The sequence below is a fragment of the Protopterus annectens genome, chromosome 4.part0, assembly GCF_019279795.1.
Source record: "Protopterus annectens isolate FY-2018-M chromosome 4.part0, PAN1.0, whole genome shotgun sequence".
NCBI classification, from domain to species: domain Eukaryota; kingdom Metazoa; phylum Chordata; order Ceratodontiformes; family Protopteridae; genus Protopterus; species Protopterus annectens.
In genome coordinates, this window is record NC_056733.1 from 1,718,597,355 (window position 1) to 1,718,669,443 (window position 72,089).

Genomic DNA, 72,089 nt, shown 5'->3' on the forward strand with positions numbered 1-72,089 from the left:
AGACAGAGTTTGGGGAAGAAGGAGTGGGATTGTCAGAGAGATGAAGAAAGTAGCCAGGAGTATGAGGAGATGATGTGCATGGCAAAGAGAGAGGTGGCAAAGGCTGAGGATGGGCATATTAAGAGTTCTATGACAGGTTGGACACTAAGGAAGGATGAAAAAAATTGTACCGACTGGCTAGACAGATGCATTGAGCTAGGAAAGATGTGCAGCAGATAAGGGTAATAAAGGATGATGAGGTATATGTACTCACAAGCAAGGAGAGTGTGTTGAGCACATGGATAGTGTACTTTGAGAGGCTGATGAATGAAGAGAATGAGACAGAGAAGGTTGGATGATGTGGGTATGATGAATCAGGAAGTGCAATGGCTTAAGAAGGAGGATGTAAGGATAGCTATGAAGAGGATGAACACTGGCAAGCCTGTTGGTCCACATTACACACCTGTGAAAGCATGGAGTTATTTAAGGGAAATGGCAGTGGTGAGTTAGCCAGACTGTTTACTGATATCTTGGGAAGTGTGAGGTTGCATGAGGAGTGGACAGAAAGTGATTGGGTACTGTGTTAAGAATGAGGTTGATGTGCAGAGCTGTGATAACTACACAGGGATAACATTAACCAGTCACAGCATGAAGTTACGAGTAAGAGTAGTTGAAGCTAGGTTATGCAGGGAGGTGAGGAGTACTGGTCAGCAGTATGGTTTTATGCATGGAAAGGGCACTACCAATGTGATGTTTGCTCTGAGACTGTTACTGGTGGAATACAGAGAAGATCAGGAGTTGCTCTGTATCTCTCTGGACTTACAGAAAGCATATCACAGGGTGCCTATACAGGAGTTGTGGTATTGTATGATGAAGTCATGAGTGGAAGAGATGTATGTAAGAGTGGTGCAGGATATGTACAAGGGTGGTGTGACAGCATTGAGGTCTGCATTGGGATTGACAGATGTGTTTAAGGTGGAGGTGGGATGACATCAGGGACCAGTGTAAGCCCTTTCTGATTTACAATGGTAATGGACAGGTTGACATACAAGATCATACAGGAGTCCCCGTTGACTATGTTGTTTGCAGATGACATTGTGATCTGTATTGAGAGTAAGTAACAGTTTTTGGAGACCCTGGAGAGGTGGACATATGCTCTAGAGAGGAGAGGAATGAAGGTCAGCAGCACTAGGACAGAATATCTGTGTGTGAATGAGAGGGAGGATAGCGGAATGTTGAGGATGCATGGAATACAGTTGGCAAAGGGGATGTGTTCAAATGATTGGGATCAACATTTCAGAGTAATGAGGACTATGGAGGACAGGTGAAGAAGAGAGTACAGACAGAATGGAGAGGGTGAAGAAGAGTGTCAGGAGTGATTTGTGACAGACGAGTACCAGTAAATGTGGTATGTAAGGTCTACAAGAGAGTAGAGATACCACCTATGTTATATGGGTTGGAGACAGTGGCATTGACAAAAAGCAGGAGTCAGAGCTGCACATGGCAGAGTTAGAGATGTTATGATTTGCACTGGGTGTGACACAGGTGCACAAGTTTAGCAGTGTGTATATGACAGGCTCAGGCCATGTTGGACGGATATGAGACAAAGTTGGAGAGGCAGCATTGCATCAGTTTGAACATGTGCTGAGGAGGAGTGCTGATTATATTGGGAAAAGGATGGTAAGGATGTAGCTGCCAGGTAAGAGGAATAGAGGAAGGCCTCAGATAAGGTTTCTGGATGTGGTGAGAGAGGACATGCAGGTGGTTGGTGTGAGAGAGCAAGCTTGAGAGGACAGGCAGAAATGGCAACAGATGATCCACTGTGGCAATCCCGAATGGGAAATGCCAGAGGACAATGAAGGGGGATGTTGTAATGTCAGTCTTCACAGATTTTGCAAGAATTTGACAGACATAACACAACTCTATGGGTAAATGACTACAAAAATGAGGCACACATATGGTCAGTATGCAGAACACTGGACAGTTGAATGGTATGAGCTTAGTATATAACATACAGTTTAACACACACATCTGCAGCAGTACTTTACTATGCAAATACCATGTATAAGTGTCTCACATTTCCGAGACAAACAAGTATATCCTAGTTGTATTCCCAAGTAAGATATGGATATGTACAACATCCCAATAGCTGGCCTAGCATTGTCAGAATCAGTATTGTTCAACACACACTCCAGTATTAGCCATATGTGAGCCATCCTTTTTTGGGGCCTTCCCTATGATCTATGTCACTGCAGACAGACCCAGATGCTATGGCTATAGGCTCTGATCAGCAATATATTAATACAGCAAGCTTTGTTTAGACATATATGTTAAACTTCCTCTTTCCCATTCTTACATACCCCCTTCTGTAGTCCATACTTGTTCGACATACCTGTCATTGTATGTTTTCAAGTGTAGGTGGTTATATGCTGTTATTTGTTTTCTTTTCCTCAGTTTCTCCCTCTCCACACATATAGGGTGTACATCTGTTTTCCATAGGCAGCAGCTTGACTTTTGTAGGTAATGCTCATGAGCAGTTGATGGCCTGTTAACCAATTATTGTCCCCCACTTGCTAATTGCATGCAGAACAGCGGTGTCATTATTCCTATAGACAATGGCATGGCAACACACTGCTATAATTGGGTACTTTATGTGGGTGTAGCCCCTTTACCTTGCCTGTGAAGGGGACTTCATGGAGGTGTGTGAACAACAGCATCACAGAGGGCATGTCATGTTACTCACTATACACGTACTTTGGAAACTCACATTATGAGCTCTGTGCCTCCTGTGATGAATGCATAATACTGTACTACCCCTAACTAGATAAGTAGGGATTTCAAACACAACACTGGCAATTGTGATTGTGTGTGTCTGTGTGTGTGTGTCTGTGAACAGTATTCTATGTGTGTTGGATGAACACAATGCCCTGTGTGTGTGTGGAAATTACAAATCTGAGGTATGTTCCACACACTACACTTACCATAGCCCACTGTACAAGAGGTGTTGATGTCAGCCACCATAAACTTACCTGTATACACCCCTCAGCCCTATAAGCTACATAGCACATGCAAAAACTGTTATACAGACCTGTCAATTGTGTACATCTGTACCCTGGATATGACACACTCAAGGTGTTAACACACTGCAATACCCCTTGCAGTCTGTACGGACACATCCTGCTGATACACAGACACCTAGAAGACAAACAGAATACATTATGGAGCCCACATATTGTCATCATTAATAACAATAATGTATCATGGCTGACAGCTACACACTCTAATATGTAACTATTAAACCTGCTGGCTGTCAACACTAAACAGCATTATATTGCTAAATTGTATTAAGTTCTAAGTTCACTCTGTGCATCAGAACCATATTAGCATGGCCCTGCATCAATGGTATGGATGATAGGCATGTGGCACAAGTATCATCATATGCACAGGGTGTGGTGTGGGTTTGCCAGAGGCCTAGGCTGGGCCATTTGATTGACATCATGTGTGTGTGTTTAGGGGTTGTATGTGAGCTTGGCCATGCAGAGGTGGTGTGTGCAAGTCTGGAGGTTACCCTGTTGTGATGGTGATATGTGTGTGTGTGTGTGTGTGTGTGTGTGTGTGTGGGTGTGTGTGTGCGTGTGTGTGTATGGATGCACACAGTCACGCCATGTGGCTGCCCTACACATGGGTATGTTGGACAGCTGTGGACCATACATGGCATTGTGTACAGTTCTCCATCTCTGCCCAAGGACATGGGAACTGTGCCTGCCAGGGGTCCCACGGGCATCACCAGGCCCAAGGTCAGATGCACTACTACACCCCGATGGTGACTGACGGCTGCTGTATCCATGTCCCTGTTTGGACTGACCAGGACCATGTGCCCATGGCCTGCTGCATCATGGTGTGGACAGTTACCCCCCCTTCAGATGTGCTGCTGGTACTGCCACTATGGGAGAAAGAAGTCGCATGGCTATGTGGACTCTCAGCTATTTGTGGTGCTCTCCTATGTCCAAGTGGCTGATGGACAGCTCAAACCACATGCACAGACATTCTATGTTCAAGGACTGACATGCCACGGTCAAGGATTCCCACCATCTCACCCAACCATCTATCCATGACCTCAGCATAATAATGGTGGGCATCAGCAAGACCATGGAAGTTGTCACGCATAGCAGGAAGAGTAGTATTCGAAGCCCTGAAGCAGTCTGATGTTACCTTCACGGTCTGAAACATTCGCCTCTTGACACTTGCTTTGGCACTTGTGACAGGGGCATGTTGGGCAGCAGGCACCCTTTGAGCACCCCTGCCCATCCGCCTATGTGGGACCTTGCCTGTTCTCTGGCTATTGCTGGTGTCTACAGACACACTTGCCATAGTCACTACACTTGCCTGTCCCATGCCACTACCCAGCAAATGTCCATTATCTATGGCCACTAGTGATTGGTTATGTGTGGGCATTGTGTCTGTGTGTGTGGATGGGGTGGACAACAGTGGAATGCCAACCAATGGCACAGATTCAGCCCATGACAACGCAGTCTGTGCTGCACTATGGCTATCATCATTGTCAGAGTCTGCAGAGACACTGACATCAGTTCCCAAGTGGGAGGAACCCTAACCCCCATTGCCACCTGTGAGAGGAAGACAATAAATGTAAATTAATACATTCACATTATGGCTGCCTGCCACACACACAGACATGCACACAGACACTTAGAGGGGAGTTGGCACAAAGCTATTATTCAGACCTCACATTACCCAAAATGTGACATGCATGACACACAGAGCCCTCATCATCATACATTGCAGCCATTCTCAATCATTGTTACTAACAATATACACATCTGGGATGCATAAGCACTGTTAGCAGGTGACATATATTCACCTAGCACATACTGCACCCATGTACACATAATTGCTGTTCACCTGTATAGCACAGTGGCAACTACTGTAGACCATACTTCACAACTGTACAAATCAATGAAGAATGTGTAGATGTCTGGCACATATGCTTGCTCTGTCCCTCACAGCTCCTATGTATTTGTCTGACACATAATTGGAATCATATGATGATTGTTGTCACTAATTAATGGCATACATTCGATTTGCACACATCATTACCAGCAGTGAATGTATGTTCAAATAAATCTTGCTACACCAACAACCTTCTAAGCATAACATGGATAAGTGTACACACCCCTGTTAACATGTCAGGTTCTTGTATCATATAAAATGAGACCACAATACTGCATTCAAAAACATTACCCACCTTAAATGTGACATATGACCTGTGCAATCCAATCGTGAACATATTGTTTGGTTTTACAATTTAATTGTTCATGTTATAGCAGGTTGGAAAAGGTGTGGAATGTAATATTGTGGTCTCTCATTGCATATATCAGAAACACTTGGCATCTTGACAGGGGTGTGTACACTATGGTATCCACTGTATAGGATAAATGTTTCAGACATGTCCTACTGTAGTCCAGTTGTCCCCCCAGTGTGTTAGTATGTGTCCACATGTCTTGCTCTGACAGGTTGTGAGGCATGCTGCAGAAATGTTACATTAGACCTCAGATAGGCCCCCGGGGTGACCACTGTGATCCACTGCATTTATCACCACCACAAGTGAACATGGACATCAAGCAATATGGCTAGGTGTGTATTGGCAAAGCCAAAAACAAATTACATATTCACCAGCTGCAGGCTGCTGTCCCAGTACACCAGAAGAAGCTAAATATGTGTGGAGAGAGGTACTGTCAACATGTGGCCTTGGTACAGGGGGAATAGTCACATTTCTGCACATTAGCAATACAACCCCCACTTGTACAAATTATGCTGCCCATCACCAGAGATCTGCACTTATGTGCATTACCAAACCCTGTCCACAACTACTATCTTATCTGACATATGCATGTAGATACTCTACAGATACAGGTTTCATATGCTAAAGTACTCTAGTAATGTGCACTAGGGCCTCATCTGCATGCTCCTCATTCATTGTGTTGGGGGCACCCACATCAACAATGCTGGCTTCATGGAGATGTTCTGCTCTTGGGGGTGCCCCAAGGTTGGAAAGGATATGTTCTTCTGCTGTAAGTGGGGGCTGCATGAGTGGGCCCCCACCTGTGGCTGTTGCTTCCCTGGCTATGGCAGTAGCCCTTTGCCGGCCATTACATAGGAAGTCATTTGCACGATGCCAGACCTGTTCATACATTCTTGTGTGCAAGTCGACATCATTTACCCTGTGGGCTAGGTCATTCCAGAGGGTGGTCTGCTACCCCAGATGTTCCTGGGTGCGTCCAAACATCATGTTGCAGTGCTGTATTATGAATTCTACAATTTCAGTGGTTTCTGCTGCACTGTATGGGGGATTTCAGATATGATGCATCCTGCTTGGAATACAAACAGTGAAACACATCATAGCACCTTATACAGTTGCAATAGTATGGATAGAAATTGCACATCAACAGTGGATATTTCTTGCCAGCACTCAACTACATCATACCCTTGTAATCTATCAGCAACAATATTAGCTTGCATTTCACTCCTGACCCTGATGTGTCATATTCTCCCCAGTGAGGGACAGTTAATTACATAAAGCTCTATTCCCCATTCATTTCTGTGTAGAGGGATGACAGTGGCCATCTTCCATGTGAATGGTGTGTGGATGTTGCTGAGGCTTTGTTTGAATATGGTGTATGATGGCACAGTGAGCACTTGCCTTAGTTCATGTAGGATGCAGACAAGGATGTTTCTGGCCCCATGGAGAGTTGCTGTTGTTGCCTTTCAGTAGGCAATATGTCCCTCCTCACCACTGATGAGGGGAGGGGTGAGGTTGATGTGCATATTCCCCTATAGGAATGGGAGAACAGGGGTGGTGATGTTCAAATCTAACTTGTCTGATGCAGGTTGCCTGTATCCATGGTATGTGTGTATGAGGTGTGATTTAACACCAGTACATGGTGAATTGTGTTGTTGCCTCTGGGACTGACAACATATATGGAGAGACCCTTGTGACTGGCTTTGGTAGTATGGATATGTGTGATTTGTACTCATAGTTAGCCTTACATGGAGTCACCTGTGACTTTACATGCTTGTTCAGATAGAGGTGGACATTGTTCCAAATTATTGTCTGCACGTATGTGGCCCTGTACAACAATATAGAAACCTATTATGTGGTGTGTGTATTGCAGCTGTCGACCAAAGGGGATTACTCTACCTTAGTGGAGGTGGCTTTTATAGATCAGGTATTGCTGAGTCCATAAAGTTACCATGGATAAATAAGTGTACACACTCCTGTTACAACATCTGGTGCTATAGTAACTTGACACCACAATAACTCATTTCAAAACAATTCCCACCTTTAATGCAACCTATAGCCTGTACAATTCCATTGAAAACATAACATCTGTTGTGGTAAAACATATGAAAATTGAAATTAGTACAATAAGCTGTTTGTATGAGTGTGCACACCCTTACACAGATACTTTGTGGAAGCACCAGTTGACATAATGACAGCATTCAGTAATCTTAGGTCAGAGTCTATCATCATGGTACATCATTACTTGGTAATATTTGGCCAGTCATCCTTCTAACAGTGCTACAAATATGTCAGTTACTGAGGGCATATCTTGTGCACAGCCCTATTCAGAGAAATTAACAGATTGTCTATTGGGTATAGGTCTGGCTAGCACATTCCCAAACTGTAATTTCAATCTGGTGAAGCCATTCTTTGCTGATTTGGATGCATGCTTGGGGTCATACTCATGTTGACACATAAAATCCCTCTTCATCTTTGCCTTTCTAGCAGATGACTCAAGGTTTGAGGACAAAAATGGTTGGTATATGCAACTGTTCATAATTCCTTCCATCTTGAGCCGAGGCCCAGTTCCAGCTTTTGAAAAGCAACACCACAGCATGATATTGCCACCATCATGCTTCACCAGGGGGATGGTGTTTTTTTGGTGATGCAAAGTGTTGTGTTGGGCCAAACATACTTCTTGGAATTGTGGTTTAAAGGTTCAGCCTTGGTGTCGTCAGACCATGACACATTGTGCAACATGCTTTTTAAAGACTTGATGTACTGTTTGGCAATGTTTGCCCAGCCCTGGATTTTTTCTGTGAAAGAAAAGGCTTCCATCTAGCAATCCTACACCACAGGGCAGACATATGGGGAATACAAAAGGTTGTTGTCACATGTGGTGCACACCCAGTACTTGGCAGGCATTCCTGCAGCTCATTCACTGTTGTTGTCAGTCCCGTGTCAGCATCCATGGCCAGTTGTCATCTTGTCATGTCATCCATTTTGGATGGATGTCCAGGTGTTTGCAGTGTCACTGTTGTCCCATATCTACTCCACTGTCTGATGACTGTCTACACTGTATTTCATGGTATATCCAATGTTGGGAACACTTTCTACTCTTCTCCTGACTGATACCTTTCCACAGTGAGTCCCTTCAAAGCTTTGTAAGCTCTCTGTCTTTTGCTGTAGCAGGCAACTGGGTAAATGTTAAATAAATCCTACTAGGACAGTTGAACATTATTTGGGATTAACAGAAGCAGCAAAACAAACTAAATAAATAAAAATGCTGGCAGGCAGAGTTTCACATGCACAAATCACTCAGGTGATGATAAACCAAAGGTGTATTTAATGATAAAAATCCACAAGAAAAACAAATAAAATGTGAGCACGTTCGTTAAACAAGTGTTAACTTCATCAGACACCATTAAAATGTAAGACAGACATTTATATACATATAAAAAACACTCTGACTGGGTAAGCAAAGAGAGGCAGTGAGCTAAGTAACACTGAGACAGAACATTAATTAACCCCTTGATGACTGTGTTACAGTTGAAACTGTTGCATCTTAAATACAACTAAAACTTGTAATTAAAAGATAAATTATTAGTCTCATACTTGTGTCATGAATGATTCTAAATAGGATAAAACTAAAACCAAAGTTATTTTTAAAATTTAATGTTAAATATTCACAAAATGCTAAAATGTTTACCAAAGCCAAATACATACAATAGTGCTTGTGCTTAACAAATGTTTTGAGATATTTTGTTCCTTTCTAGGGCTTTAATTTCAATACAGGAGAGATGGATGTCCTGTCATTTATCCCTGGCCATCTATCTGCCTGTAGTAAGATTTGCCACCTTAACTCCTTTAACTCTAACTGAAGTCCCCAAGGCTTTTTGTCACTGATGTCTACATGGTCTATTGCCTTAAATGTGAAATTGTGGTCAGTATTGTCCTAAATATGCCTTGCTAAAGCATTATTAATATTATTCTTTCTTATGGCATAGCTGTGTTCATAAATTCTGGCATTAAATTTCCTTTCTGTTTTGCCTACATAAAATGCTAGGCATTGGTCACATGTAGCCATGTAGACCACTGCCTTGGAGTGACAGTTATATTTACCTTTTACATAATGGTCTATACTATTCATTGTAAATTTGCTGCCTGATTTCACCTTGTGGCACCATTTACAAGACTCACGTTTGTACATCCCTACACATCCTGTTCTAGTGTAGTTAGAACCTTTCCTAAGAAGGTCTTTTAAGTTTGAGCCCCTTCTATATGTAACTATAGGACATATTCCTATTTGTGACGTGATGTACAAGTCATCCATTAAAATGTCCCAGTTCTTATAAAAAATGGACATCAAGTGGTATGAGTCAGAGTTGAGTGTAAGCACAATAGATATACAAAAAGAAAGTTTTTTCCAACTCAGGTCTCCCCTCTTCAACTTCAGAGGGGGCTGTTGTCATGTGTGTTTTCCCCAACTATGGGCTTAAAATGCCCTACTCATCTTTTAACTATCACTTCCTGCATGAGCTCATTAAGCAAGTCTGCTGGGTACACCCTCCTCAAGAACATAGTTTTAAGTTGTCACATTCAATGAGAAAATCTTTTTCTCTGGAGACATTCAAACTAATTGTCCTTTAACTACCAACCTCTTTTGAGGCTTGGGATGTGAGCTAGTGTAATGCAGTAACGAGTTTGAGTAGGTATCTTTCCTGTGGATCCTAGTAGCATACTTTTCATTATGTGTGTCTTTGTATAAGTGGACATCAAGGTAATTCATATAATCCAGGTTAATCACCCAAGTGAACTACAGGAATGTAGTGGTGGTGTTAAGGTATCTCAAAAACTCTTTCAAAACAACCAGTGACCCATTCCATATCAAGATGATATCATCTTGGTATCTATAATACAGTTTGACCTTAGAGTAGTACTGAGACTGAAATACATAATTTCTTTCCCAATATGCCATTACCATATTCGTGAATGCCCCACCACAAGCTGAACCCATTGCCACTCTTATGGTCTTCAAAAAGGACCTGCCATTAAAGGAGAAATAGTTGTTTCTTTAAACAATTTCTAATAATTCCAAAATTAGATTAATTTTCTCCTGGTTAACTTTGTATAACAACAGTAGGTCACCCACCCACTCGAGACTAATTTCTTGCGGGATGACCGTGTACATGTCTTTTATATCTATAGTGACCATGTTGTCACTTGCATCATACCTGGTGTTGTTCACTTGTTCTAAAAAAGCCCAGGAGTCTTTACAAATTTGGCTTTCATTACGCAATATTTTCTTCAGCTCATGGTCGAAAAATTGGGTGCAAGCAGTGGTAATGGAGTGTCTTCCATCCACTAAGGGCCTCATAGGTGGATTTGATAGGTTCTTGTGGATCTTGGGAATACCAAAGAACACTGGTATCCTTGGGCTAATGATGTTAAGATAGTTATGTAAGGAAAGGTCAATTCTTCTTTCTAGAAATATGTCAGTGAGTTGGCTGTAGATTTTCCTATATGCTGTATTTAGTTAATTGAGGGACACTTCCATGTAATTTCCTGTCTCTAACATAGCCAACATTTTGTCACTGTATGTGGAAGAGTCCATGATTACAATCCCTCACCCTTTGTCAGGTTTTATAACCCTGATGTCATGTTCTTGCAGTTCCAATAAACAATCATGTTCACTTTGGTTCATGTTGTGAAGTGATTGAGCTGGCCTGTATTTGTTCTTATTTACATTATACAGATCTAGTTCACAAACTTTTTCATACATTGCTAGTTTCGGGTGCAAAGGGGGGTTGTAGGTAGAACTGATCTTAAAAATGCTGCCTTCACTGACATTAGTTTGGGAGGTAGTACCATGTAGTAAGGTCAAATTCAACTTTCTTAAATAAAGTTTCAGATCTAACATAGTGTCTACAACATTAAATCTCTTACCAGGTACAAAAGACATTCCCTTAGACAATAAGTCAGCTGTAGTTTCATTTATACATAAAGTAGAATAATTGTGTACTGAAAAGTCTTTTTGGTGGTTAAAAACCACTGTATAGGTACCTGCTTTTTGGACAGAGTCCACTGGTGTTGGGGTGCTTACATTAATGAAGGAGTCATTAGCATTAACATGGTGACCATGGTGACCAGAAGGCACTAGTGGAGATACTAAGCTCCCCAGTTCCTGTTCTTTGGCCTGGCCCCCTGAAAAAACTGTGGTTGGTAGCCACCCTGTGGTTGCTGTCTATTGTTGTAATGGCTTTTGTTCCTAATTCTTTCACTTCTCCTAAATTCTGGGAATTCAGCATCATAGTTTAAAATCACATCGTCAGTCTCTTCAAACCGACATTCATCATTGCCAGATACTTCAGGAGGGTGTGGTAATTGCTTGTTACTTTCACCTCATGGGGATTTAAATTTTTTGTATGAACCAGAAGGTTTAGGGTAGGCCATACCATTAGCATAGTCCTGAACATCCCTGTCCTGCTTGTTCTGTTTACCAGCTTTCAGTTTTTTTATGTGCTGGTCAATGCTAGTGTAAATCCTGTAATGTTCAAATTTCATGTTGCTATATTCATGATCCTCACGGATGGCAGAGTCTAGAATTGCAAGGTCTTTGAATAACAGTTCCAGTTCACTGTTGTTATGTTTAATTAAAAGCTCTAAAAGGTTGAGCCCACATTTATCAAAAATGTTAACTAATTCAGTGTATAAAACAGAGTCATGCTGTAAACTAGTAGGAAAGTGCCAGACCCTTAAACCTTTGGGAACCACTTTTAGTTTAGTGCATTCCCTTAGGTAGGCATTTTCTAGTTGGAGTTTCTTGCATCCTGATAATTTAACATCAAAATCTGTCAGCTTACCTTCCAAGGAAGGGCTATTGTGTTTGATGCTTCTGTTAAATGAAACCCCATTCCGCAATCACTCCTCCAACTGAGGAATGTCCTTGTTAAGAGTTTCTGTTAGTCCATTTCTTCCTGCAGCAATCTGAGAGTTCCTGTTGTCAGAAAAATGAATTCCTGCCATGCGCAAATGTGTTGTGCCTTCCTGCCTCAATTCACTTTGCTGTGAATAGGAAACGAGGCATAAAGGTGTATTGTGAAAGTTAGTAGCATGCTCGCTTGCCTCCCCATGCTGATTCAAGTGTGCAAGAGCAGAAGTGATACTATTCAGTCCCACATGTTCATACAGACAATCCATTCTCTGGGTTAGTTGTAGAATAAGAGCAGTAAGCTGGCCAATCTCAGAGCTGCTTCCTTCAAGCTCTTTGTTAGCTGTTGGTGAGCCAGATAACTCCATGCTGCCAGAAGCCATGAACAAACTCAAAAAAACAGAAGCAGCAAAACAAACTAAATAAATAAAAATGCTGGCAGGCAGAGTTTCACAGGCACAAATCACTCAGGTGATGATAAACCAAAGGTATATTTAATGATAAAAATCCACAAAAAAAAAAAAACAAATAAAATGTGAGCGCTTTCATTAAACAAGTGTTAACTTCATCAGACACCATTAAAATGTAAGACAGCCATTTATATACATATAAAAAACACTCTGATTGGGTAAGCAAAGAGAGGCAGCTAGCTAAGCAACACTGAGACAGAACATTAATTAACCCCTTGATGACTGTGTTACAGTTGAAACTGTTGCATCTTAAATACAACTAAAGCTTGTAATTAAAAGATACATTTTTAGTCTCATACTTGCATCATGAATGATTCGAAATAGGATAAAACTAAAACCAAAGTCATTTTTAAAATCTCATGTTAAATATTCACATAATGCTAAAATGTTTGCCAAAGCCAAATACATACAAAAGTGCTTATGCTTAACAAATGTTTTGAGATATTTTGTTCCTTCCTAGGGCTTTTAATTTCAGTACAGGAGAGATGGACATCCTGCCATTTATCCCTGGCCATCTATCTGCCTGTAATAAGATTTGCCACCTTAACTCCTTTAACTCTAACTGAATTCCCCAAGGCTTTTTGTCACTGATATCTACATGGACTATTACCTTAAATGTGAAATTGTGGCCAATATTTTCCTGAATATGCCTCGCTAAAGCATTATTAATATTATTCTTTCTTATAGCATAGCTGTGTTCATAAATTCTGGCGTTAAATTTCCTTTCTGTTTTGCCTACATAAAATGCTAGGCATTGGTCACATGTAGCCATGTAAACCACTGCCTTGGAGTGAGAGTTATATTTACATTTTACATAATGGTCTATACCATTCACTGTAAATTTGCTGCCTGATTTCACCTTGTGGCACCAGTTAAAGACTCACATTTGTACATCCCTACACATCCTGATCTATGACAAACCCACCTCCATAGGTATCACAAGGGATAAGAAACTAAGAGTAATGCTACTCAATGCCAGAAGTCTAAACCTCAAGATGCATGCACTCAAAACTCTCCTTAGCATGGAGAACATTGATATCTGTACAGTAACAGAAACCTGGTTCAAGGCTCCCGAGAGCACCCCAGCACTACCAGGTTATACCTCATACCATGCTTTTTGGCCCCAAAACTCGTACTGTACCACAAAAGGAGGGGGATTATCAATATTCGTCAAAGATACCCACACCTCCAGGTTGGTGGCACAGCACGAAGCATCAGAGACTATCCATGTGCAACTAACAGTGGGTAAAACTGCCTTCCAGTTTATAGCCTGCTACAGACCACCCTCCCAAACCCAGGAACCCCACTCAGCCTTCCTGAGAACACTGGAAAATATGAAGGTCTCTCCAAACACCATTATATTGAGAGACTTCAACTACCCAAACATAGACTGGGAGCATTACTCTAGCACCAACACCCTAGCCCAAAGGTTCCTAGAATTTATAAACTCAAATGCTATGGAACAACTTGTTACCACTCCCACAAGAGGGGAAAACATACTGGACCTGATTATCACCAACATGGGGACTCTATGCTCCAGACCAGAAGTGTATCCCTCACTGGTAAGATCAGACCATAAACTAATCTCACTGGATATTCACATCCTGACTCCACCCCCTGCCCTGAAAACCACAGTGAAAAACTTCTCTAAAGCAAATTTCACACTCCTCAAAACTGAGGTGGAATCCTTCAAAGCCCCCGGGCCTGTGGAAAATACAGCCCAGACCACAGAATCCTTTATAAACACATTCTATGAACACCTTCTGGAATGCATGGATCATGCAATCCCAAATAAAACCAAGACTCAATCCTCCAAAGGCAGACGTCCTGTCTGGTGGACCCTAGCCATAAACAAACTATACAACAGAAGGAGGAAGCTACTACATGATAGAGCAAAATCCCAAAAAGGGAAGGCATCTCTGATCAGTATTAGCAAAAAACTACAGGCACTCATAAAATCGTCTAAGGCCAGCTTCGAGAGAAAAATTGCACAGGACACTAAGGATAATCACAAGGCTTTCTTTAGTTATGTTAGGAACCTGGGTGGGAATTCCCAGATATGCTCAGAATTAGTCCAAAATGACAAAAAATACACCGAACCCACAGACTTTGCCAACATCCTAGCTGACAGGTTCAGCCAAACTCCTCCCCCCATCCTCACCAAAAGGGCAAATATTTATCCCAACAGAGTGCTGCCCCCCTGACATCTCAGATGCTCAGATAAGAGCTGCCCTCTCCAAAGCAAAAAACACAGCATCAATGGGACCAGATGGTGTCCCAGGCTGCGTCCTACATGAACTCCAAGAAGAGCTAAACCCAAACATAAAACTACTTTTCAATCTCAGCCTTACTACAGGATATGTACCCAAAGAGTGGGGTACAGCAACAGTGGTCCCTCTCCACAAAGGAGGTGCCTCAATGGATCCTAGAAACTATCCCCCCATAAGCCTTACTAGCTTGGTCTGCAAATCTATGGAAAGGATCATCATGGACCTCATAAATAAAGATATTGGGGACCTACAGACACTGGATCCTACCCAGTTCGGCTTTGTTAAGGGCAGATCCTGCCTGTTAAACCTGGTTGATTTCTTTGAAACAGTCACCAAGGTCATTGACGAGGGGAAAGTGGTCCATACAGCCTACCTGGACCTCGAAAAGCCTTCGATACAATACCCCACTCGGGCATTATAGATAAGCTCACCAGCTTAAATATAAACCCCTATGTCACTAGATGGGTTGCAAACTGGCTCAAGGACAGAACCCACATGGTTAGAATTGCTGGAGCCATGTCAGACTCCAAACCAGTTATAAGTGGCATCAAACAAGGCTCAGTCCTGGGACCTCTCTTGTCTGGTATATATTTCTCGGAGGTACAGGCCAACACAGAAGGACTGTGGCTGACTAAGTTCGCAGATGACTGCAAACTGGGTGCCATAATCGACTCTACAGCCGACACAAGCATCCTCCAAAAGGGCCTCATAGAAACAGACAACTGGTGCCAGAGCCATGGCCTCAAGCTAAACGCCAAAAAGTGTATAGTCATCCCCTTTGGCAAAAACAAAGTGCCCACAAATTACCACATAGATGGTAATCCATTAAGTACAGAAGAAGTAATTAGGGACCTGGGGACCCAAGTTGATAGCAATCTCTCATTTGACAACCACGTGGCCAAAGTGGTTAGAAAAACATTTTATATAGCCCACCTAATCATGAAGGGATTCACATCTAGATCAGGGGAGGTCATCATGCATCTTTACTCATCCCTCATCAGGCCCATAATTGAGTACAATGCCCCTTTTGGGATGTACCTTACCAGACACCTGCAGCAACTGGAAAGATCCCAAAAGTACCTCACCAAGAGGATCATAGGGTTCAAACATATGCCGTATGCTGCCTGGTTAAAGAAACTCCAGCTCTACTCAGTGGCATACCGCCTGCTCAGAGGCGATCTGTGCCTGACGTATAAAGCCATGTCCAACCCGGAATTAATGGACATGCTGCACCTCAGAAAATCCAAATCTCATCGATCGAGAGACTTGAACCTCAACACTGAAATAAATAGGACATGCTGGAGGGACAGATTCATAACCCAGAGGCTCTCTTCACTCTGGAATAAAATCCCAGTCCAGGTTAGGCAGAGTCCCTCATTGACTCTCTTCAAGAGGAATCTTGATGAGTGGATGGGAGATCATAGGTTTACCCCGGGTATCACTTCTGTGTCACTGTTAGACAGAGGCACAGTATACTAACCTTGAAAAAGGGCATAGCAAAATTAATTTAAAATGGGTGGTGAAAGCCAAACACACTCTGGCTAGGCTTATAAATGCCCTAGGGCAGATAGCCTAGTATGAACCTATGAACCTATAGTTAGAACCTTTCCTAGGAAGGTCTTTTAAGTTTGAGCCCTTCTGTATGTAACTATAGGTCTTTTTCCTGTTTATGCCCTGATGTACACGTCATCCATTAAAATGTCCCAGTTCTTATAAAAAATGGACATCAAGTGGTATGAGTCAGAGTTGAATGTAAGCACCATAGATCTACAAAAAGAACTTTTTTCCATCTCAGGTCTCCTCTCTTCAACTTCAGAGGGGCTGTTGTCTAGTGTGTTTTCCCCAACTATGGGCTTAAAATGCCTTACTCTTCTTTTAACTATCACTTCCTGCATACGCTCATTAAGCAAGTCTACTGGGAAATCCCTCTGCAAGAACATAGTTTTTAAGTTGTCACATTCAATGAGAAAATCTTCTTCTCTGGAGGTCATACGGGATGCTTGAACTAATTGCCCTTTAACTACCAACCTCTTTTGATGCTTGTGGTGGGAGCTAGTGTAATGCAGGAATGAGTTGGAGTAGGTCTCTTTTCTGTGGATCCTAGTAGCATACTTTTCATTATGTGTGCCTTTGTATAAGTGGACATCAAGGTAATTCATATAATCCAGGTTAATCACCCAAGTGAACTGCAGGAATGTAGTGGCAGTGTTAAGGTATCTCAAAAACTCTTCCAAAACAACCAGTGACCCATTCCATATCAAGCTGATATCATCTTGGTATCTATAATACAGTTTGACCTTAGAATAGTACTGAGACTGAAATACATAATTTCTTTCCCAATATGCCATTACCATATTCGCGAATGCCCCACCACAAGCTGAACCCATTGCCACTCCTATGGTCTGCAAAAAGGACCTGCCTTTAAAGGAGAAATAGTTTTTTCTTAAAACAATTTGCTGACTTATTGTCTAAGGGAATGTCTTTTGTACCTGGTAAGAGATTTAATGTTGTAGATACTATGTTAGATCTGAAACTTTATTTAAGAAAGTTGAATTTGACCTTACTACATGGTACTACCTCCCAAACTAATGTCAGTGAAGGCAGCATTTTTAAGATAAGTTCTACCTACAACCTCCCTTTGCATCCGAAACCAGCAATGTATGAAAAAGTTTGTGAACTAGATCTGTATAATTTAAATAAGAACAAATACAGGCCAGCTAGAACGCTTCACAACATGAATCAAAGTGAACATGATTGTTTATTGGAACTGCAAGAACATGACATCAGGGTTATGAACCTGACAAAGGGGGAGGGGTTGTAATCTTGGACTCTTCCACATACAGTGACAAAATGTTGGCTATTTTAGACACAGGAAATTACATGGAAGTGTCCCTCAATGAATTAAATGCAGCATATAGGAAAATCTACAGCCAACTCACTGACATATTTCTAGAAAGAAGAATCAACCTTTCCTTACATAACTATCTTAACATCATTAGGCCAAGGATACCAGTGTTCTTTGGCATTCCCAAGATCCAGAAGAACTTATCAGATCCACCTATGAGGCCCTTAGTGGATGGAAGACACTCCATTACCACTGCTTGCACCCTATTTTTAGATCATGAGCTGAAGAAAATATTGCGTAATGATAGCCAAATTTGTAAAGACTCCTGGGCTTCTTTAGAACAAGTGAAGAAAACCAGGTATGACGCAAGTGACATCATGGTCACTATAGATGTAAAAGACCTGTACACGATCATTCCACAATAAATTGGTCTCGAGTGGGTGGGTGACCTACTGTTGTTATACAAAGTTAACCAGAAGAAAATTAATCTAATTTTGGAAATATTAGAAATTGTTTCAAGAAACCACTATTTCTCCTTTAATGGCAGGTACTTTTTATAGACCATAGGAGTGGCAATGGGTTCAACTTGTGGTGGGGCATTCATGAATATGGTAATGGCATATTGGGAAAGAAATTATGCATATCAGTCTCAGTACTATTCTAAGGTCAAACTGTATTATAGATACCAAGATGATATCAGCTTGGTATGGAATGGGTCACTGGTTGTTTTGAAAGAGTTTTTGAGATACCTTAACACCACCACTACATTCCTGCAGTTCACTTGGGTGATTAACCTGGATTATATGAATTACCTTGATGTCCACTTATACAAAGACACACATAATGAAAAGTATGCTACTAGGATCCACAGGAAAGAGACCTACTCAAACTCGTTCCTGCATTACACTAGCTCCCACCACAAGCATCAAAAGAGGTCAGTAGTTAAAGGGCAATTAGTTCGAGCAGCCCGTATGATCTCCAGAGAAGAAGATTTTCTCATTGAATGTGACAACTTAAAAACTATGTTCTTGAGGAGGGAGTACCCAGCAGACTTGCTTAATGAGCTTATGCAGGAGTGATAGTTAAAAGAAGAGTGGGGCATTTTAAGCCCATAGATGGGGAAAACACACTAGACAACAGCCCCTCTGAAGTTGAAGAGGAGAGACCTAAGTTGGAAAAAAGTTCTTTTTGTAGGTCTATGGTGCTTACATTCAACTCTGGCTCATACCACTTAATGTCCATTTTTTATAAGAAATGGGACATTTTAATGGATGACTTGTACATCAGGGCACAAATAGGAGAAAGGCCTTTAGTTACATACAGAAGAGGCTCAAACTTAAAAGGCCTTCTTAGGAAAGGTTCTAACTACACTAGATCAGGATAGGTAGGGATGTTCAAATGTGAGTCTTGTAACTGGTGCCACAAGGTGAAATCAGGCAGCAAATTTACAGTGAATGGTATAGGCCATTATGTAAAAGGTAAGCATAACTGTCACTCCAAGGCAGTTGTCTACATGGCTACATGTGAGCAATGCCTAGCATTTTATGTTGCAAAACAGAAACTAAATTTAACGCCAGAATTTAAGAACACAACTATGCCATAAGAAAGAATAATATTAATAATGCTTTAGCGAGGCATATTCAGGACAATACTGGCCGCAATTTCACATTTAAGGCAATAGACCATGTGGACATCAGTGACAAAAATCCTTGGGGACTTCAGTTAGAGTTAAAGGAGTTTAGGTGACAAATCTTACTACAGGCAGATAGATGGACAGGGATAAATGACAGGACATCCATCTCTCCTGTATTGAAATTAAAAGCCCTAGAAAGGAACAAAATATCTCAAAACATTTGTTAATCATAAGCACTTTTGTATGTATTTTGCTTTGGTAAACATTTTAGCATTATGTGAATATTTAACATGATATTTTAAAAATGACTTTGGTTTTAGTTTTATCCTATTTAGAATCATTTATGACACAAGTATGAGACTAATAATTTATCTTTTAATTACAAGTTTTAGTTGTATTTAAGATAAAACAGTTTCAACTGTAACACAGTCATCAAGGAGTTAATTAATGTTCTGTCTCAGTGTTGCTTAGCTAGCTGCCTCTCCTTGCTTACCCAATCAGAGTGGTTTTTATATGTATATAAATGTCTGTCTTACATTTTAATGGTGTCTGATGAAGTTAACACTTGTTTAACGAAAGCGCTCACATTTTATTTGTTTTTCTTGTGGATTTTTATCATTAAATACACCTTTGGTTTATCATCACCTGAGTGATTTGCGCCTGTGAAACTCTGCCTGCCAGCATTTTTATTTATTATTTGGTATTAATCAGTGTCTTGTTAACTGATGGTATGTGTGTAACCAAAAAGTGAATGCTGTGATTACTACAAAAGATGCATCAACCAAGTAGTGGTTTATGTGTGTGCACATGCATGCAACCAGTTTATAGTACATTTCTTATATTTTACATTTTCTCCCCAACAGATTTGTTTGTCAATAGGATTGTACAGATTATAGGTCACATTCAAGGTGGGAAATGTTTTGACAAGATTTTCTGTGGTCTCACTTTTGTATAGTACACATACCTGGCATTTCAACAGGGGTGTGTAAACTCATGATATCCACTGTATGTAGGTTTTCAGATAGCTGTTTTTGGAGGGTCATAACACAGTTGCACACTTGTCCGATTACAGCCTGACAATCATGCCTATTTTACTACACATATCATTGTCATGGGAATGCAACAACTAGTACCTGTTAACATTTTGTGTCTGTTGTATGCACTGAAACTGATATTACATACAAGTAGGACATGCACAACTTATTTAAATACATAGATAAGTATGTTGATTGCACAGTAGGCTTTGCTATCACAGTGCTAACCTGGAGGATGTTCCACATTCATATCTAGACTATGTTACAGTGTCATTGTTAACAGACTTGACAATGGTTTACCCAACATAACACAAGTCTATGTGCAAGAGACTACAGATATCAGGCACACATGGGCTTATAAGACTGTACAGTTGAATGGTATGAACTCACTATATCACAAGCATTTCAACACGCACTTCTGCAACAGTACTTTACTCTGCACATGCTCTGTATAGTTGTTGTATATTTACAAGACAAATATGTATCATAGTTATATGCACAGGTAATATATGGATATGTACAACATCCCAGCAGCTGGCCTAGTCAATACAGACAGAGCCACATTCTGTGGCCATCAGTGCTGTTCAGCAATAGTTCAGTACAGCAAGTCTTGTTGAGACATATGCTTTCAAACACCTATTTTCCATTATTACAGACCACCTGTGGCATTCAATTACATGCTTACTTGCTTCATATACTTATTTTTTATTTTTCACAGATATATCCTTTTTTTTGCACACTACTTCAGCTTTGCACTGATGGACTGTCTATGACAGAGGTGGTTTGAATATATGGCAGCTTATCTATTGTAGGTAATGCTCATAACCATGTGATGGTCTGAGCACCAGTTGCTGTTCCCCAGTTGCTGACTGCATGCAGAGCAGCTGTGTAGTTATTCCAATAGCCAATGTCATGGCAACACACTCCTATAACTGAGTACTCCATGTGGGCATTGTCCCTTTCCCTTACCTGTGAGGAAGACATCATGGAGGTGTGTGAGTGAATACCTCTTAGAACAAGACCTGTGGAAACAAGTCAACTAAATGGTGGAGAAGATTCAAGACTTAGGGGTAGAATGTGAGTATTGCTGTTATATGTTTTGAATACTGCTTGCTTAACAGGGTTTGTCTGAACATGCTACTTCTGCCTGCATGGGTTTCAATCTGACAAAGTTCTGCGTCTGCATAGTTCTCATCTGTAGGGCTATCCACATACTGACCAGAGGTTTGCCTGTTATGTTTGGTCTGTTCCCCAGACAGGTGTTTTCCTTGGCAAATCAGTAACATACTCTGGTGATTGCAATCAGTAAATGCTAACATCCATTTGTGTTTCAGACTTTATATCCATCAGAAAAGTTATGCTACAACAAACCCTGTAACACCAGCAATATTCCAAGTATGGTCATGTTTTTGGGCCTCTGTCACAAATTATGTCAGGCTTTGTACAGATGCCATACAGAAGGAGGTTGATAGGTAGGGTCTACAATTATTTTGTTCTGTCATTCCTGCTGAGGGGAAAAGGTAGACAACATGTGGGACTCTATACATTCTAGAGGTTGGTGCATGGAAAATGCTCTTAGATGCCCTTGTAACATATTTTATGTGGGGGAGAGTAACATGTGTTTTAAAACTAGGCTGTTAGAACATGTGAGACATATTACTGATGAGAAAGAATATAGTTCTAGAGCTGTACATTTTAACAATTCTCACCATGAGGGTAGTAGTCATGAAAGAACATTTATGTACAGAATCAGTTTAAATTCTAACATGTGATACTTTATCCCCTAGGGGGTTAAATGAGTAGTGCAATTGGAGGCTGTGTATATACGTGTAATTAATAATTAAGTGTAGTGGGTTACAAGGTACTGCTTTGGAAAAAGTCTGTTTCTCAGTTTGATCAAACAGTCATAAAAGAACAATTGTTATGTACAAAATCAATACATGTTTTTAAATGTGAACTTTATCCCCTAGGGGGTGAATGAGAAGTGTAATTGGAGGCTGTGTATTTAAATGTACTTAAGTGTTAATTGCTTCTTTTAATTAAGGCAAGCATTTCTTTTAATTTGTTACTTCTTGAAGGCTTTGGCAAAGACATCAGAGCAATAATGAACTTGTGTGAATTACTTGTTTTGCTAAGAGGTCATTGCATATGTCTGGCTATTGTGTATGGCCTATCATGATTTTGTAGCAGTGTACTGTTCACTTATTATTTGGACTGGGGGAGACAGATGTGAGTGTCATGGGTCCTTTTGCATCAAACTGTGCATGCTGTCCCAATTATGAGTGGTCTGTCAGCAGCATATGTTTGTATGAGCATTTAGAAACTTAAATGTAAATGTAAATATATATATATAGCACATATAACAAAGGGCTGTTATACCCAGCTGATGTCCATTAGCATTAGGGTGACTGCAAAATATCCCAAATAAACTAAAACAATGAGTGAGAAGGTCACACAAAAAAGCAGTCAGTAAAAATTAAATGAAAACTCCAGGCAAGCTAGAACTTCCAATGAGTGGCCTCTAAAACCTCCGGAATCAGAGGCACACAGGATATATGCAAATGACCCTTATGAACACCAGGTGGTTCAGCTAATTGGCAATTCTGAATGCCTGTGATGTGTTTTGTTGATTTAATGGACAATTTCAGGCCAATAAAAGCAAACCCCACTAGCTGTAGATATGCGTATTTCAGCCTTGTTATGACCTCATCAACATAGCACAAGCAGACTGTTTAACTAAGCATAAGAAGCACATGGCTGTTATACCCAGCTGATCTCTTATCATTAGAGGGACTGCAAAATATCCCAAATAATCTAAAACAATGAGTGAGAAGGTCGCACAAAAAGCAATCAGTAAAAACTAAATGAAAACTCCAGGCAAGCTGGAAGGCACATGGGATACATACACATGACACTTATGAACACCAGGTGTTTCTCAGCTAATTGTTAATTCTGAATACCCATGACTGTTTCCTTGATTTAATGGACAATTTAAAATAAAGCCAAACCCCACTAGCTGGGGATATACATAGTCCTGCCTTGTTATGGCCTCAGCAGCACAGCATAAAAAGAGTACTTAACTAAGCATAAGAAACACAGGGTTGTTATACCCAGCTGATGTCCATTATCATTAGGGTGACTGCAAAATATCCCAAATAACATACTAAAACAATGAGTGAGAAGGTCACAGACAAAAAACAATCAGTAAAAACTAAATGAACACTCCAGGCAAGCTGGAACTTCCAATGAGTGACCTCTCAAACCTCTTGAATCAGAGGCACATGGGATGTATGCAAATGACCCTTATGAACACCAGGTGGTTCAGCTAATTGAAAATTCTGAATGCCCATGATTTGCTTTGTCATTTTAATTGACAATTTATTTATTTATTTAACATTTTTAACCATAAAAGTCCAATTTGGAAAGAAAAATGCTCCAGGTGCATACCTTTGTACATGGGAGAAAACCAGAGGAATCTCACACTAATGCAGGAAGAGCATACAGACTCTACACAGAAACCACCCCAGCCAAGAATCAAACCAGAAAACCTCTTGCAGTGTTATAATGCTACCACTACCCCATTCAAATTTCACTAACTGTGGATATGCATATTTCAACCCTGTTATGATCTTTTCAGGACAGCCAAGCCAGAATATCAGATTAAGCATCAGAAACACAGGACTATTATACCCAGCTGATGTCCATTATCATCAGGGTGACTGCAAAATATCCCAAATAACAAACTAAAACAATGAGTGAGAAGGTCACACAAAAAACAATCAGTAAAAAATAAATGAAAACTCCAGGCAAGCTAAACATTCCAATGAGTGACCTCTCATACATCTTGAATCAGAGGCACATGTGATATATACAAATGACCCTTATGAATACCGGGTGTTTCAGCTAATTGGCAATTCTGAATGCCCATGACTTGTTTCATTGATTTAATGGACAATTTCAGACCGATAAAGCACAAGCAGAGTGTTTGACTAAGCATAAGAAACACAGGGCTGTTATACCCAGCTGATGTCCATTAAGACACTCTGCTTGTGCTGTGCTGATGAGGTCATAACAAGGCCAAAATATGCATATCCACAGCTAGTGTGGTTTGGCTTTATTGGCCTGAAATTGTCCATTAAATCAACAAACAAGTCATGGGCATTCAGAATTGCCAATTAGATGAAACACCTGGTATTCATAAGGGTCATTTGCATATATCCCATGTGCCTCTGATTCAAGCGGTATGAGAGGTCACTCATTGGTTCTAGCTTGCCTGGAGTGTTCATTTAGTTTCTACTGATTTTGTTTTGTGTGTCCTTCTCACTCATTGTTTTAGTTTGTTATTTTGAATATTTTGCCGTCACCCTAATGATAATGGGCATGAGCTGGGCATAACAGTCCTGTGTTTCTTATTCAAAAACTCTGCTTCTGTTGGTGAGGTCATAACAAGGCAGAAATGTGCATATTCACAGCTAGTGGGGCTTGGCTTTATTGACTTGGAATTGTCTATTAAAGTGATGAAACAAGTCATTCATGTTCAGAATTAACAATTAGCCAAAACATATTGTACTCATAAGGGTCATTTGTATATATCCCATGTGCTTCTGATTCAAGTGGTTTGAGATGTCACTCATCCAAAGTTCTAGCTTGCCTGGAGTTTTCATTTAGTTTTTACTGATTGTTTTTGTGTGACCTCACACATTGTTTTATCTTCCTATATAAGCAAGTATTTTTTTTCATGTATATATTTGTAGATAATGATTCCTAATTGCACAGTGTGTATTTCCTATTGTAAACTGACCATACTGCATGGTATGTTGTACAAAATATCCTAACATCTCACAGTTAAGATGCTCTAGTGGTAAATTGCTGTGACTATGGTGTATAGCGTCCTGGGCTCAAGAAAGAGCAAGGCTGATTGTTTTGTTGCTGGCCAGAAGGGCTGCTGGACACAGAGTGATTAAAGCACTTTTAAGCAGTTGTAAGTGGGTTTGCATGGGTTTGCAAGGTGCTAAGTGGTGCTAAAACATGATTAAACTGATAGGCACTTAAACTGTGTAGGCTTCACTTACCGATGCTTACCAGTGCACAAATATGCTTAGCAGAGCTAACTACTGCTTATCATTTACATTTAAGCAATGTGTAAACCTGCTAAGCATAGTTCAGCCCTGGTAAACATTGCTCACATTTATTTAATTTCCTGTACATAACATGCTTTTATGTGCTCTCATTACAGTAACAAGGGATGTGACTATACTGTACAAGATACTTGGGTATACATGGGTAGTGCCACATTTTTTTTTATACCTGGGTAGTATCAGATGTTATATGCACTCACACTTGCATGTTAGACCAGCTACAGTACACTGGCTGACAAATATGATTCCACACATATTGTATTATGAAATTAGTACTTTTGACACTGCTTTTCCATGTAAAATTAGATTGCCTATTGTAATACTTCAACCATGCACCTCTGCATGCAGAGCCGGGACTCAGAGCACTACACTATCTTTTGCTTGGTCTTTCAGCTGTACGTTTTTATGTATCTCCTATTGGATATTAATATGATATTATTATATTAACTGTAGAGTACTATGTTTTTTGGCCATGTCATTAAGGACTGCTGTCATGTAATAATGGTATACATTTCAGTTTCAGACTTCTGTCCTTCAGGACATTTATCCTAATACATAGCATGTTTGCTGTCCACTTTCTGTCTGTCCTCTGTGCAGATGTGCAGATGTCAGGTATTGCTAAGGCCATACAACTATGTAGGTGACCACATAGTTTTGTGCTGTGGGCCTGGACACTTCTGCTAGCTCCAACAAATGGGATGTCCTTCATGTGGGCCTTAGCTCTTTTCCTTGCCTTGTGAGGGAAATTACAGTGGTGGTAGGCTACAGATTCACAGACAGTAGGTGGGAATACTTCACAGGACAGGACATTTGGAGACAGCACAACAACATGGGGGGCATATCTCCAGAAATCTGAACAGATTCTATGTCATCATCAGTGCTGTTATACACATGGTGGGTTGATAGATTGATAGGGCTTGTGTGGACATGCAGTTAGTGAGTGACTTCATGTCTGACAGTGATATGTCTCTGACATACTTCTCCACTGGCATGCTGTCCACAGACTGGCCACATGTTTGCCTGTTATGTTTTGTCTGTTCCACAGACAGTTGTTGACCTTGGAAAATCAATCAGGGACTCTGGGGAATGCAGTCAGTAAATACCAAAATCCATTGGCATTACTGACTTCATATTCCTCATACAGGATATGTTACAACAAACCCAGTAAGATCAGCAACTGTCTAAATTTCTGACAGCAGTATATCCAATCTGTGCCTGTGTTTGTGCCTCTGTCCTCAAATGATGTCAGGCTTTGTCCAGATGTCATACACCATGAGGCTTAGATGTATTTAGTATCATTATTTATTGCCTTCATTAGGTGGCCACGGTGGTGCAGCAGCTAGCATTGCCACCTCACTGCAAGAGGTTCTCCGGTTTGATTCTCAGCTGGGATGCCTTCTGTGTGGAGTCTGCATGTCCTCCCTGTGGTCGTGTGGGTTTCCTCCTGGTGCTCCAGTTTCCTCCCACATCCCAAAGACATGCAGTAGGTGGATTGGACACTCCAAATTGGCCCTAGGTGTGTGTGTGTGTGTGTGTGTGTGTGTGTGTGTGTGTGTGTGTGTGTGTGTGTGTGTGCGTGTGTGTGCGTGTGTGTGCGTGTGTGTGCGTGTGTGTGTGTGTATGTGTGTGTGTGTGCCTTCTGTGGAAGGTTGGGTGCTGGATTGGCAACTCGACATCATAAAACTCCACTGCCAATAATGAGCGGACAGATGATCCACTGTGACGACCCCTAACCAGGAAAAGCTGAAAGAAGAAGATTTCTTGCCTTCATTACTCCTACAATTCCAGTGACATAGTAGACCCACAGACATGTTACAGGGAAGAGGCTATAGATATCAGTCCTGCGCCTGTACATTCTGAGGTGAACTGTACATTTGAAAGGTCTGTGTATGTCTGGCCATTGTTGACAGACTGTCAGGAATGTGTACACATCATGTGTACATCTTTTTGGGCTGTGTACGGAGGAGGGTAGATGTAAGTGTTATGGTTCCTTTTTTATCTGACTCTGCTTGCTGCTCCAGTGTCTGCTAGTCTATTGGCTCTATGCCTTTGTAGGGGCAGACTGAGATGTGTCCTGTACCATGGTCAGGATTCAGACTACACTGAGAATTGGGACACTATATGTAGGGGTAGTGTGTGACTAGAAAACTGTTATGTATTTCGTCACACAATTCATATACTCTACTGTTCACCTGACCTACCGGTATGTGACTGTGATAGAATTGGTTGTGGTTATGCACTTTCACACTGGTGTCTGATTTTTGGTGCTGTAACATTTCTGTAGTGCCTGCCATCCAAAAGGGGGGATGACAACACATTCCTTGACATTGAGCTTAACACCATGGCTCTGACACCAGTCACTGGTCTCTGTGAGGCCTTTCTGTTGGATGTCAACATCACTTGGGTAGTTAATAGCTCCCAACTTGCAATCATATGAAAACACTGTCATGAGTTCCTTTATGTTGGCATGGACTTCAGAGAAGTTGATACCAAACAGGAGAGGACCCAGGACCGAACCCTGTGGAACTCCACTTGTGACTGGTCAGCAGTCTGACTTGGGGACAGCTACTTTCCCGCTGTGGGTTCGGTGAGACAGTTTGCAACCCACCTACTGTTATAGGTGCTGATGTGTAGCTTAGTGAGTTTATCCATGATTCCTGAGTGGGGAATGTTATCAAAGGGCTTGGCCAGATTGAGGTAGACTCTATGAACCACCTTGCCTTCATCAACAGCTCTATTGGCTAACTCAAATAAGTCGACCAGGTTGATTGAACAGGCATGATCTACCCTTCACAAAAGCAAACTGTGTGGGATCCTGAGTCTGGAGATTCCCATATCCCTGTTTCTTAGGTTCATGATAATGCAATCCATAGCTTTGCATTACAGCCTTGTCAGGCTAATGTGGTGATATTTCCCAGGGTCTGCAGACACTCCACCTTTGTGGAGAGGAATGACTGTAACAGTGCACCAGTCAGTAGGGACGTATCCTGAGGTAAGGCTGTGATTGAGCAGAGCACACAAGTGAGGTGCCAGGTCTCTCTGTAGTTCATGTAGAACACAGCCAGGGATATTGCCAGTTCCAATAGAAGCTGTATTCTTGGCCTTGGACAGTGGTTTTCTAACCCACACAGCAGTACTACTGGGTGCCTGGCAATGTACTTGTATTGTGATTGGTCCTTTGGGGGTGGAGAGAGGAGTAAATTTGCCACTGAATCTGTGTGCCAGTATATTGACAATATATTTTGGCTCAGTATAGGAGGTACCATTGTGCAGTAACTCAGAGGTCATGTTGGTATTGCTGTGGAGATTCTTTACATAACTATATGAGGCCTTGTGGTTGTCTTTATATGCTGCAATTCTGTTTTCACAGCTAGCTTTAGAGTATTTGATCAGGAATCTCATCTTTTTGTTGAGGCTGATAAGGTGGGGAGGGGGGTTCCAGTCTTGGGAACTCACCTTATTCCATATCAGTTTCGTCCTTCTGTTGTAGAGTTTCTTTGGGCAGGGAATCACCAGATTGGCTTCCTTTTTCTGGAGAAGAGCATCTTGTTTCTATTAGGTATGGCAGAATCCATGCATTTGTGTATTTGTTCGTACTGCATTGGTGTGTGATTTGGAGGTCATACAACTAGTCTCCATTTGCATGGGTGTTGTGAAGTTAGCCACCTCTGTTTTTTGGAGGCCAAAGTTAGCTTTGGCAAGGTTTTTCATGGTGTTTATCTTTGCAGGGGGGTGGGAGGGATGTGGATTTCTAAGGTCATGACATTGTGGTCAGATCTAACCATGGCAGACTTGCCTATTGGTGTACAGCATGTTAGCACTGACTAGGTCAATGATGTTGCTACCTGTAGTAGGTGTAGTAAAGAGCTGGTCCAGGCCATTGGAATGAATGCATTCCAGGAAACACTGGGCAAGTGCATTGCTACATGAGTAACTTTCACAGTTAATGGAGGGGTAGTTGAGGTCAACCAATATGAGAGTGTCAGGATGGACAGTAATATTCTCCAGGGTGCTTAGGAACATGGGGTTTGACTCTTGGGACATGGTTGGAAACCTATACCAGGCTATGACTTGAATTGCTGTCTTCTTCTATGTTAGCTACCCATGCAGTATCTGTGATGCCTTATGCTGGGCTACCAGTCTGGACGTGTGCACATCCTTTTTGAATAAGGAGTGCTTCAAGTTAATGCCTTTTGAGATTTAGACTTCTAGTGTTGAGCAGCATGACCCTCAGATTTCATTTGTTTGTAGCTGTTATATATTTAGGTATACATATATATATATATATATATATATATATATATATATATATATATATATATATAATTTTATATACTTTTCTATATATGTGTGTATGTATATATCTATATATTTTACATGTATCTCTCTCTATATATATATTTTCTGTCAAGATTTTTCCACATATATGCATCAAACAACAAACTAGTGAAAGGAAATCCAGTGGTCTCAGGCAGAACTCTATTTAAATGTAAAAATGATTTTTTTTACAACTTAAAACGCTTTTCGTCACCCCACATAGGGTAACTTCCTCAGAAGAAAAAAACTGAAACAAGGTAACAGTTTTAAAATAACCCACACTAGTCATCACATAATAAGATAAGCCAATTAACATAATAATCCATTTAAACATGTAGTCAATGTTTAAACAGTGTTTAAACCATGTATCGCAAAAAGACGGCTAATAAAATCCTTTTAATAATTCAATACATACGAATTAAAAATTAATTCTAAATTAAACCTGCTTATTACGATATATTTAAAATAAACAATATCAATAAATCCAATGGTGGACCACAATGTTTTTCACCTACTTAAACTTCTTAACTTTAACAAGCAAGAGATATTACAATTATCGTTTAAACCTGGGTATGAAAAAGCATTTAGAACCAGTTGCCATTCTAACTCACATTCCTCAATTAGTAAACCAGAAGAGCCACCTCTAATGTCTGGCAAGACCTGGTCAATAGCTTTAAAACAAAACTTGTGACCCCCACTCGAAAAAGAATGCTTAGCCAGTGCATTGTCACTTTTGTTTTTATTTATGGCATAAATATGCTCATAAATTCTTTCTCTAAACTTGTGGTCCATTTTACCAACGTAAAACGCCAGACAGTTAATGCATATTGCGATGTATATCACTGCCTTGGACTCGCAGTTTAGTTTGGAATTAAAACTAAACTTTTTGTTGCTACCAACTACAAAGGAGTTACCTGTCTTAATATAGGTGCACATCCTACATGCGCCACAAGTGAACATACCCACAGGTCTCCCAGTAGGCTTAAGAGCCCTACGCTCAAGAAGTTTTTCAAATTGGGCCCCCTTCTATATACTATTTTAGGCAAGTTTCCAAGTCTGTCTAATAGTGAATTGTCTCTACTAATAAGAGACCAGTTCTTAAAAAGAATGGACCTAAGTTGTACACTGTCATTGCTATATGTCGTAATGAAACTCACTTTAAAGTTTACTTGCTGGTCACTATTACTTACTGTCTGATGCAAGCTATTATTATTTGAGTAAGTATTTCCAATATTAATGGCCTCGTTATACTCTTGTTGGGTAACCTGAATTTCTTCTCTCTTATAAGGAATAGGTCTAAAGTGGCCATTATGGCATTCATACTGTATTTCCTTGATTAGGGAGTAAATCAGTGCTGTTGGGTAGCCACGTTTTTGAAACATACCACTCAACAGGTGACATTCATCCAGAAAGTCGCTGTCCAAAGAAGTCATCCTTGCAGCCCTAATCAGTTGGCTCTTCACTATTGATCCTTTTTGTGTGAATGGGTGGGTGCTAGTGTAATGCAAGAAAGAATTACACATACATGCATCACCATACATAAATACATGTATATATAGAAAACTTGGCTGATTCTACAGAATCATTTCCCTACTATTGAATGACTCTACTGACTAATATGTTTGGAAAAGCTGTGACACACCCCCTGTATAGGATTCCTCTTGCCATTTTTATTTCAGTGTCTGCAGACACTGAAATGATCTCTTTTACATTTCAATGTCTGCAGACACAGAGATACTGGCATAATATTAGAGATAAGCTCTTATATTATGCCAGTACAGCTTAGACAGTGACATACGGTACATTTCTGAGCACAGGGGGTATGTTTAGTGTCAGTGCACTGCTCGGACATGCCCCCTGCACTCATACAAAGACTATGTCCATGTAAAGCATACAGCAGTGCGCCTTCATGAATATGCATGGTATGCTGCTGTGCTGCATGGACACAATCTATTCCATGCAAGAGTAAACTATTCTTGCACGGAACTTTGTTGAATCCCAGAAATGGATTTGAATATCTAAGAAATAGATTTAAGAAAGAGAGTAATGATTTTTTTTTTTTAATATTCAGGTTTGGGCTAAGGAATTTGTAAGCTGGTTAATGTTTGAGACTACTATAATGTGCAAGACATAGAACCACATCTCCACTATCATCACGTTATGACATCACTAAGTGGTCGAACTTTTGCTTTATTTGTTTTTAATATAGAAACAGCAGAAATACAGCAATTTTTAGGAGAACATTTCAGTAATAACTTTTTAACTAGGGGTATCAAATGCCATGTTACCTCATTTGAAGTCCCCTGTATCTGTATGCCACTTTTTCAGTAGCTCTCTTACCATTTCTTGGAGTGGGTCTGATTTAGAAATTTGCAGGTATTTTGCATTAAACAGATGGTAAATCAGCCTTAAATCATCTAATCTCTGAAAAATCTCTCCCTTCTAAATTTAACACCATGTCAGACAGCCTACACAACTTTACCAGACTGCAGTCTATCAAATTAAATGTGCATTTCATTTTGGTCCTTCCATGTTACCCAGAAGACAGTCCACACCATAAAATAAATTGCTTTTCAAAACAGGTGAGTTATGAAGCTACACCTTTTAGAACGTCCTGAAACAGAGATACTGTGGCTGTCTATACAGACAAATAGGACTGTCATATATGACTCAGTCCTAGTCCCTCTTTTCACAGTCTGCACCCTCCAATACAGGCATTAGACTCCTAAGTGCCAGCGGCACCTGCTCAGTCAATGCTCTGCATTTGCAGCTGAATTCATGCAACTTCATTCTAATGCTTCACAGCAGTGAAATGCAGACCCAAGCAGAAACATAAGGCATCTATTCTCTAAAATGGAAGTGCTAAGTAAATTAAATGAGGGCAGTGCAAATGTTTACGTTTTGATGTTATCATTATTCAAAAAATATTAGAGTGTCCCTTCAGTTGCAGAGCAAAATACAAACTTTTGCAGGGGCCAGCACCAAGACTTGTACTACCTCTCTTTCTAGAAATGTGCAATAGCATCAGCAAAATCCATGCACTAACATAAAAAAAAAAAAAAAAAAAAAAAATGAAAGAAAAACAAAAAAAAATAGAATTTAATCTCAAATCTCATTTCTTACGTTCACAGGACTGTTCTGGACTACAAATTCTATCAAAATAAGTGAAATGTTATTTTAACTAAAGTGCTACACTCTATAGTATTCTCAACTATAGAATTACATCCATTTTGAAGTCAGCTGCTTTCCATCCAATAAAAACGTGAAGAAATACAGCATGCTTGGATTAAATACCCATTCACTTCACAGACAAATTCATGAAAACCATTGCCAAAAAAGTCAGACATATTTATGTCACAATCATCTCTTTGAGACCACTCCAGCTCCTCTCCCACTGATCAAAAAAGTATTACTCATGGTGGCCATAGCCATCCTGCTAACAAACAGTCTGCCCTCTGAGCTACTCAGTCATTCCAACCAACTCATCAAAACACCTACATGTCATCATCTTTCTCAAGAACCAACTTACATGTAATTGTCTACAATATGCAACAGTTATCGCATCATTAATCTCATCTAAAACTGCTTCAAAAAACATTAATGAGATGTACATAAAAGGATCTCCTACACATGCTCAGGATGAAATTGCTCAAATGTCAGAAGCACAAAGAAACAGGAAATGAAGACCATAATGATGAATGCTGTTTCCCATAGGAAATAATTGACATTGTGATTTTTAATTGTTCACTTCTTTCAGCATGTCAACTTTTAGGAAGTTGGTGTTTCATAATAGAACTTGTATAAAATACTGGAGTAAACTAATACATTTGACACATGACTCATTGTTATAAAAAAGAAGTTATGTACTCACCATAACGTTCCATCTTAGTAGGTACTTCATTTGTCTGCAACCTGTGGGTATCGGATCCGAGCCGGCAGCTTTCCAAGCTACAAGATCTGAGCTCCTAGCTCCTCCCCCTACCCATAATCCCCTGCTATGTGCTACATTACCTCAGATCGAATTTTTTGCCTCTTACACAACTCCTACCTTCAATAAAGGAAGTAACACCAGATAACTGTCCTAAAGCAGAACAAAGTTTTTTTTGGTGATCAGGAATCCCGAAAGGTTCGGGGGATGGCAGGGGGGGTCGGTTGCAGACAAATGAAGTACCTACTCTGATGGAACGTTATGGTGAGTACATAACTTCTTTATCTGAAGTAGTTACTTCATTTGCTCTGCAACCTATGGGACAGAGTCCCCAGCTACCTAGGGAAAAACCCTGGGCGGCCTTATGGAAGGATATTCCGAAGCACCGCAGAGCCAAAGGAAGCCCTACCTCTCGATACCATATCTAACTTATAATGAGAAGTAAACATATGTGAAGAGGACCAGGTAGCTGCAGAGCATATGTCATCCAAGGGGATCCTAGACCAGAAGGCTGCAGAGGTGGCCACAGCCCTCGTAGAGTGAGCGCAAATTCCCATAGGAACTTGTTTGCCTGCAGATAAGTACCCGTGGACTATGCATTGACAAATCCAATTTGCTACAGTCACTTTGGAAATAGCCTTACCCATGGCTGATTTAGCAAATGACATGAACAACTGGTCCGACTTGCGAAAATCCTTAGTCCTGTGCAGGTAGAAACGCAGTTGTCTGTGCACATCCAATTTATGCAATGTGTATTCTCCTCTATTCTGAAAGTTTGGGAAGAACACGGGTAAGTTTATTGATTGATTGATATTTGACTCCGAAGACATTTTAGGTAAGAATGACGGCTTAGTCCTGAGGAACACTCTATCCTTGTGAAAAATGAGATAAGGATGCTTCATACATAAGGCTTGAAGTTCTGACACCCTTTTGGCTGAAGTAATGACCACCAAAAAGGCTGTTTTCCAGGACAACAATTTTAATGGAATCAAAGCCGCGGGTTCAAAGGGTGGGCCTGTCAAGGCTTGTAAGACTAAGGTCAAATCCCATGGAGGCACCACCACTTTCACCGGAGGTTTCAAGAGGAAAACGCCCCGCAAGAAGGTTTTACATAATTTTGTAGAAGCCAAAGATCCTAGTCCGTCTCCCACATGGAAATGGGAGATGGCTGCCAATTGCACTTTAACTGTAGAAGCACTTGCTCCTTGTCTAAATATCAGCAACAGGAAGTCTAGAATAGTAGGAATAGGAACTGTAAATGGATCCATGCCTCTATCTTTAGCCCAGACAGAGAAATGTTTCCATTTGCTGTAGTAAATCTTCCTAGTAGCCGGCTTATGTGCTGCGACTAGAATGGCCTTAACAGGAGATGAGATACCGGGAGTCCTAGCCATCAGTGGAACTGGAGCAACCAAGCTGCAAGCTTGAGGTTCACCAGGTTTGGGGGTTGGTATCCCGACGGATGCGAAATCAGGTCTGGAATGGGATCCAGTATCCATGGCGGAGATACACTGCGAGACCACAGGTAAGGGAACCAGATCTGGTGAGGCCAGAATGGGGCTATGAGGATAACTCTGCTCCCCAACCGATAGGCTTTCTGTATGAACTTGGTCATGAGTGGAAGGGGGGGATAAGCATAAAGTAGACCGGGTGGCCAAGCATGGACTAGAGTGTCTCTGGGATTCTCCCCTTCGGGGGGAAGTATTGCGAAGTACTCACTGCATTTTGTGTTTAAGGGAGAAGCAAAAAGATCGCAGCAAGGCCAACCCCATTTGCGGAAGATCTGCTTCGCAACTGATGGATTGAGAGACCACTCGTACGGAGTGAGAATCACTCTGCTCAGTTTGTCCGCCAAAATGTTGGACTGACCCGGAATGTGGGTTGCTACCAGAAAGCGGTTGGTGGATATCGCCCATTCCCACACTCTCATAGCCTCCCGGCAAAGTGGGTAGGACCTGGTTACTCCTTGCTTGTTTATGTACCAGACAACTGACATGTTGTCTGTCTGGACTGCAATAGTCCCCAGAGGTAGAAGGTTGTGGAGAGCTTGCAATGCTAGAAGCACTGCCCTCATTTCTAGGACATTGATATGCAAAGCGGTCTCCAGGGGAGTCCACGTGCCTTGGACGGTTCTGCCCAAACAATGCCCCCCCCACCTGAGGCAAGAAGCATCCGTGGTCAGCGTGGCTTGGGGGGGAGGGACAACAAAAGGCCTCCCTTCCCTCAGCTCTGGGGCATGGAGCCACCAAAGAAGGGAGTGCCTGCAAACTCTGCTCAGAGGAATCAGAGTATTCAACGGATGGAGTAGCAGGGACCACTGAACTTGAAGGGTTCACTGCAGAATCCTCATTTGCAGACGCACGTGAAGGGCGAGACTGATCACTGCTGCCATAGATCCTAGTGCCCTCAGAACTAATTCCACCTCCGGGGCCGGACTTTGAAGAAGAATTAGCACCTGACACGATAAGCTGTTTAGCCTGTCCACAGTTAGCATAACTTGAGAAATGCGGGTATCTAACTTGGCCCCTATGAACTCCAGGACCTGTACGGGGCAAAGAGAGGATTTCTGGAGGTTTACAGAGATGCCTAAGCTCTTGGCAAGGGTCAGAGCATAATCTCTTGCCATGCAGAGCTGATGCCTGTTGGTGGCAGTAAGGAGCCAGTCGTCTAGGTACGGGAAGACCTGAATGCCCTGAAGTCTCAAGTGGGCTGCAACCACTGCCATGACCTTGGTGAACACCCTGTGGGGCTGAGGTGAGGCCGAACGGGAGAATCCTGAACTGGTAATGACTGGCTCCCAGCCAGAAGCAGAGAAACCTTCTGGATCGTCTGTCCATCAAGATGTGGTAGTACTCATCCTTGAGGTCTATCGAGCACATCCATTCATTCTGCCGCAGAAGGGGGAGAATAGATTGGAGGGTGACCATCCAGAATTTTTCTTTGGGAATGAACAGGTTCAAAGCGGAGAGGTCTAGAATGGGTCTTAGGTCCCCTGTCTTTTTTGGCACTAAAAAGAACCTGGAGTAATAACCCAATCTGGACTGGTCTGGGGGGACGGGCTGGATGGCTCTTTTTTCTAGCAACTTCAGGACTTCTGAAGTTGCTGCCTCCCTTCGATCGGGTGGAACATCGGGGAGGTGTCTGGTCAAGGGAGGGTGGTTTATGAAGGGGATGGTATAACCTCTGGATATGATGCGGAGCACCCATCGATCTGTCGTAATGGACTCCCAGTTTGACAGGTGCTCCGACAACCGCCCCCCCCGACTGCCTCCAGAGAGGGGCAGCCGGGTAAGCCCTCAGGGCTGCTGCGTGGGTCTATCTGGGAAGGGTTCCCTGGACCCAAAGTTACGTGGTCCCCCTCTGCCTCTGGGCCGGCATCCTCCTTGTCCTCCTCTGCCTCTAGAGGATGAGGGGTCCGAAGCTGGATGGGATTGCTGGGACTTACGGAACCACAGCTTCTTTTGTCCCCTCTGATTCCTAGAAAAGGATCGTTGGGGATTAGAGAAGCGGACCCCGATGGCAGACAGCGTCTTCCCATCCTTCTCACTTTGGACCAGCGTCTCGCGAATGATCTTGCTGAAGAGCGAAGATCCGTCAAAGGGTGCATTCGCGAAGGACGCCTTGAAGGGATCCGCAAAATCGCAAAGACGGAGCCAGGAGTGATGTCGCAAGATGACCCCGGCTCCGCTGGTCCTAGCGCCTTCCTCCATGGCATGGGAGAGTAGACGCATGGAAGTGTTAGAGATGGATTTCAGAGTGGCCATACGAGTCGAGAAAACTTTTTTTGTCCTCGACCAACGTGGACTTCGGGGGGGCTGCAGCGTATTCCTTAATTAAGTCTTGTTGCAGCCTAATGGTATGTGCCATATAGTTCAGCGCCCTTACAGAAAAGGTCGCTGAACTAAACATCCGCTTCCCAATGCGGTCCAGTGCCCGAGATTCCTTATCTGGCGGGTGAACCGAAGAACTCTCCTGCGCGAGTTCTCTCTTGGTGGCAGCCACCACTAACATGGCATCCACGGGGGTTCCCTTGGCCCAAGACAATCTATACATTGGGGGGCTAAGGATCTTGTCGGGTCGCTTCGGGATAGGCTCCACGGTGTCGGGCTCCTTCCATGCCCTGGTAGTAATGAGGTCTACCAGGGGGTCAGCCGGGGGGGACACCCAGGAGGTAGAAGGGCCTGCCTCAAATGCATCCAGGAACATGGATTCATCTGCGGAAGGTTTTTGGGCAGACCACCCCCCTCTAATACGCAACATTTCCATGATGTCTCCGAAGGAGACATCCTCGGGGGGGGTGACCTTGGGGAACCTTCCCCTTCATCTAAATCCGTGTCGGTTGTAACAGACTCGGGGGAGTCCGGGTGCCTCCTCTTGCACCGACATTTACGAGGGACCTCCTCGGTGGGACTTTCCGAAGAGGGCTCATCAACGGGGTCCTGTTCTTCCAAGGGAACCAACTGGAGGGCTTGAGCAGGCTGTCCCGATGGTCGGATGATGGAGGATAGACCCACATGCAGCGGGGGTACGGGGAGGATCCGACACCCGAACCGGGGACCTGGAGGTCCTCGACAGTACCCTCTCCACAACCTCAAAAGCCGAAGGAGAGCTACTCTCTCCAGGCTCCGAGAGCAATCTCCTCGGCTCCGAGGTAGGGATTGGGGTCAGAGCCGATGCAGCCGGAGCCGAGAGAGAGGTGTGCTCCGAACCCAACGGAGCCGAAGACACACCAGCTTCCCCGGATCCGATGCTCAGCCCTCAGCCCCGAGAGCTCGGATCCGACAGACTCAAAGGCACAGTCGGCGTCGAAGCGACCGGAGCTATTGGCGCTGATGAATCCCCGGTTCCAAAAGGGCCCGGATCCGATAACTCCGAGACCAGAAAACGGGTCGGAGAAGGAGTAATCGGAGCAAATATGGGGGCCACGCTCCCCCCCAGAGGGGGGAGGCAAGAGCACCCCCATCTGCATTTGGTTCTGGATGAATCGGCGCATCATCCGATCCATATCTGCTTCAGTGAGGCTCCTGGTTGATCTTGAAGAAGTCGTCGAGGCAGGCCGGGAGGGCCGCCTCGACGACCTCGAGGGAGACCGATCCTCCTCCTCCAGCTCCGGACAAAATCGAGGTGAATGGAGCCGAGAGGGGGAGGATCCAGAGACCCTCGAGGGAGACCTAGCCAGTTTAGATGGCGGGGCTGAGGGTTGAGTCTCAGCCCGCCTTTTGTGGGACTTATGTCCCTTGTCCTTATGCCTTTTCTCCACCGTAGTGGAGGTACCTGAATCCCCCGAACTCACAGCCAAAGAGGGAGGTTGAGTTCCAGGTTGAGTCAGGGGTACAGAAGGCACGAGAGCTGCCGAGACAGCCTGTTCCTGAGAGGGGGAGGAAGAAGAAGCCGATTCCTGAGGTAACAAGCCTGCCAGGATCAGCTTGTTCTTCCTGTCCCTGATAGCTCGGGGATTAAAGGCCACGCAGATTGTGCAGGCCGATGACAAGTGGGCCGCCCCGAAGCATAAAACGCACTGAGTGTGGCCATCCACCAGCGGAAGCTTATGGCCACACTCAGTACATTTCGAGAACACCGCCTTAGGCCCTTCAGCCATAACACCACTCACACCAAGAACACACCCAAACACTAAGACGGGGGAGGGTGAAAGGCGGGAACTATCAGAAAACTAGTTAGAAAGGAGAACAAAGGTATCTAACTAAACTACACTATAGATAACTAACCCAGAAAAACTACACACTCTCACACTAGAAAAAAGATTTTTTTTTTTTTGACAGAAAAAGAAAAAGGTTCAATCTCATCAAAAGCCAAGGAGCTCTTCAAAAGTAGCTGCTTCAGCCACGGCAAAAAATGATCTGAGGTAATGTAGCACATAGCATGGGATTATGGGTAGGGGGAGGAGCTAGGAGCTCGGATCTTGTAGCTTGGAAAGCTGCCGGCTCGGATCCGAGATCGGATCCGATACCCACAGGTTTCAGAGCAAATGAAGTAACTACTTCAGATCTGAGGTTTAGGCAAATGGAGAACAGCTATTGTTATTCTCCTGCACAAGGGAGGACCATCCACAGACCCAGACAATTACAGACCTATAAGTCTGACCAGCCTCATATACAAAGCAGTAGAAAGATTTACCATGGAATTAATCAATCAGGTCATAGGGAACCTTTAAGAATTGCACTCATCTCAGTTTGAATTTGCCAAAGGCAGGTCATGCTTACTCAACCTGGTAGATTTGTTTGAAAAGGGAAAGTGGTACACAAAGTAAACTTTGACCTAGCCAAAGCTTATACCACAACTCCCCACTCAGGCATAGTAGAAAGGCTAAATAAACTCAAACAAACCCCTTTGTCACACAGACAAGATGCAGATAATCAATGAGTGGAAGTTACCTCCAGAAAAAGACCAGTCATCAGTGAAGTCTCCCAGGTATCTGTGCTGGGACCTTTCCTGTTAGGCATCTAATTTCCTGAAGTAAAGCTAATACCAAAGGAATCTGGCTAAGTTTGTAGATGACTACAAGCCAGGAACAGTCACTGAATACACAAACGACTCAGCCATGCTGCAGGAAGGTTTGTCCCAAATAAATAACTTGTTACAAAATCATGGACTGAAACTAAATGCCAAAAAATGCATTATTGTATGCTTGCAGAAGTCATTTATGCCAGGAAACCACCCCATTAAAAATACATCCCTAGGAGTTGAGCCAATTATTTGGGATTTGGTAACTTAACTGGACAGTGACCTAACTTTTAACCAGTGTGTGTTTGTTGTAAGAAAGTCCTTCTATACTACACAGCTTATAAACAAACAGCTTGTGTCTAGCTCTAGGGATGTCATTGTTCCCCTTTTCTCATCCCTTATTAGGCCAATCATTAAATATAATGATCCCTTTGGCATGTATTTGTTCAGGCACATGCAACAACCAAAACACCCACAGATATACCTTACTATAAAATGATACAAATCCTAAACATCATGTCCTACATGGACCAACTCAAAGCCCTGTCAGTGTACTCAGTATCCATCAGACTGCTAAGAGGTGAGCAGTGTCTGGCATACAAGGCATCCTCTGACCCATTACTGATCAATTTACTACACATCAGCAAGCTAAATGGCATCAGAAAAACTCAGTCTAGTAATCTAGACTGCATCTGCAACACCAACAGAATGATTTGGAGGGGCAGGTATGTTTGCATGACATAAAACAAAGTCCATCCCTGCCCATATTTAAGCATAACTTAGATCTATGGATGGGAAACAGAAACTTTACCCCAGGACTACCCCCAGCACAACTAATGGACAAAGGCAGCTCCTAAATGCTTTATGCCATGTATGTAGGTTCCCTCAAATTATCTATGGTATGATCTGAGTTTCCATTTATTTATTTAATGGAAAAATCCAACTGGGACAGAGCCCATTTTCAGCAGAGGTCCAGAGAGAAATGCTCCAGATGCATGTCTTTGGAATTTGGGAGGAGACCGGAGCACCCAGAGGAAACCCACATGAATGGAGGGGGGGATATGCAGACTCCACCCAGAAGGCACCCCAGATGAGAATCAAACCAGAGAACCTCTTGCTGGGAGCCGACAATGCTAACTGCTCTACCATTGCACTGCCCGTGGGTATTCCCATTAATGGTAATATAAAATTATAGACCATGGGATGGGTAAGGCAAATCTATAACCAAATGAGACAGGTTTATTCAAGCACAAAAGGTAAAACTGGCTAGCTAAAAATGGCTCACAAAGGTAGCTAGCCTAGTACTTACCTTTGACCTTATGAACCTATGAAGGTATATAGAAAAGCACTGACTACTTAAACAGACATGTTAACAACTGTTGAAATGCCATGACAAAATGGTCTGGTTTACCAATAATCATAAAGGTAAATAGATATAACTTGTGTTTCACAATTACCTTAATGCAATGAAATAATACAACACATTGGTATTAATACATTATACTCACTAATCAAAATCAAATGATTCATACAATTTGATTGCCTCCATGACTCAAAGGACTTAACAACTAATAATTGTGGTGACTTATACTCTTTAAAAAAAAAAAAACTTCCAGGAATACAGCAACACTGTCTAACCTGCTTACAAAAATAACTAAATGGGGCTTCACATTCCGTAATAATTCAATATGGACAGATTTTCTGTTATGGATATAAAATAACTCACAAAGCACTCATTTGTTCCTTTAAGAGTGATACATTTTGAAACCAGTGTGCATGATATTTGATATTAACATGTATTTCTTGGTAAAATTACTCTGATTACATTCACATCTTCACTCTTTTATCATTTGTTTATTAATACAAATAAATAAACTGAAATTTAACAAACTAAGGTTACTAAATTAATATGCCATATGAGCTATAGTATCATGGGCTCTAAGATGTTGGACATTAACATATGTTAATCTATCACTGGATACTACAGTAGCCTCTAGAAACAATATGAAATATAGCTCTGAAGAGCTACTAACTAATAAATGAGGCAATAATCAGAAATAGACACAAGGGAATGTTACATTCCAATCAGCTAGGCTACAATACCACTTTTTTTTTAAAGCAGAAGAGAAATTCATACTAAATTAGTAAATTAGTGGAGCATTAAAATTTACAAATTTGTCTGCATCTACAGAAAGCAGACTCAGACAGGTAATTCCACTTGATTATTCAATGTGATCAAAATCTGAACTAGATATTCTCACAAAAATTGAGTTAAACAGGATACATAACCTACTGTATGTAATCATTTGCAGATAGTCCAGAAACCATTACAGGTTAACTGTCACACAGAAAATGTTTCAACATCAGATATCATAAGAACCAACATTTCAGCATAGTCTTCACCTAAACTTATTGAATGATCACTGTCCTGTCTTATCCTTCAGGTCAAGAAAAGCACAAAAGCTCCAACCGCAATAATGTAAATTAGAAGACTCTCCAGATGCTCCAAAAATTATTTTACAAAAAGTAGAAATCAGGAACTACTTCCCAAAGTGTTTTGAAACAAACTCCATAACTACCTTATCTGTTTTCTGTCATTTTATCCTTTGAAGAAAACTAGAGTAAAAGGGGAGCCCCCATAAATTATTACAGGACTTGGAAAACATAAGAAAAACTGGGATGAAATCAGAAAAATGGAACAAGAGCTTTCTAATACAGTCAAGTTCAATATTTACCTATTTTAAAACAGAAACCAGCATAATTACAAACTCTGATTATGTTAATTTAGGTTGGTAGCCTCCAGTCTAGAAACCTATGTCACAACAATACGTAAATTATTGCACCTTTATGCTTTACAAAACTGTTCTCAAATCCTCTCTGAACTCAATTCCAAACACAAAGGTTTTCAGACTTATCAAATGCCCATTGTGCCTTTTTAGGCAATGCTAAACTGATAAACCTACTGACTTAGCAGAACATATGGAGGAATATCTGAAGGTGATACTGCTCAATGCTAGACATCTTAACAAGAAACTCCACTCCTTGCAAGCCTTCCTATCCTTGAATAGAGTAGATATTTGTATAGTAATGGATACACAGTTTATGCAAGGTTATAATGCCTTTCACACTTTAGACCAGCTACTACACAGGAGGAAACTAAAGGAGGAGGAGTCTCGATCTGTATTAAAAAGCACCCCACATCCAGACAAGTTAAAGTGTATGACCCACTGGAATTCATATATGTGCAGATCACCATAAACAGGGTGTCGTACCATATCATTGCAACCTATAGGTCTCCCTCCTTGCCCAGGAAGTTTATACTACCTATTTCACTGTTCAACCCAATACTATATTCCTGGGGGAGCTCAACTACCCCTCTGTAGACTAGGAATCCTACACCACTTCTAATGCACAAGCCCAGTGATTCCTAAACTTTGTTAATATCAACATCCTGGAATTCTCCTAACAGGAGTACAAACATCCTTGACCATGTACTCATGAACATGGGGCCCCAAAGTCCCTCACCCAATGTAATGTCTTCGGTCATCAGATAAGACAGTATTACTTGAAGTAAAAATTAAATCCGGGAATCCAGCAAAACCAAAAACCATTAAGAACTTATCCAAGGCTAACCTCTCTCTCTAAAAACACCTTGGCTAAATTCCAGGTGCCGCCAAACCCAGTAAACACCATAGCATATGCTAAGCTATTTACAAAATCTCTGTACAACCATATTGATAGCTGTATAGAGTGAGCTGTGCCCACTAGTATTCAGAAGACAAACTCAAAAGGCAAGCCACCCTGGTAAAATCACAATATCAATTTGTTTTACAACAAGAGAAAAAAAAACTCTTGGCCAACCATAGGATGAACAAAGCCATACATATTAAAAGTCCTCTGACCAATTTAAACAGGTAGCTAAGAGGGCTAAGTAACACTTCAATGGCTTAATTTGAAGAAAAAATAGCTTCTCAGGAAAAGGACAACCGCAAAGCTTTCTGTAGCTATATCCAAACAGGTCATTGATGCACTTTCTAAGGCCAGAAACACTGCATTGATGGAACGCAATAACATTCCAGGATGTTTAATAAATAGCATGAAACATGACCTCTCTGGCTACTTGACTCATTTCTTAACTGTAGCCTTTAGTCAGGTTTTGTGCACAAGGAATGGAAGATGGCTATAGACATTCTCCTGTGCAAAGGAGATCCAACTACTGATTCAATTAACTGCAGGCCCATAAGTCTTATCAAAGTGAAGAGTCAAGAGTCAAAGAAACCTTTATTGTCATTCAGAACTACACAGCAGTGTAGCTGAACAAAATTACAATGCTTCGTTCTCAATGCAGAAAACAGTTGCACATATAGGCAGAGAAAACTTAATAAAATGTCACAGCAGAATTTTAATAAGTAGCAATTAGTAAGTAAAGTAGGACAGCAGTGACCCACACCCATCCCAGAATGGGAGACAAGGAATACAAGGAACAATATGAAGGTAATATTGTCAAAGTAAAATTGAAACAATACCAGCATATCTATGATTAGACTGAATTATTGGACAGCTTGTATATTACACTTTACAGTCCATCAGTGTGTAGGTGAGCTACCTTAGTATTGCACTTAACTTGTGCACATCCATAAAATAAGCCCCTTGATAGGCTAGTTATGTAACAGACATCATGGTTCATTTTTCCCAAGAGTTCAACAGTCTAATGAAGAGTGGAAAGAAACTGTTATTTGGTCTGGTGGTCTTACAATGCAGGCTTCTATATCTCCTGCCTGAGGACAGGTGAGTGCACAGACCATTGGCAGGATGTGTTGGATTGCTGCAAATCATTTTGGCCCTGTCAATGCACTGGCATTTGTGTAGATCTTCCAGAGGTGTAAGGAAGGTGCCAATGATTCTTTCTGCTGACCTTACAACTCTCTTGAGAGCCTTCTGACCCTGATTGTTACAGCTCCCATACCAGACTGCAATGCTGTTGATCAGAACACTTTCAATGGTGCCTCTATAAAAGGTCTGAAGTATGGAGCTTGGTAATTTTTCCTTCCTAAGTTTCCTTAGAAAGTGCAAGCGTTGCTGAGCTTTTTTGACTGTTTGGTCATGTTTAATAAATATGGTGGACTTTTTTGAGAGGGTCACCAAAGCACTGGATGAAGGTAAGACTGAGCACACCGCTTTCCTTGACCTGGCCAAGATTTTTGATACAATACCTCACTCAGGCATTATAGACAAGCTCAATAATTTAGGTATAAACCCTTTTAATACTCGCTGAAAAGTCAACTGGCTGACTGATAGGACTCAGGAGGTCAAAATAGGTGAGGCCACCGCCATCAAGAGGCCAGTCACTAATGGAGTCCCCCAGGGCTCTGTATTGGGCTGCTCCTCTTTGGCATCTATTTATCTAAAATGGAAGCAAATGCTGAAGGTTTATGGCTGACTAACTTCGCAGCTTATTGCAAGATGGGTGTTATCATCGACTACCCTTCAGACACTAGCATTCTTCAAGAAGGTCTATCTCTGACTAACAAATGGTGCCAAAGCCATTGTCATAAGGTCAATTCAAATAAATGCATAATTGTACCCTTTGGGAAGGTAAACATTCTGGCTAATTACCATGTTGATAATACACCCCTAAGAGTTGACCCAGTGGTCAGGGATCCGGGTACACATGTACACAGTAGCCTTATCTTCAACCACCACATGGCCACAATGGCGAGGAAATATTTTTTATGCTGCTTAATTTATAACTAAGAGAATGGCATATAGGTCCAAAGAGGTCATTACCCACTGTACTCTGCCCTTATCAGACTAGTCAGAGAGTACAATGCTCTCTCTGGTATGTACCTGACCAGGCATATTCAGCAACTAGAGCAACCTCAGAGGTTCCTTCAAAAAGAATACAAAGTTTAACAAACCTGCCTTATGCAGACAGCCTTAAGACCCTTTCCCTCTACTGGCTCACTGATAGGACCCAGGAGGTCAAAATAGGTGAAGCAGACATAGATCACCCCTCAGTCTTCTATAGATTGCTGAGGGGTGATCTATGCCTGGTTTACAAGGCATCCACAATCCTCAAACCTATGAATCTCTTACATATTTGTAAGTCAAAGAGTACTATAAATTCAAGGTCTAGGGACCTGAATTTTGTCTGTGACTTAAACAGAACATGCTGGATGGACAGATATGTATCCCAGAGACTGTCCCATCCATGGAATAGGCTTCTCATCCATGTGAAGCTGAGTTTGTCTATTATCCAGTTTAATAGCAACCTAGACCAGTGGATTGGAAATAGGAAATTTACACAGGGCCTGGCACCCATATCCCTTATGAACAGAGGTAGCTTATAAATGCCTGGCTCTCAATGTCCTATTTTCAAACTGGCATCATTATTCTTTCGGGCACACTTGGCTAGGCTTAGAAAGTACCCCCTGGGTCATAAGCCTAGTAACAATCTGAATATGAATCTACTGTCTCCTCCCTTTCCCTGAAACCCAACTTTTTCAGTTGTTTTTTCTTCAGTTCCTAGTGCTCTACTCCATGTTTCTTATCAACCATTTATTCTAGGTTATTTCTCAAAAATCAAGTTAGCCATTGTCAGAAAATATTATTTAAAATTTAATCCAAACATTCACATGCTACAACCTGAACTATTGCATTTTGGAAATACTCTACTAGCTAACCCAATTACTTACATATGCAATGTTTCCCTTACTTCATAATCTATTAATAATAATTTAAGCATGTTGATATAAGGACTTTACCAAAGGTCTCTCACCAGACTGTGGTGGTGGTGCTGCGGTAGCGTTGTTGCCTCACAGTGAAACATTGTCCTGTTCGATTCTCAGTTAGAGTGTCTTCTGTGTGGAGACATGCATGAATGGGAGTACCTTCGTTGAAGGTTGTGCGTCAGGGCTGGCAACTCGGCACGTAAAAATCTACTGCCAATCATTAGCGAACCAGCATTCTGCTGTGGCGACCCCTAACCAGGAAAACCTGAAAGACACAAAGACCAAAGGTCTCTCACCAAATTCAGCCCAAAATTTTGTTGTGTTGCCAGCATTTTCTCTTTAGTAAAAAACAGTCAACATGCAAATTTTATAATCTGTGACCAATTATGGCATCCTCTTTAACAGGCAATTTGAATTTAATCCTAATTATAATACCACTACAGCAATTTATTCATTAACTCATTAGAGCCAACTGTGCCTTCAGCCATTTCTGCAAGTTAACTTCTACTGACACATCTAGGCATTAAATATCGATTCTTCATATTTGCATTAATAATTCCAAAACTATGGTATATACAAGGTATCAGAAGATTTCATTTTAAAGCATACATGATGACAAACACAATTTTATTGAAATTTGACTTCTGTCTAATGCAGCTAAAGAGATATTGAATATTATTTGAATACTGTTTGTCTTGTAATAATTTTCATATTTCTCTAAATATCTCAGCATTCAGATAACAGAGACAGAACTGCATAGCTTCATATGAAAGCTCACAGCTGTATGAATAAAATCCTGCTGTCAGTATGTGTCTTGCTTGAATAGTTACTGAGATATCATAAGTTGTTTATATAACATTAAAAAATTAATAATCACTGTGTTTATTCTGGTTTATAAAATCCAGTTTAAAGCATCAAACTGAATGAATGCCACCAATGTAAAGCTAACTTATCCTGAAAGGTTTGCCATTTACAGTTTTCTAGTAACACAACAGTTCCAGAGATATGAATATTTGCTTGAACTGTAAGGTAATACATTTATTTTTTAAAGGCCGAAGCCACACCCACTGGGAGTTAAATGTACACACTTTAGAGAGCTGTAATGGAGGGAGTGAGTTAATTAATTGCAGTTTGACTATCTTGGATCAGGGATGGGCCACCATTGTCATTTTTCCTGGCCCTCATAATAGCTTTTGACAGCATGGAAAATGACCAACAAATCTTCATTTAGGTAATGCAGTATGATGATTTAAAGTTACCTTAGTAAAAGAACATTTCATATCCTATTTGGTAGTATGTCATCTCAATATAAAGGCCGAGATTAATGAATGCCTACACTTCATGCAATGCCCATTTGAGTGAAGAGTAGCCACGAGCTTGCTGTTTGCTATTTATTAAACAACTCTGCATGTTACACCTGGCTGCCAAACAAAGGTAAGTCACAGAATACGCTAATGAAGGAATAAGTAGGTGAATTATATGTTAATAAAGCAAATCAGCATAGTGGAGTGATCCAGGAATGTATAAAACTTTTAGCCCTCAATTCCAATACTTTTTGGAATACAGCCACAAAGATACTTAGAATATTAGGGGTTGCTGCTATTATTAATCTGTCTGTGCAACAGGCTTTAATGCAAGGTGCGGCTACTGCTGCCAGACCTCAGTCTAGAAGGTGAAGAGTGCTTGGACCACATTTGACCTATCATGAACTTCATGATACAGAAGTAATAGAGTGCTACAGGGTGGGCAGGAATACTGTAGTGCAAATAATCAACATCTGCCACCCTCACTTGAGGCTCCAAGGAAACTGTGGAGAGCGTTTGGACATGTGTGCAGCATAGACACCCACCACTTGTCATACAGACTATTATGGAGAGAGCACCCCATGAACTAGAGAAATCACAAATCTGCACCAAAGAAGACATGGCTAAACAGGTTGAGGAGGACCTGAGAACCTGGTGACTTGACCTACAGGAAGCCAGAAACATTGCCATGGACTAAAGAATATGGAAAGGCATCATGAAGGAAGTCCAGAATTCAGCACAACCTACAGCAGTGTACCAACTACACGGTCAATCACCTCCAGGATACAAAGCTAGGGACAAAAGAAGAAGAAAGAAGATACGGTCAGTAACAGGCAATGGATCATCTGTAATGTGAGTATGCTGGTTACCCTGACAGTTTGCAAGACTCTCACATATGGCATATCTGTGACCTTTATCAAAGGTTTTCTACCTGTGACCTTTATCTAAGGCTTTCTAGGTGTGACTTTCCACAAGGACATTTTGTGCGGTATCCATGTTATAAACTGGAACTTTGGCTCATGACACCCATGAGAAACCCACTCAACCTCTCAGAGCAAGATTACAATGATGCACACGCTCAAACTCAAAAATATTATAGGGCATGTTTTTGGCTTGCACAAGTCACATTTCTGAAGTATAGATGCAGCTAGAGCTGCCCGCAGAATGACCCAGCCACCTCTGCCAAAATACTGACAGCCTGTGCCATGTTACATAATATTATGATTAGGAAACAGCTGCAGCAGAGAACACAAAGACAAGGACTGCAGTTCCCAGCAACATAGGCAGGATAAGCAGGGACAGTGACACATATGAAGAGTCAGAGGAACCAGCAGATGAGGATGATCCTGACAGAGGGAGGCATGCACAATATGCCATGGCTCTGGCTAAGAGGCAGAGAATAGCACATAAATTCACTACTTAAGTGAAAATGTAAGAAGAAAAGTGCATATAAACAGCAAAAGTTACACATGCAAATAATCAGCCTTTATTTACCTATGTACTGGATGCGCTCGAGGAACATCAGATAGACTCAAGCTCGGAACAGACAACCTATATCAGCAGCATTAACCAAGGCAAGTGATGAATGTGTAAAGTAGAAATAAATGATCACTCCCATATGCAAGTACTGTACGTCCCTAAGATAAAACTTTGCTCAGCTGTATGGGGATATCAGCAATAACACATGAATGATGTATGCAACATAAAAATACAAAAAAGAAGTAAGCTATTAAAAGGTATATAAAAATGTTTTTTCCCGGCATGTGTATATAGCCTGTGTGGCAAGCAAAATTTTGGTGGGCCCACATCAAACTAACTCCCACAGTGTTAAGCTACATTTCACCATCAACCATGTAAGTATGTGATCAAATAAACTCATGCTTCCCTAATAAAGAAAAATATATCATAAGTACATAAGGCACAAATGAGAATATGCCATCCAACAGAGTAAACCATATATGTACTGCCCAAACAAATATACTTGCCCTGCTCAATACTGCGCATAACACATAGAAGTTACCCAAGTTAGACACTCCAATACTGACTAGGCAATCTGAGCATCATCTGCACAAGGTGCTGAGCAAGCAGTAAGTCATAACTAATTGGACTGTAGTACTCCTAATGTTACTACAACAGAAATTAGGAGTACAACATAGTAACATTATGTTGAACTTGAGAAGAATAACAAAAAAAATGCAATTCATGCATCTCATTAAGCAAGCATTAGCTATTTACTCAGAGCAACAGACACAGGCAACCCTGAGTTACAAAGGAATGTGGAAAGGGCAGGTATAGTGGCCATCACTTGTACAAGGTGAGGTTACAGTAGAGCAAACCTACCACAAAGCAAGTGTATGTTTGTGAAGGAGAAATCAGGTTAACATGAAGTATTTAGTATCCAGGCCAGAAGCACCAAATGTAAAGAAGTCAAATATTAAATTCTTATACAGGCGTGTGTGTGTGTGTGTGTGTGTGTGTGTGTGTGTGTGTGTGTGTGTGTGTGTGTGTGTGTGTGTGTGTGTGTGTGTGTGTGTGTGTTTCAAGTGCCATGAGCAAGATAAGCTGTACTGTCAATCTTTCTGCAGTAACACAGCCAAAGCATTTGTGCTAACACTATACCTGACATCCTGGATAAATGTAAGCTATACATGGTAGAGGATTTAGTTCACCACCACCGCCTCAGCCATGTGAATTGCCTGTCAGAGTTTGCACTGCTAGTTCCATGACTATGGCTAGATGTTAGGATGCTACCTGATAGTGAAAGATGTCTACTGGATGAGATGACTGTCCATAACCACAGCTCCATGGCATACCACAACTGAGTTTGGACATCTCTATGACTGACAGAGCAGTGGAAGTAGTACCACTAAGGGAGTGGGATCTGACATGGCCATGATAGCTAATTTTTGACAATGAAATGGGGTCTTTGACCACATGGATAAGGATCCACCCATAGCAGACATGCCATAACATATACTGCACAATCCAGTGTGTCATTCTTCTGATCCAGGGACACATACACATGGTTCAGGAAGTCTCACACATCAGAATTCTTGACATGTAGTGCTTTGGCTATCTTTTCCAAGGCCCTGGTGGAACTGGTCTCCATCATGTCTCTAAACATATTTTGGATAGCATGCACTGATGCACAAACATCAGAGTAGGGAGGAAAGCATGCCTCCTCTGAGCACCTCTACTGACACCCCTGCGTGGTAGTCCACTCTCATGATGGCTAGGGGGAGACTCCACAAGCTCTACTACTGGGGTAACCACACTACTCCGATCAACTGTGCCACCCTCAACCTGTATTATCTCATAGGGCTCCATGTCACAGGTAGGTGTAGGCATACTGACTGTGTCCAAACTCTGGAGTGGGGATGTGGAAGCCAGATCCTTAGTGTCAGGCAAACCCCTTGTAACCCAGGCTGTGCCTGTACATTATTACCATCATTGAAGGCGGTTACTGATACTTCAGCATCAAGCATTAGGAGCTTCATAGAGTCAGTGACAGGCTCACCAATGATTATAGCAATAAAACACAACAATACAAGAAAAAAATGATCAGAGATATGCTACTTAACCATGAGTAAACAATAACGGATGTAAGCCCAAGAAAACATTTTAGTTAAGGTAAATTTAAAGATAATAAAGTAAATGAAGACAAAAATAGTATATGACATTATGATTTGCAGGTGGTAGTGGAACCTCAATAGCAGATGTGCCAAGATAAACAAAATCAAGATAGATAGAGAGATGTATGATAAGCATTAAACAAAAGATGACACATATAAAATAAAACATTTTGTAACTCTAAACGTTGATTTTATAATATAAATATATATATATATATATATATATATATATATATATATATATATATATATATATATATACACAGATAGGTTCCACCTCTGTCCCCACATCCATCACAGCATTGGGCTTCTCTTCTGAGCTGCCTGGATCACTTACAGTTGACAACACCTCTTCCATCTCAGTGAGAGGCAGTTTGGTAGCAGGATCATCCCCAGTAGCTCTCTGTTCTCATGCAACAGCAATGGCTCTCTTTTTTGACAGTCTTATCATGCCACTAGCACAATGTTTGCTAGCCTGGTACTCCTGGCCATGGCCACCCACAGCATTCACATCAACATTCTCCTGCTGCCAGCCACTATTATGGAAAGGATTGTCAGCTAAGGTTATCACTAAGATGTGTGAGCCATGTTGACAAAAGGTCAAGACTATAACCTCATTCTCAGCATATGAAAATCCATTTTCTGTGGTCTGGATTTTTTTGAAATGTCATATTCCTGTACTGAAGTAAAAAATAAATAAATAAATAAACTATCAGACAAATCAATACAGGCTGTATACTTACAAAATTACCTTATTGGATAGAGAAACAATATTCATTTATGAAAGTATCATCATTAGAAACTTTTGTAATTAATTAATCTATACGAATATATGCATCTAACACACAACTGTAAAATCTCCCAACCCCCCATCCTCAGCAATAAGAGCATTGAATATGGGGAAGAAAGTTGTTAATGCCCAGAATATATAATAGCATTATCAATGAAATAAATGTATGAAATGATTGTTAACAATCCTAAGGACATATCGGCAGAACACACATTTTGTATATAATGCAAGTCAATTATCATCAAACATAACTGGGCAAAGTGCAGACATCACTCCATATTCTAGGAAAACGTACTAAAATCAAAACACTAAATATTATTTGTAAAGAATGTAACATCTCTTGACAGGAATTACAATAAAGTTCGCCCAAAAGAATACAATTGCAGCAATTTAATGCAGTGAAACAACAGTATTTTAGGTTTTGAAGCAGTTAGTGAATCCAAGCTGTCTTCCCTAATACAATAGAAGTTCCTTAGTCCTAGTATGTGCTTATATCATGTAGACTAACTCCTCACGACACATGGAATATGTAAACTAGGTGCCAGCTCATTATCATTCCAAAATGACTCATTTTGCTGAAAGTGCTGGGCAGCTAAACATCATGTGAGGAGCTACAAGATGCCATGCACATGCCCTAGCAGTAAAAGAGTGAGTATTCAGAAATATGGCTAGCTAGCAGCCTTTCCTGTAACTAGTTTAGTCCAGATACAGATTTGCTGTAACCAGGACTGTTTGTAAGCTTCTGAGCCCCCAAAGCCTTTCTGTGTTGGAGGGAAAACTTCTTGCTTATTAGTGAGAGTGATAAGCACTAGGTAGCCTATCTACCACAAGAGTGGTTTCTGGCCCAGAAATTGTAGTTTATTGGCTGTTTGGTAGTTTTTCTATCTCTTTCAACTTACTGGTTTAAAAGCCCGCATTTGCGCTTGTTTCCCATATTTCCTGTAACTAGTCTAGTCCAGATACAGATTTGCTGTAACCAGGGCTATTTGTAAGCTTCTGAGCCCCCCAAGAAATAAGTATTATGTACTGTAAATGTACTAAATTTAATTTTTTATTTTCTCATTTAAATCTTGGTTCATGTTTACACAGCTCACCATGATGGTCAGTGGCGCTACACCTTGCAAAATGAGGATAATCCAAAAATGGGCAAAGGAACCAATGAATCATAGCTGGCAGGTGTCTAATAATTAACAATGCCTACTCATTGTTGCTTGGCATTTGTAAAACCTGCTGTGTGATGTATTCTAATAAAGTCTCATTGCTCATAGCAGACACTAATTTTTATGTGGATAGAGTACCAGCCTGTAGTTCACTAGGTCCTGGGTTCAAACCCATAGTATATCTTTTATGCCATAATGTTCATATACATTGCTTATTTCTCTGAAAGTCTATAAAAGCTGGATATGCTCAGCTCAGCATTTATTACGCAGTATGAAAATATGTTACTGCAGCCAGCCTGTGTCAGAGGGAAATGGTGTTTACCATACATTAACATCTGTGTGACTGTTCCATCAAGAAATGTGGAATGCCTGTGTAAATTGAGTATTGTGAAAAGCAAAGCTGCCAAAATCTTTTTTGGGGGGCAGCCATACATTGTTGAATGGCAATGATACACTCAATGATGTGCAACCATTCTGAATGCACACCCATACTAATGATACCCATGTGCAAAATCCCTGTGTTCCACTGTTAAAGTTGTAATGTATACAGGACAGTGCAGAAATAGGTATTAGTGGACCCTTGACATTCCTGGCATTTGCAGGAGTGGAAAGTACAGTAGTGCAGGGCTGTGCATGTTTGATGCATGCAGGACACAGCCAATACAGAGATAGAAAGTGCTGTTAGTGTAGCCTGTCATCACATTAATGTAGGTATGTGAATAGGAGAGAAGGCAGTGTCAGTCCCTAGGGCCCTATGTCTCCAGTGCGATTGCTATGTCATGTCTCTTACCCAAGGCAAGTGCATACAGATCATGCCTATGTCTGCCTACAGGCCTGAATGAAGAAGTTTCACTGGTGTTTTCTTCCTCAGAGTCCACCTGTGGATGTTCCTGTGTAGCCATAGGCACTGGTGAGGGAGTGGAAGGACCTTGCCCCTGCTGTGCCTGCAGCAGCTGTTTCCACAGAACCAGATTGTGGAGCATAGCACACAGTGAAACTATTTGTGTACGTGTGCATGGATCATACTGCAAGGCTCCACCAGAGATATCAAAGCACCAGAACCATGCCTTGAGTTGCCCCAACACATGCTCAGTTATGTTCCTAGTCTGTGTATGTGCCTCCTTATGGCATTCCTCCATGGGTGTCTGTACATTTCTGATGGGTGTCATCAGGCACGGTGCCAGGGCATCCCCCACTAAATGGCCCTGGGGGAATGTCCCCTCTGGCAAACATTTGGTACAGCTGTGATGAATGACAGATGTGGGAGTCATGGTAGCTGCCAGGGTTGCCAGCACAGACATTCAGGATGAGTCCCCTGGCATTGCACACAACCTGGTAATTAATGGAGGGAAAGCCCTTGCAGTTTATGTAGACCCTACCCTGTTACTTGGTGGTTCCCTGATGTGCACATGTGTACAGTCAATGGCACCCAATTCCTCAGGGTAGTGAGCTACCTGATAGATGTGGACCATATTGCTGGCTCTCTCCTCAGCACTATGCGGGAAGTATATGTATTCACTGCCATGTATAAGCATGGAATCTGGAAACTAGTGTAGGATCCTGGATGCTGATGGCTGTGCCACACCCAACATGTCCTCAGTATATCTCTGAAAGGTACCTGTAGCTAAAATTGTCATGGCCACACATACCTTAGTCTCCACTGGGATGGGCTCCCCTCTGTTAGTTCTTGTGATGAGGTGAGGGCGGCACAGCTCACAGAGTTCCTGTAACATGTCCTTGTCCATTCTATAGCAATCTACAGTCTCCAGCTCATGCAGCATGTGGAAGTTTACCCTGGGCCTAAACACTCTTCTCCTCCTCCTATGCATGGGCCTAATGCCATCAGCACCAGCAGCAGCACTGGCTTTGGCCTGAAGCAAATACAAATGCAGTAAAGCAGCAGCAGCAGCCACTAGCATTTTGACAGATAAAAATTCCATATCAACACTCCAGTGATTTGTGAGCATTCAGGAAAAATCAGAATGTAGGGTGATTGCATGCTTTATTTATTCATTTATTTATTTTATTTTACATTTGTTTACTGGGATAGTCTGACTGGATACATGTCCATTTTCATCGGAGGCCCAGGGAGAAAAGCTCCAAATAGACAAACACGTTTATATTATGCTGTCAAAAAGTCAGACTGTTGACAGCGTAATAATCAACACAAAAATGTTGAAACCCCCAAACATCGAACCCACAAAAAAAACCCCACCCAAACACAACACAAATTGCTCTATGCAGGGGGACAAGTCCCCCTGCACCCACCACACCCCCGCTGCTTAAATATATCAACTCCGAGATCGCACTGCATTGCAGTAAATGGAAATCTCCCTTATGGAGATTTCTGTTTACACGTGTGATGACTTTATCTTTCAACATTTTGGTGATGACAATATCAGCTTCAATATTTTCAGCCTTCGAAAGGGTGAAGTAGACCCAGACAAACTTACATAGATTATACAAGAAGTTAAATAATATTAGAAAATATAAAACAAAGTGATTATGTACAATGGTTTAGTAGTGTTCCCTAGGGGTCTATATTGTATCACTGAACCCTTAGAAAAGTGAACGCTGATTGATCGACCCCATGTAAGTGAACACTCAGAACAACAATTTTTTTCCCAGGGAAAAAAATCGCTGTTCCAAGAAACAACACAACACACGCACACCACAAACTATTTCTAATGTGGGGGACTTCACCCCCACACCCCCTTGATGTGGGGGGCTGTGCTCCCCACACCACCCCTACTTAAATATACCAACTCCAAGACTGCACTACAGTAACAAAGAAGGCAAAATACCAAAGGCGGCCAAGCAATTTCTTTCCCAGGGAAAGGATTCGCCTATATGGTGATTTTGTATTTTGCCATTTCACGCTACAAAGTTCGATCAAGATGCATTTCAAAGAATGCATCTTCGATCAGCTAATAGGGAACCTTCCCTAGTAGGGACTCACAATTCTCATGGACAGACACAATTAAAAGCAAGAGACATCAGATTGGATATAGAGCTTGGTGACGTAGTTACATGTTATGATATGTTATGCTTTCAGTTTATAACTTAATCAGGGTTGGTACATGGGCAAAGCCAGTTCACTTTGAGATACTGTTTGAGGTTTTTTTTTAACAGACTTTTGGAGGATTGTAGGGTTATGTACTTTGGTAATGAATTCTAGGTTTTGCCAAAAAACTTGGTAAACAGGGATTCGCCAGCAGAGTTATTAGCTTTGTGGGTTTGGACCAGTAGTTTGTTGGCTGACTGTAGGGATCTCAGGTTGCTATATGGCTTAATAATATTTATAAGTGAAGGGGTATCCTCAGGGTGGTACAGAATTTTGTGTGCTATTAAGAGCTGATTGAATTGAATTTATCTGGGCAGTTCTAGCCACTCTAGTTGTTTCAGGTTCTGGCAGTGGTGAGTTCTATAGGTGGAGCCAGTGGTGAATCTGGCAATATGGTTGTAGCTATGGAACAGCTTACCTAGTTTAGATTTGTTGAGGTTTGAGAGTACAGGAGGTATTTAAAAGAGTAGAGAGTAAGTGTGAACGGACAATTGCAGTCCTAGCCAGTGGGTTTAAAACTGTATTGTTTCTGTACAGTGATCCAAGCTTCTTATTTATTTATTTTACATTTGTTGACCGGGCTAGTCTAGCTGGAGATATTTCCATTTTCAGTAGAGGCCCGGGGAGAAAAGCTCCACAGAGAATACAAAAAAGAAAAACATCATTGTGTTTCAAAGAAAGTTCGTAAAAGACAAAAACTAACAACTCTACAGTTCCCTATTATTACTAAGTGAGTCAGTTACTAACTCACACAGTTGCAGTCCAAAAAACCTTATACAAACATAAAATACTTTGTATGATAATTATACTAAATGAAATAATTACTACCACACACAGTTATAGTCCAAAAAACATTATATAAAGATAAAAATACTTTGTATGATAATGATACAGGTAGGAAGTAAGAGAAAAGAGAGCTAAGAATAAAGGAAATTGGAAGGGATTAGTTATGGAAAGGAGAGCAAGTAAGACAGTCAACAAGCAAAGAAGTAATTAGGAAGACAAGTGGGAGTAGAAGAAGAAAGCCATGTGGAGGATGGAGTCAGCAAGAAGTAGAAGGTAGTCTATATGGTTTTGTTGACCTGTAGGTCAAATTTGAGATTATTGTCTATGATAACCCATAGAAGTTTGGTGTGTTGATCTGGGAAGATAGTGATACCATTGTTAGATGGGACAGAGAATGAAAGTGTGTCAGATCTACTAGTGGGGGTGAAGAGTAGAAGTTTAGTTTTATTGGGGTTCAGCAGTAGGCGTTGGTTGGTGGGACAGTTCTCAATAGTGTTAAATGTATTTTGGGTTAGGATTTGCAGTTTGGATGGGGAGGTGGCTGAGCAGATCAGAGTGGAATCATCTGCATATTTAATACAGGTAGCTTTAGGGATAGCAGTGTGAAGGTTGTTGATAAAAATATTGAAGAGTAGTGGGCCTAGTATGGAGCCTTGAGGGACACCAAGTGTGAGAGGTAGCTGGCTGGAGAGTTCGCCTTGCCATAGTACAGCCTGTTGTCTTCCAGTCAGGTAGGACTGGAACCACTGGATTGCATGCTTATTGAGGGAAATAGATTTTAGAAGAAAGAATGCGAAGTTCATGGTTGACCATGTCAAAGGCTTTTGATAAGTCAAGAAAGAGGGCAGAGGATAGCCTATTGCCATTCTTGTTTTGGCTTATGGCATTAGTAAAGGAAAGGAGGGCTGAGGTGGTTCTGTGGTATGGCCTGAAACCATGCTGGGAGTTGGATAGTAAGTTATTCTGTGTAAGGTATTGCATTAGTTGATTGTGTACACTCTTCACCATTATTTTGGCTAGTGGGAAAGAATGGCAATGGGTCTATAGTTGGATATGTCTGTAGAACTACCACCTTTATGGAGTGGGATGACGTGGGATAATTTCCAGAGGGAAGGGATAGCACTTAAAAAGGTTCTGTTGATAAGGATAGATATGGAATATGCAATGGCATCTGCAACTATTTGTAGGTACTCTGCAGGGAGGAGGTCAGCAGCGAGGGTGGTAGGTTTTAGTTTTTTTATAAGTGTTTTGATAAAACTAGTGGATATCGGTTGGAAGCTAAATTGGGGGTGATTAGTGGGTAGATTAAGGGTGTGGTTTAAGTTTGTGGGGGTTAGTTGATTTACTAGGGATTGGATTGTTTCAGTGAAAAAGTTATTATACGATGTTATAAGTTATTATAAGCATTTATAGTAATGCAGTTTAGGAGTTGCCTGTGTTGTTGGCTGATTAGGATATGATTCACCTGCTGAGCTGCTCTTCCCAGGAGTTCAAAGCACTGTTTCAATTTAACAATTGAAATAGCAGTGTATACAACTGTACTAGGCAGGATTTTCACACAAAGCATTGACTGCAAGAAGTAATAGTTAGTGTGACCTATTGGAATGCCTGGCCTGAACACTGTATATTATAAAAAAACACTGGTTATTGATGTTTATATTTCCCAATATGTGATTTCCTGTAAGGGGATGATGGGTTTAAATAGCATAAAGAAATATTGCATATGTGTGTAAACAATGTGAAAAGCAATTCCTCAGTTGTACTTGAACCTAGGACCTTCTACACTTCAGGCAAGTCCGTAGAACATGCAGCCATACTAATTGCTGACAAGGTTTGCTGTGTTTCACAACAAATCTGAGTATACTGCCTTAATAAATGTCAAAAGGTAATTTTCAAGGTCCCTGTTGATAGGCATGTACATGGGAACAGTACCATGTTGATGTGATATATTAATATGTACCCTTAAATCTCCATCTCATTATTCTTTATAATTTTTTTTTAATCTCCCCATGTGCCCATTTGTACAGTGTGCTGCAGAGCTAAGCCTGCTTTAGGGGCAGTGACTAGACAGATTTAAAAATTGAAACAGGAAGTAGCTAAACTAGCTTCTTCCACAATACATTACAATGTCAATTTTTGAAAATGCAACATACAAACATATACTGTGAATATAAGGTTTTAGCAATATCAAGATCTGACTGGAGTGAGTTTAGAACCCCAACCTCACTATAGTTACAGTGTAATATGTGCTGAGCTTACACATTGTGCTACTGAATCACTGTAGTGTTAGATGTCTGTTGCTGGTCTTAACCTGTGTGACATCATTGCAGCATGCTGCGTCAGCAAGTTGAAGTAGTCTGCAACAGGCTTGTGATTCCAAGCAGGAAAACAAATAAGACTGCAGCCAGTGCTTTTACAGATGAAGGCACACACAGACACACACCCCCAGGAATTTCAGGTGGAAGTGAGTATAGAACCCCTACCTATCTAGAGTTACAGACTACTATGTGCAGAGCTTACACTTCATGTGACTGACTCATTTCAGTGTTAGATGTTTGCTGCCTGTCTTAACCTGTGTGACATCATTACAGCATGCTGTGCCAGCAGGTTGAAATGGTTTGCAACAGGCTTGTGTTTCCAATCAGGAAAACAGAAAAACTGCAGCTACTGTGTACACACACACACACACACACACACACACACACACACACACACACACACCTTCAGTCTTTGAGACACACAAACATACACATGCTGTTTCAGGGGGTCTATATCACATTATCAAACTTCCAAAATATCAAACACCATAAGCTCGAACTTGGAAGTTCGAAATGTGATATAATCGAAATCTCAAAACAGCAATTTTTTTCCCTGGGAAAAAAATTGCTGTTCCAAGAAACACACATGCAGCACAAGCACACCAAACACCTATGTCTAATGTGGGGGGCTTCACACACACACACACACACATACACACACACACACACACACACACACACACACACACACACACACACACACACACACACACACACACACACACCTTCAGTCTTTGAGACACACAAACATACACATGCTGTTTCAGGGGGTCTATATCACATTATCAAACTTCCAAAATATCAAACACCATAAGCTCGAACTTGGAAGTTCGAAATGTGATATAATCGAAATCAGGGAAAAAAATTGCTGTTCCAAGAAACACACATGCAGCACAAGCACACCAAACACCTATGTCTAATGTGGGGGGCTTTGCCCCTCACACCCCCCAACGTGGGGGGCTGTGCTGCCCGTACACCCCCTACTTAAATATACCAACTCTGAGATCACACCACAGTGGAGGAAATAGCGAAGCTGTGGAATGGCCCACCAAATTCTTGCCCTGGGTAAGAAGTCGATGTTCCGCAGCTTTGCTATTGTCAGCGTTCACAGTTTTGTGTTCGATGTAATGCCGTTCAGCATTATTTGCCTTTGCAGTTATGATATACACCCTGTTTCAGGTGTGCTTGTCCACAATGAGCATCAAACCCCTCTCTATCTGTAACTACATACTTATGCGCATCTGTCTTATCAGTTGTGCTACTGTGCCGCTGGGTATGTAGATGCATTTCATGTTATGCTTGGTGAACTCAGCAGTTATTGTAATCAAGAGCTAATTTACTATTTCAGTGAGAAGTCAGTCTGGAAATTCATCAGTGCACAAGTTATGAACATTGGTATTCAGTGTAGGAGACATACAGTCACGGAGGTATGAAACACAGTTAAGCCACACCTCTGGATTCAATAAACTCCATGTAGGAATAGTATTATTCCTACACAGAGTGAATGGTGTCAGTGTTCGCATGCCCCTCTCAGCAGGATGCCATACATATTAATGAAGGCACTACTGAGGTGGATCTGCGGACACAGATACTGAGTGAGTGCAGCAGGTGTGTTGCAGTAGTGCTCACTGATCTGTTACATGCCATCTGCATTGGCAAAGTGCCATACGGCACTTTAGAATCTTGTCAGTGTCTGTGGACACTGAAAAGAGATCTGTGAATGAAATGCAATGGAGGGGGTGTGTAACAGTGACTGTAATGCACCTGCTGTATTGTGAAAGTGCCGTATGGCACTTGATAGTTAAATAGTTTCCTCCAACACACACCTCTCAACCACCTAGAGCAAGAAATCTGGCCAAAGCTTTGAAATAAAAGTGAGGTAAAGGGTCAAAAATAGGAGAATAGTTGAAATATTGCTCTTACAAACTTAGAAAGTTGATAGCATAACAGGTGTTGCATTAGCATACATTTTGTCATGAAGAGTATGTAGCATGTGACTGACTAATGCTGAAATGTCAGTATTGAGATACATCTATTTAAAATGGTTGTATTCTATTTTTTTCCCATTATATGTGAAGTTTAAGCATAGCTGAGTGGGTTGGCACACTGCGTTGCATTGTTCAACAGTGCTTAAATGTCTTTGAAGAGCTACATGGAAATGTATTGCTGCAAATTTGAATGCTGATTTAGCTTAGTGGTTAGAGTCTTGGCTTTCTGTGAAGTAGTTCATGTCTCAAATATCAAGACAGGCCATGTTAAATAATTTATTATTTATTTAGTGATGTAGTAATTGATACTTGTTAACCAGAGTAGTGTAGCTGTTCCAAAAGTCCAGTGCCAGTGGCTATATGATGTGAAATCCCCCATGTAAACACAAGTGCCCCAGACAGTACAGTCACACCCAAAAGTAATGTAATCAAAGCACATAGGGGGACGTCATGTAAAGTAAAATATATACACTTAATAATATGTCAGCAATGAGTCATTAATGTCCAATTCATTCATTTCCTTTAAATAAAAACTGAGCAATGCTTAGCAGTGCTTAGCTCTGCTTAGCCAGTTTGAGCATTGATAAGAAGTATAATTGTAAGCATCATTCAGCCTCTTCTGTTTGCTATGCAGTTGTTTCACTTCTATTGTTCTGCATTAATTGGAGCACCCAAACATGCTGTTATAACTAATTTTGAAATGTTTTGATCATCACTAACCAATACATTTTGAAAAACCTCAACACCATAGCACATTTGAGAAGGCAGATCCCATCAGATCTGCCTGTTCCTCCTCACCTGGTGGAGGCACCAGGCCCTAGCATATCTGGGATGAAATCTGGAACTGCCTCCTCCTCTGCTGGTCCTGCACCACCCTTGGGTGGAACCACCTTAGAGGATGGGGCCCATCTCCCCCTGGGTGCAGGAATAGAGAGGAACCAGTCACCCACAAAAAGTTCCAAGATATGGTGCGCAGGGTCTTCCAGACAGAGTTGAATGGATGCCTGAGCCAGATCTAGGGCAGACTGGCACACCTCAAAGGGCAGCATGCCCCTGTTGTCCAGCCCACAGCACAGCCACCTTCCGGGCCATGAAAGGGCAGTGCTGGCTGCCCATGGGTGGGGAACTCAGTCCCACTGTTTCCATCTGGGGGCACATGGGCCTCAGATTCCCAACCACCCTCTCCATCCAAGGTGTTTACCCCCCTCATGTGTCATACACCACCCCTGTCTGCTGCCTTGTCTGTCTGCAAACGCAAAGTCTCCTACCCAACTTACCTCTCCAAATGTACCTACAACCTTTCCCCAACATCCCACTCCCACCTTAAGAAAAAAAAAAGTGGGCATCTGCCCCTCCCCAAAAACACATCCCATACATAGCTCTTGATTTCACCCCCAAGTACACTGACGTCAATCAATTTTTCCCTGAATTACTCAACCAATGTATATCACCCACACCCCTCCCTGTGTGGTGTAAGGGTCCAAATTCAAAATTGTCCACATCATTCACAGCTGTTGCTGCAGAAGAAATGGAGAGCTATGGTCCTTTGCTATACCCATCCTGCACATCCCAAGGTGCCTTTCACATTGTTTTCCCCCTGCTTGCCCCCACTTCACCACTTTCCTATCACCCTTTTTCTTTTCTTTTTTTTCAATTAGTGCAGGTTTAAGTGGGAATAAACAGCACTTAGCAAAGCCAGAAAGGACTAAGCTCCTCTTGGCATCGCTTAGCATCACACAAACCCATGCAAACTGTTTAAAACTGCTTTAATTCCCCCTGTGTCAATCAGCTCCTGTTTTGCCCAACAACAAATTAACCACCCCTGGCAGGTTCCAAACTTAGGATCTTGTGCAGTATAGTCAGAGCAACATACCACTATACCATATGGGCTGTGGGAATTTGTAATGCTTTTTCAATACATGTCATGCATTACAGTCATTAAACATTAAGGAAAAAAACATTATTACTAATAAGCCTCAAACCCAACACTCTGTGCACTAGGGTCAGATCAATGTACCACTACACCATATAAGCTGTAGGAACTTGTGATGCTTTTTCAAACATATCATGCATTACAGTAATTTTATAGTAAGGAAAAAAATATATCACTGCCAACTCGTGAATCCAGGACCCTCAATACTACAGTCCGAGCAACATACCACTAAGTCAAATCAGCTCTGATAATCTATTGATGCACATACCTCTCAACCTCTTAGTGCAAGAAACTGGTTAAACAGTGACAAAATGGGGGACATAGGCCAAACAATAGGCACATATTTTACATAGTACATTTATAGATATAAGAAAGCTGCTAGAGTAACATGGTTTGTTTTAACATACATTTTCTGAAGGATTCAAAGTCTATTACTCAAAACTCTGTCATTGTTTAGTGCCATCAGATGTCAGATTATCCTAGCTATTTCCCGGAAAAAAAAAAAAATATTCTGAGAAACAGACCAAAAATATGAGCACAAACTCCAGACATTCTGTGAAAATATGTACAGTTTTTGGTATGCTGATGCATTTGTAAAGTTATCAGGCAGTAGGGATATACCTTTAAGGAGAAAAACATCACTGCCAAATTATGAACACAGAACCATTTGAACCGCAGTCAGGGCAACATACCAGTAGGCCAACTGATCTCTTGGGTACAGCAACTGAGTTATATGAACAGATCCTGATAGTCAGTCACACAGTACTCTGGCATATAGTGGCCAAAATCAGTGTACATGGGCTTCTGACACAGACACAGAACCAGTACATAGACCAATAAATGCTGTAAAGTGTCACATGTGACTATACAGATTTCCGCAGAATGTCCAGGATTATGGCTCATATTTAAGGCCTGTTCCCCATAACATTTGTAGTACTCTGCTAAATCTGTCACTGGGATGATATCAGGATGGTAGTCACTAAATAATAATACACATTTGAGTGTCAGACTTCAAATCCCTCAGAAACTGAATGTCAAAACAAGCCCTGTTACTCTAGCAATTCTCTAAGGTTATAACACCAATATTTAAAATCTCTCCCTATTTGTGACCCTTTGTCCAAACGTTTTGTCATGATGTGTCCACATTTCCTGTGCTAAGAGTTTGAGAGATATGCAAACATAGCATGCAAAACTGTGGACACAACACATCAATCCAAACAGTGGACAGTGTTTCCACCTAACCTCTGTGATGCTGTAGCTCCAACACCTCCAGAATATCCTCCTCACAGACCAGGAAAAGGGGCAAGGCCCACATGAAGGCCTTATTTATAGCACTGTGTTGCCATGACATTGGCTAATAGGAGGGCAACCCAGCTGTTCTGGATGCAATTAACAAATTGGAGCAACAGATTTGTGCACAGGCCATCACCTCTTCATAAGCATTACCTACAAAAGACAAGCTGATGCCTATGCTAAACAGATCTAATACTTTCATCAAGAAGACAGACTGTGACTATTCACACCACCTTTTGTGGAGTTATTATGAAAAAGGGGTACAGTATTATACCAGGTATGTCAAACAACTAAGTATGTAATGGAATGCAGATGGGGGATGCAGTCATGGGAAATAGGAATTTAAACAGCAGCTCTCAACAACACTTCATGTTGCATGTTAGTCTGCTGTCCAGCACCTACAGCCATCCCTGATGGCTTTGTCTGCAGCATACCTCTGAACTGTACAGAGTTTTGCAGAATGTCCTGATATCTGCCTCACAATTTTGGCCAGGTTTTCCATACAAGTTTGCTTTTCTGGCAAATTAGTGGGAAAACATGAAGGACTGCAGTCAGGAAAAAAATGACGTCTGGTACTGCAGATGTCAGACACCTGTGAGTAGGTCAATCTACACCACATATGCACCGCTCTCTGTTACTGAGTACCTCAGATGTTCCTGGAATGTCCACATGCACCTGTAGTACCACTCACCTATTTGCCAGATGTAGGCTGGATGACTTGGTCAATGTTAAAACAAGGAAAACTGAAAATATTGAATGCTTGGCTGAGTGAAAATGCATATAATCAACATTGCTATTATGGGGGGTTGCACCCCCCCTAAAAATATATTACAACTTCGAGATTTCACTACAGTGAGGAAAGGGCAAATTTTCTGATCTTCACTGTACCACGATCTCACAATATTGATGTTCCTTACCTGTGTTTTCACTCATCCGAGCATTCGATATTTTCAGTTTTTATTGTTTTAACATAGACCTGGATGACATGGTACTGTAACATTGTCTATAGAGGGCACCCAGCAGTTGATGGCAGTGATGTGTGTGGACACATAAAAACACAGTCTGTCACATTTCTGGTAGTCCTGCTACCGTCTCAGGTTACTAGGCTATGAGCATGAGCAGCCATATGCCTAGGCCACAAGTTAGTCCATGTGTAAGAAAGGCAGCAACTGATGTCCCCATCTAACAGGGACACAGGTGGTATCTCAAGGTTGTATGTGCCTTTAACCATCCATTTCACCAGGTCACACCTGCATAGGTGTTGGTAGCTAACCTGCCTGATGTGGACATGGTGTCCATTCCACTGCAGGGTGATTGTGTGTGACACATATGTGAGCTCCCAACAAGGCCAGTCCAGGTCACTTACCAGGTTGAGAGGGTGTGTGTGTGTGTGTGTGTGTGTGTGTGTGTGTGTGTGTGTGTGTGTGTGTGTGTGTGTGTGTGTGTGTGTATGTGTATGTGTGTTAACACAATGCAGCCAGCAGTCCTCGCAATGTGGAGACCGTGATTTCCTCATATGCCACAGTGAGGTCACTCCTGAGGAGTATGTATGATACTGGGTAGAGTTGGCCTTATAGTGTATAGGTGTATGGTAGATGCTTGATGGCCTGATATTCCCTGGTGGGGAACATCCGTGATGTCCCCAGCTGATGCATGTACTGTGTGATGTGAATGATGAATGGTGGATTATGCACATTAATGGTCCTCAGTGGGGGGGGCATGACACATCTGGATAAGGGGAGAATGTGTGCTGTAATGCTGGTATGTTCACAATTCTCACATACATGCTGTACCGATAGATGACAGGGGTATAATGTGGGTGTTAGCGGTGGATAGTGCTTGCAAATGTAGATGTGTATGGTCTGTACACAATGGTAGCCAATGTATGCTGTCCTCTGATGTGTTCCCCTGTTCTTATCTTCTAGGTGGGATGTATAGTAGATGTCACCCACCATACACGAACTCCGAGACTGCGGCAATCTTGGATTCCCTGAGACTACATCACAGGGTACTGCTGGGAAGAAGCCAACAGCACATGCAGCAACAAACTGCCCTATAGGCAGAACTGATGGAGACCATCAACAACATTGAACACCATGGCAGGGGCTAGGAACAGGTCTGACACCATGTCATAGACTTAATACACAACAGACGGCAAAGGACTGGTGCTGTGCCCAGGGACTGTGCTGGCACTGGTGGAGGGCCTGCTACAGAAGCACCACTGACACCAATAGAGGAGTTCCTTGCCAATCTTGGTGGAGCCACTGGCTCCCAGGCACACATGCCCACATTTGCCATAGATGTTGGTGGCACAGAATGAACAGCCAAGGAGTGTACATGTAAGGCCCCAGTGGTCATCACGTCAATGCTGTAGCATTCATAGTGGCAGTCTTTGCATACCTGGATGCATATGTCAGGTCAAACTGCACTTGTAGGTGGGGTTTTGTAATGCACACAAGTGCACACCTATTGTGAATGTCAGTGATTTGGGTAGTATCACAGCATGTACTGTACATTTTCATAAATGCACATATTATCCTGTACCAATGACACACGTGTTAAATTTGTAGTCTCCCACCAGGACACAAGTGCTCTTCAGCAATTGCATTCTGCTTGCTGAGCACACTCAAGCAAATCTACAGTCTGCGGCTACCACTCCGCCCATACAGTATAAGAAGGAATCAGTACTGCAAAACTACATAAGGATATACATTTTGAGCATCAAGAGCAGCGTCAGTCCACCCAGGCATTCTACTTGTATGTTTATGAGAATGAAGCTATTACGATAGCAGTATTTCTTAGTAGTTATCAGCGTGCTAATATAACTGACTGTTGTAGCCTTGTCCCCCCAGCTAGTGCAGTAATCCTAATTGTCCAATAGACAGTATACACTTAATTCAGATCCCTGTGAATAAATTAACCATCAAGCAGCCCTCTCAGTGCTTTCTGCCTTAGTTTGTATCACTTAGAGGCCCACCTGTTTATTTGCAGCTCTATAAATTCCCCTTCATTGCTGATGTATCTCCCTACTCTAATCTGTGCACAAAATGGTTACTAATCAGCAAGTTAATGTGAAGACACAGTCCCAACCTTAATAAAGTTTGCTGTGTCTTCTCTCCTTCACTTTACAGGTAGTCTGAATTCTTACCTACCCCCTCTGGGGCCTTCACTGATAGTTTTCTACTGATTGTCTCTCTGGTTTCTTTGCATTCCACCTGGTTTACACCCCTTGTGCTATCTCCCCCAATACTAAGTCTGTATTAGAATTCTGCTGAGCATGGAGCCATCTTTAAATTTCTAGTCTCCCACCAGGACACAAGTGCTCTTCAGCAATTGCATTCTGCTTGCTGTAAGCCATTAGACCTCAGGAATTAGTTTAAAGTGCTCAAATTTGTAAAGTTATACTTACTTTTTACTCTTGTCTTGGTGGGCTCTGCCCCACTCCATTTCACCCCGCTAATGCTCGGGCGGCTCTCTCTCCTCCCCTGCCCTGCCCCCTATTACCTCCCGCCCCCACTACCTCTACATTTATAGTAATCACAGCCACACCCACAGCTCACCCTCACATCACCTCTACCAATCATAGCTCCTCAAGTCAGATCACATTATAGCACACCAACTTACTTCACACAAAATACTCCCAATCACTCTCATTCCCATTAGGCATTTTTTACATCACCCACACTCCTTACCCATCCACATATAGTGCAACCCTATAATTCCTATTTAGCCCACTACCTAGTACCAACTTAAACTTTATAACCATGACTATCACACAACTAAGTCTAGTCTGTCTTCTCATAGTTCTTTATAACACCACAAGTTATCACTCTAGCAATATCCCTAAACTTAGTAGCACAACACTACATTATACACTCTCATAGACAGACAACACACATTATAATAATATCTGCCCACAATTGTTCAAGAACTACATAACAGACTAGTTCAGAACTAAACACATATGCGCTCATTCCTACTCCAAAAAAAACACAATACTTTCTCACACTCTTCACCAAACTCCAACATCTGTATTACCATTTTAACACAAGGCTCACCATAAGTGGGGATATTTTTATTTTATTTTATTTATTTATTTTACATTTGTTTACCGGGCTAGTCCAACTGGATATATTTCCATTTTCAGTAGAGGCCCGGGGAGAAAAGCTCCACATTAGGGTTATTACAATAAGTGATTCAATAAAAGAAGGCAAAAAATTAGCAATGTTTAGAAACAAAACAAGTACATACAGAATTATGGTGCTAACAAAAAATATATGAAAGTTTGTGCTAGTGAGGACATATTACTTCTATTTACAGTATAGGAGTAGGGGAGTTAAACTTAGTAGGAATTCAAAGAGAGTAAAAAAAATATAAGCAAAGAAAAAATACAACTATCTGGAATTGTTAATTAAATTGAAAACAGAGACTAATTGACAAAGGAAGTTAGAGCTAGTTGTACAGATGGGAGAGAGTAGGAGGGGGAGTAGAGTCATAGATTAGTCAGGATTGATGCAAGGGCATAGCCAGAGAGTCTTTAGGTGTTGTTTGAGTTTTTGTTTAAAGAGGAAAGGTGATGTCAAAGTACTTAGAGTGGTAGGTAGTGAGTTCCAGTGTTTACCTATGGTGTTAGAAAAAAGTGAATCGCCTGCAGAGTTATTAGACTTAGTTAGCTTCACAAGAGGTTTATTAGAGGAGCGCAGTGAGTTTAGATTAGAGTAGGGAGATATAAGATCAGAAAGTATGGGGGTATTTTCTGGTTGGTAAAATAACCTGTGTATAAAGGTAAGTTGGGAGACAAGTAGGGTATTGTTCAATTCTAGCCAGTTTAGTTGTAATAGATTAAGACAGTGATGAGTTCTAAATGGATTTCCATATATCCACCCCAACCCAGGCCCAAATCCATCCTGTCCAACACAAACTGCTCCTACACAAATGTCAGAACATAACATCCCAACTATCTTCATCCCTGGGCAAATCAACAACAGCAGCAAAACCAACCATCTTTTAATGATAAATATTAATATTAGAAGTATCAAAAATAAAATACCTGACCTCCAGGCCACAATAGCGCACTACTCCCCAGACATAGTTGCTTTAACAGAAACCTGGCTAAATAAAAACATAGCTAACTCAGAAGTTTTCCCTACCGGCTACAATATCATTAGACAAGGCAGACCACTTTGTAAAGGGGGTGGAACTGCCTTACTGTATAAGTCCAACTTAACTGTATGTCAATTACCAAACTCCTACCCTCCCCCAATAATTGGGACATACTTATCTCACAACTTCAACTTCACCCTAAAAAGGTCATCTCCACAATTGTGATCTATATTCCACCTGGTAATACACCTGCTAGCCTTGAAGACGTCTTATCCTGGTGTTCTTCCAAATACTGACAAGAAACCCTTATTCTGGGGGATTTCAACCTAGATTGGTTCACCTGCATATCAGAACCACCAAGTAATCTAATAAATATCCATGGCTACCAGCAGCTAGTCCAAATTCCAACTAAATGTGATAAAAAATCTAAAAGGGAATCTATCCTTGACATGGTCCTAACTAACAACCCCACATTGTACCCCCATGCAGGCAGTCTTCCATATACCTTAAGTGACCACAACATAATATACTTCATACGTAGTAGAACAAGCATATGCAAAACCACTAACTATATATCCACTAGAAACACAAAAAAAATTCTCGCTTGAGGTCCTCAAGTCTTTACTCTGTAACTGTGACTGAACTCCCCCCCAAAAAACCCTCCCTCTTGACCAGGCTGTAGCATATTTCAACAAAACATTTCTACAACACCTAGACACTGTTGCTCCATTGTGCAAAATCAAGGTTAGAACCTCTACAAAGCCCTGGCTCAGTAAAGAAACCAAATAAATCCTCAAGTCCAGAGACACTGCCTGGCTTTACTATCAAAAAAACAAAGAAACAAAAAGCCTAAGTACCAAGAACTGCGCAACTGTGCAAAAAATGCATTAGGCTGGACAAAAAAATCCTGCTACACAACATTACAAACTAAATACCAACACAACCTGCAAAAATTTTGGAAAAATGTAAACCAGCTACTACTACCCCCAAACCAACCACCCCTGACACTGAAGTTCCCATCGAAACACAATTCATCTCCCTCTTTGTGAATTTAATTCTATCCTTAGTATCACAGGACAGTTCCTTCCTCACTTCCCCCCAACACAAATAACACTAATACAAGCTTTACCCTCAAAACAGTTTCCACCACTTCAATCAAAAGCATGCTCTCCAAATTAAAAACCTCATCAACAGCAGCCGACCTACTCGCCAGCTATTTCCTGAAACTCACAGCAGATGCTATTGCTATCCCAATCTCCACTCTCATAAACAGATCAATTGTTAAAAGCTATATGCCCAAACTCTGGAAAATATCCTATGTTACACCCATACATAAAGGTGGGGCCTCCACTGAACTTAATAACTACAGACCCATTGCTTTACTCTCCCCCCTGGCCAAAATCCTAGAAAAATGCATCCATACCCAGATGCTAAAATATCTCCTAGACAGCAACATCCTGTCACCTACTCAGCATGGTTTCAGACCTGCCCATAGTACCACTACAGCCTCCTCTGCTTCACAGACACAGTAAACCATCTCAGAAATGAAGGACTGCAGGTGTCAACTCTTTTTTTGGATATGTCCAAAGCATTTGACACAGTCTTGCACCAAATCCTGCTAAACAAACTAAACCAATATCACCTATCAAATTCCACTCGTACCTGGTTCCAAAGCTACTTA